Below are 72089 nucleotides of genomic sequence, written 5' to 3' on the forward strand. Positions count from 1 at the left end.
GAGGACAGAGGCCTGGGAAACATGTCAGGGAGCTATATCTACTGTCGCTTCCCTTCTCTCTCTTGCCCTCTTCACTCACAGGCAGAACTGAAGTTGAAAAGTTTTGAGGTATAGGGTGATAGCCAGAGCTGTGAAAGAATGTTGTTCTTCTATGATAGTTCTCCCTTGCTAGCTGGGTCCTGCTCAAGGTTTCTTCCTGTTAAAAGGGAGTTTTTCCTTCCCACTGTCTGCTTGCTCGGGGGTTCAGACTCTGGGTCTCTGTAAAGCATCTAGAGACAATTTTGATTGTATAATGTGCTGTATAAATAAACTGAATTGAATGCAAATTTTTATTTATTCATTTATTTTGGAAGGACAGACGAGACACAATGACGTGGGGGCATTTGGAATTAAAGAGTTTGGTCTAGACCTGCTCAAATTGGAAAGTGTCATGAGATAACTTTTGTTGTGAATTGGCGCTATATAAATAAACTGAATTGAATTGAAATTGAATTGACCCACTCTGCAGTCACTTAGCCAACATAACTGTTTCAAGTATGACAAAAAAAAAAAGATGCTGAAAAAATACTTTTGCCCTTCGCTGGAAGCCATTACCTTGAAATGGGTCAAAGCATGCTCAAATAAGAGAAAAGATGCCAAGCTCCATTGAACACACACACTGAATTTCAATTTCAAAGAAAACTACATGAAAAATGGCATCAATGAACTGTTATCAACTGCACACACATTTTCGCATGCTCTCAATCAATCAAAACAGACAGAGACCGTGGTAGTCATGTTCCATGGCAACACAGCTAAAACTGTAGCACACATTAAAATCACTCCAAGTCTCCTATGGTGTCTGAAAACTTAACCTTAAATTCCTAAGGAACATTAAAGGTCCTTTACATGTACATGTAGAGATGACATTACGGGACAACAAAAACAATGAGGACCCTGTCGGATTTTACCATTATGATTGATAGGAAATCGGAAAATTCCTGAATAAAACCAGAAATGAGTTTATGTGGTCTGTAAATTAGGACACACAGAAAAGGCGGGTTGTTTCTCACAACGAAGGAGAGACTTTGGAATGTACTGAAACAGCCAAATGAGACTGGTGAGCAGGTAAAAACCTTTCTTTGGATAAGAGCGACCCCGAAATGGGTATCTTCCAAAAAAGGTGTTTTTAATACAACATGCCTTCTTGGTGTTATTATCAACTGCAGCTCAACAAATGCTTAGTCTAGGAAAATAGAAAGAGAAGAATTAGTGTCTTCTAATGTTAAAAGATTAACAGCTTTGGATGAACACAGGTCTTATGTCAACTTTTATTTACCACAGATCCTTTCTGAGTGTTACCAGATAATAATTTCAGGTGTATTTTTTTTTCTTTTTCTATTATATGAAGCCACAAATAGTAAAATGACAAACAGTCAAATGTGAGTGATATTGTTTTACAAAGCCGCTTAAAGCCAGTTAATTGTATGTGACGAGATTTCTAAATCTATGACTTACATAAATTCAGTGCTTAAAAAATTTAAAAAAAGAATCAGCACATACCCTATACATGTATGACAAAAAATAAACCACAGCCTATGAAAACTGGATTCATTGTCAAGAAGAAAAAGAATTTAAAATGAACGGAAATTATTATACCCCAGATTTGCATTATGGATTTCTTTATTTCATAATGAAAAGCAGACAACATTTGCACATCAGAGAGTTAAGTTATTTTGGGGTCTGATCTGGCATTATTTTCATACAGATTTTGATTTCAATCTAAACTGAAATACAGGCATTCCAATTTCAACACCAGTCACTCTATAGTAGAACTTTAAAGGCGCAAAGGAAGAAATTAACCAGATTTTAGGCTAAGGGAGTCTAAATGACATGTGAAACTACAGAGTGATGAGTGTACGTGAGCAGGAAATGAATTTAAAAAAAAAAAAAAAAGCTGAGGAGACTACCACACCTCCTACCCCCACTTGATGATTAAAGGCCAGAAAAGCTTGGAGGGGAAGTGGATAGGAGTGCCGTGAAATCCTATTTCAGCATTTCAGCAGCCTGAGGGAGCTGTGGAACCAGGCTCCTTGAGCAGGTCCTCCGCTAAAGCCTGTTTGGCAAGAGGAAGGGGGACATGTGAATTGTAGTAAGTGCAGAAGCAGACATGAGATGAAAGGTTGAGGACAACTTGCAGCCTTTTTACTGGATTACACTAAAGAGAGGAGTAGTCTCTGGCATTTCAATAAGACTGCTTAAACACAATGTATGGACAAGGAGAGTTCTACAGCAGTGTTTTGGCTGATCCACTATGATTTCAAGAACCTTCAACTTTTAGAAAATGTCTTTTGAATGGCATCTAAAGACAAAAAGATATGCTGTGGTGTGAAATTCAATGGTTACCTCCGAAACTTCTACCAGAATAACAGAACATTTGGTGTTTTGCCCATCAAAAGATTTCTGGTCTGAAAGTGGACAAATTTTGGTCAAACAGTGAAAATTTTTAGATGTCCAAATCAGAGTTCTTGCACCCAACACGAGATAGCCATCTACTTTAAATTAAACACAGAATTATTTAACTCAAACCCAACACAAGCCCAAACAACCTGACCAACCTAATGGAGCAGGACAAAGCTTCAGGTATCTGGTTGGAGCAGTTTTGTTGTGTAAAGTTTCAAAGTTAGATCAGATTCTGGTAGCAGAACTCTGGAAATCTTCATTACATATACTTCGTTACATATATCTAATTTGCTGTCTTAACAGCTTTCAAATGGCTATAATTCTTTGTGAAGCACTCAGTTCATCTACTCGTAGTGATAGGTAGCCATACAGATCTCTTATACTTTTTCTCTCCAACTCATTATAATGAAGGTCTGATGATGAAAGTGATGTTCGCAGAATTTTTAAAAGAAGAAAAACCTCAACAGCAATGCAACATTTCACAGAGGTATCTATAAGTCTGGACTATCTACACGTCTTTCTAAAATGAGTAATTAGACTTCTTGAAGGGGTTTTACAATGATGTGATGTCTTGTCATTAAACATTAAACAATAAAAGATCATTACGCCAACAAAAAAAAAATCAATCATAAAATCAAAAATATTCATTCAACCATAATATGATAAGGCATCAATGAAAACATTCATATTGCTTTTCTTTTATTATAATTGTTTCCTCAAAGAATGAGAACGAGTGACACAAAGTCTAAATTGAACAATGGGTTTGGCTTTTGTCTCATTGAAATGCTGGCAGGCCAAAAAGCTGTGGCTCAAATTCCTCCATGCTCCTGAGTCGCAGTGTGGCCTCCTGGGTAAGGCTGGGGTCAAGGTTGTCATCAGGAATCATCACCACCTGCATCCCCGCAGCCAGTGCTGCCTTCACGCCATTGGGAGCATCTTCAAACACCAAGCACTGAACAAGGACAGAGAGGAAAACAAAGTGATATTATCCTATAAGCCTATTAGGTCTACAGGATTTCACTCCTGTAGATGCTGCAGAGCTGAGACCAAAAACAAATATAGGAAAATGGGAAACAGGAGCACTGTTTCCATTTTAAGTGTCATGAACTTGATATTCCTCAAACGAATGCTGTTTGCCTCTGCCAGGTGAAATATCCATTTTATCTACAATTGGAAGAATGGTACCCTCTGTAGCCCCATTTCATTTGGCTTTATTTTCAACCTGCACTGAAGATGGTCTGATGAATTGTTGTGCATATGAAGAGGTTTGGATGCAATAAAAGCCACACCTTATTTCCTTTTCGCAACAAGACCGTTGCTATTGCACTTGCAAAAGGTCACAGTGTTGTTGCTAGTGTTGCTGGTGCAAACGTAATTCCAGAGGTGTTTAAAGTGTTCCTGGATTTAAAAAACATGATATATGTGGGAAAGTAAATCGGATGTCTATTTGCCAAACAAACCAGTTAGTATGGATCTTCAGTATTTTGCTTTATAAAAATGAAAAATACAATTAGAAATTACCTCCAGTAAAGCAAGCAATATGTCAAATTGTGATTTGTCTATTTATGAGTGCACCAGTTTATTCTTTGGTATGCCAAGCTGTAACAGACTATTACTGCTATAGATTTAGACTGCCGAGGGTCCTCCCATGACGCACTGAGCTCTTTCTTCCTCTCCCTCTCCTTCTACACACATTTATGTCCCATTAATGCATATCACTAACCCAACTTCTTCCCTGGAGTCCTTGTGCATGGATCGTGGTCGGAGCTCCTGCTGCGGTCCTGCTCAAAACTCACTGTGATTACTACTGTTTAGTCATAATATAATCTATTCTAATTCTGTTACTACTCTGTACAGCTACTACCATTATTACCGTTACTAATAGTGCTATCATAATCACCATAGTACCTCCTGTATACTCCATTATCATTATCTACAGTTCCAATTTTTCTAGTATTATTGTATTATATATAGTACTGCTGCTATGCATCTCTGCTTTTGTGCTCCTTCTCTCACGCCCCACCCCCTCTCCCTCTCTCTCCTTGTCTCTCTCTCTCTCTCTCTCAACCCAACCGGTCAAGGCAGATGGCTGCCCATCTTGAGCCGGGGTCTGCTCCAAGGTTTCTGCCTTCTAAAAGGCGGTTTTTCCTCGCCACTCCTCACCAAGTGCATGCTCAAGGGGGAATGTTGGGCTCTCTGTATTACAATTTAATTAAAGAGTTTGGTCTATAGTTTTGATCTCTTTTGTTAGGATGTGGTCAGAGGTGTGACCACATTTATCCTGTGTTTGCCTCTCTACATTGGCTTCCAGTAAAATTTAGAGTAGAATTTAAGATCCCTTAAGATCCTCCTCCTAACCTACAAGGCCATGCATGGTCTGGCACCATCATATATCACTGGTCTCACTGAACCATAGCAGCCCTCTAGGATGCTGCGTTCCTTAGATTCAGACTTACTGGTAATACTACGAATCTCCAAATGTAAATATGGAGCCAGGGCCTTCAGTTATCAAGCTCCTCTGCTGTGGAACCAATTACCAGCATCGGTCCAGGTGGCTAAGAGTAGACTTAAAACCCTCCTTTATGACAAAGCCTACAGTTAGGACTGTTCAGGCTCCACCTGGACCAACCCCTAGTTATGCTGCTATAGGTTTAGATTGCTGGGGGAGATCCTTAGACATCGAGCTTTCAGAGCAGGGAGACTCATCATGTCCCATCACTGGTACAGCACTAACTCGCCCTCTGCCCCGGAGCTCTTGTGCTCCATCTCTTCTCAGCACTTCTGGAGCATGTTGCTGGATCCAGAATCTCCTATCCTGCCCTTCTGAGGCCTGGTACTGCTGCTGGATCATGAGCCCTCTATGGCCCTGCCTACTGCACTGAGAGTGCTGCTGGATCCAGAACCCTCTCCATGGCCCTGCCCGGATCCTGCTGCTCCTGCTCTGCACTGTTCTCTATCCTCCCTGTCTCTCCTCTCTCCCTCTCCTTTCTCTCTCCATCTCCCTGTCTCTCCTCTCCCCCCTCTCCCTCCCAGGCGGTCACAGCAGAAGGCCGTCTACACTGAGTCTGGTTCTGCTCGAGGTTTCTGCCTGTTAAAAGGAAGTTTTTCCTCACCACTGTCGCCAAATGCTTACTCAGTGTGGGGTTTTGCCCTGGGACCTGTTTCTTTCTTTCTCTTCTTTTTTTACACACTTGTAAAGTGTCCTGAGATAACTCTGTTATAAATTGGCACTTAAAAAAAACTGAAAAAATAATTGGATGAACTATAACTGAACTTGATGAACTTGTATCTGCTTGTAAAGATTTGTGGACTGTGGGGACTTTTCTGTAGTCCTTAAACACAGTGATCCCAGATTGTAAAGAACTCTCACTCTGGCTGAATTCAACATCGCCTGTCTTCAGAGACACTATATGTGAAGTGTATCCGCAACGCAGGGGGGAACTTGATACCTATTTGGTCATTATATCAGACCTTGCTCCCTCCTATGGCGGCTCCCTCTCCCCTCACAAATCCTTTCTGTCAAAGCTGCTATGAACATCCAAAAGTTCAATCAGAGACTGGATTGGTCTGTAGTTGATTTGTCCCTAATCAGCAGACATTTTACCAGCCAAGTATAGCAGGTTTGTGCTGGCTCTCAAAAGTGACTCATGTCTGTAAAAACCTCCAATCTGCCCTTAAAGAACCACAAGTACTTTATGAGCTCTTTGCAAAAGAGGTTAAAAAGGATTACATGATAGGTCCGTTGTCAAAATCCCCCTGTTCTATCTTCAGAGTAAATCCCACAGGTGTCGCTACAAGAAAATACTCAAACAAAAAAGGTCTCATTATTGATCTTTCATCCCCTCATGATTCTTCCATTCCAAGCATAAATAGCTTTATTCCCCAAGAGCTTTTCTCATTGTACTATGGCTCTGTAGATAATGCCTTTCACGCACAGCTGTCACTAAAGTGGAGAGCTGTTCATTTTCTTCTACATGCATGTGTTTTGGTGCTAGAATCACACATAAACCAATTAAGTGGACACTCGAGTGTCATACCATACACTGCCACCCACTGCAAGTGCAACATAATTTACTCAAATCCAAGATGGCCGATGGAAGGCAAGACATGGCGAGCAGCTCAGGAATATCTTGTCAGAAGACCCTGAAGGTAAAAAAGGTATCAAGTAACATCTAAGTAGTAATACTATTGTTAAATTTGCCAAGTATTGATTTTATATTGGGAGAAAATTACGATTGATCATCTGTCCACTAAATTGGACATCAGGCATCATGGCTATATTTCAACTACAATTCATACTATTACTCTGACTCTGTTGTTCTTGAAAATGCATCATCTGCAGCAAATGTTTTAGCAGTAAATCAACTTGATTTATGTTTTAGATGCCATGCCATTTTGTTGATAATTACTCCCAGGAGCCAGGAAATGCTGACAAGCTCTTCAAAATCAGACCAGTGTTAAATGCACTCGACAAAACCTTTCATTCAGCCACTGATCCCAAAGAATTTCAATCAACTGACAAGCGGATCATTCTATTAATGGTCACCTTTCTCTGAAGCAGTACATCCCAAAAAAACCCAAACCATGAGGTCTGAAAGTGAGAGCAGGGATCTCTGGATACATGTACAGATCAAAGTTTAGCTGGGAGACGTCAGGTCAGCCATTTGGGAATGGCTGCAGATACAGTCATGCTTCTCTGTGATGACATACAGCAAAAGAATCACAAGGTGTTTTTTGACAACTTTTTTTTTTTTTTTTGCATCATTCCACTCATTCAGGCATTGCTACAACAGGGCATTTATGGCACCGGCACAAGCATAATCACCAGCCTCCAGGGTGTACAAGAGAAACTGAAGAGTGAAAATCAACTCAAAAATGAAAGAAGAGTTGTTCTGTCGTCAGCTATGCTGAAAACATCACCATCACACATTGGTTAGATAGCTCAGTGAGCCACATGGCATTTTCCTGCTCTGGCCAGTCCCCACCAGATTTGGCCCAGAGATGGAGTAAGAAAGAAAAAGGGGTCCTCAACATGCAAGGCCATTTTCTGTGAAGCTGTACAATCACCACATGGGAGGAGTAAATCTCATGGATCAATGTGTTGCAGTGTATCCCCACAGATGCAAAAACAAATGGTGGTACAATCCGGAGTGTTCTTTCACTTCTTGGACGTGACCGTTGTGAATGCCTGGCACCTATACAGAATGTCTGAACTGGAGAAGACAGATCTTCTACATTTCAAGGCATCTGTAGCTCATGTGCTAATAAATGCAGGTTGCATCCAGACACACACAAGAGGAAGACCCAGTGCCACCCCACTTCCATTAAAGCGCAGAGCAGCGTCCAAGGTACCCCCTGAGATCAGGTTTGGCCCTGGAGAGATCTGGTTTGGCCCTGGAGAGCAGTGGCCAAACGCAAACAGATGCCATGATCTGGCATGCACACGAAAAACCAAGTACATCTGCATGCAGTGTCTCCTGGCTTTGTGCCCTGGATGCTTTGCGAATTTTCATACAAGATCGACTTGGTGAGCTGATGTACAAGTCCGCAGAACTGAAAAGATTATACTGCTGAATTGCATCTGAAAGAGAGCGTTTGGAGAGCCATGGGCAGTAATTTTGGTATTTTTGTAGAAAATATTCATTGAAATAATTTACAGTTCAAAAAGGGGAAGGTAGGGAAGAGCTAAGGAGATGAGAGCAAGGAGCTGAATGAGGGAGGGAAGGGAGGGAGGAGACAGGACTGAATAGTAGATTGCGGAGAGGGTCAGGTGCAAGGTTCGGTGTTTATGCATTCAATTGAAAAGTGTAACAATATGTCAAAACATGTTCACACTACTGTGACAGCATATTTCTTTAGTTAAAAAACTCAAAAATTTTAAAAAAAGTTAAAAAAAAAAAAAGGTTTCTTTTTCCTTACACTGACCTTGGGTTGCCGTATTGGCCCCCGCATTTTTGACACCTTGTCAGAAGCATTGTTCTGGATTCTCCGCAACACCTGCAAACTCTCTTTTGTCTTGCATCTTTTAGGCAATTTTTTTTAGTAGTTGATTTTCCTTCATCTCCGCCATCTCACAGCATTGTCACAGTTAAAAGTCTTTTCTGTGAGCTAGGTGTACCTCTTTCAGAAGAAAAAAAAAAATTTGGAATTTCTTGGCATAACCATCGATAGCATACTTCAGCAGGCTTCACCAAAAGCCATGCTGTCTCACATCAGAACAGCCATCAAATCCATGTCTACTGCCACTATTCTATCTAAAAACGATATGTTATCTCTGTTAGACCATCTTAACTTCACAACGCTCCTCATTTCCTGTAGTTAATTTGTATCATGCTTGTTAGTACTGCTTAATTCAGTTCAAAATCTAAAAGACAAAAGTGGTTTTAGATGAAGGATGTCGCTCAGACCTGCAGTTCTGGTCCTTACTATGTAATTAATAAATAGAACGGAATTTTGTTCTTTTATAATGATTTAGTAGAGTTCTTCGATTCCCTCCAGTTTTTTACATATGCTGCACTTCTCATTGGTTTTGATGAGTGGTTTGCAGATGTCCGGCCAACTGAAATCCAGATTCTTTGATAGAAGCTGTTTTGCTTATGGCTTTCTATGGTTTAAGGTGTGTCTCCTTCAATTCTCAGCATGATCTCACTTTGACTTTAGAAAAACACATGTATTCTATATATTTGAAACACTCTAAGGCGGATAGGTCTCGCCAAGGCACACAAGTCATTACTACCAAAACTAATACTTCTTATTGTCCCTTCTCTTCCATGATAATTTTTCTGTATCATCCCTCCCCAACTCATCCATTGGCACCCCTATTCATCACCGACGGAGGCAAACCCATGACAAGATCCCGGTTCACATCAAAGCTGCGTGATCTGTGCCTGAGCTGTAGCTTACACCGTGAATGCTACTCTCCTCACTCACTCAGAATTGGCACAGCTACAGTGGTAGCTCTTCATCCGCCTACTTCAACTCTGAAATCCCTGGGCTGAGTGATGAGGCTGGAGCCTAGACGCCAAACTCTAACATGTTCTGCTGCTTTAATAAACATTTAAATCGGGAGTTTTCTGCCTGAAATGCAATTCTGTGCACTATTGTGTGCATTCACTATTATACAGCCACAACTGCTGATAATTTCTTATGGCAGAAAGAGAAAAAATGTTGTTGGTTTGTGTGTAAATCAGAAGTCTTTGTCTATATCTTGTCATCTTGACAAACATCTTGAGAGCTTCATCTTATTTTAAGGCAACAGACGTGTCACTCTAAAAGTAGACAACATGACAACAGGGAAGATAAGCAAGTTCTTCCAGGTAGTGTAGTTTTGTACGGGGGGGTCACCTAACCCTAACCCTAAGTGTGAAAAGTTTCACGTGACATTATATTGTGATAACTTTTATCACATTAAAGATTTTAACAGAATCAGGTTTAATTGGCCAAGTATGTATGTACAAAAAAAGGAATTTGTCTTGGCTTGTGATGTCTCTAATAACAAGATGATATATAGACAATACAATATATATCAATTTACATTATACATACAAAATACTGTGCATGTTATAGTAGGCATGCTGTCTACAAATGAGGCAGTATACACATTATACATGAACTGGTAACAAGACAACAATTTACAAAGATGCGCAATATGCATAAAGTGCAGTGCAGTGCAGCTCAATGATGTGTCTCTACAATACAGGCTGTTGAGACTGGTGTGAGCACACAGAATGAATCACACACAGAATATCAGTAGCAGGTTGATTGCAAAGGTACAGTTCAGTTATTTATGAGAGTGATGGAAATAGGAACAAAGCTGTTCCTGAGTCTGGTTGTTTTAGAACACAGGATTCTGTAACACTTGCCGGAGGGGAGAAGTTGGAAAAGATTATTTCCAGCATGTGTGGGATCTTTAATGATGCTCCTTGCCTGCTTCATGGTCCTTTAGGAAATAAGCCCTAGAGGCTGGACAGAGGGGCTGAGGCTCCAATGGGTTCCTCGGTTGTTCTTACAGTACATTGTAGTCTTGACTGTCCGGTTTTGTGGCTGCTCCAAACCAGACTTCGATGGGTGAGAAGATAACAGATTTGATGACTCAGTTGCCGCAGAAAGTACATTCTCTGCTGGGCCTTCTTGAGGATGGAGTTGATGCTGATGCTTTTATCACATTAGAACGTGATATCGGGTAGTGTAGCTTTATAAGGAAGCTTCCGTACAAAACTACACTACCTGGAAGATCCCGCTTATCTTATCTGTTGTCACGCTGTCTACTTTTACAGTGGGAGGTTAAACATTTTAGGAAGAGCATGAGTCAACTTTGCTTTCAGCAAGTGAGGATTTGTGTCTGAAATATGAAAACAAGGAGATTGTAGCCAGAACTTGTGAATTTCACTACAGGGGGAGTAAAATTTATCCTCTCAGAAGTCAAAGGAAACTGTCTTTCTGTGTGAAGTTTCTTTTCTAACAAGTCGCTGCTGCAGTGAACCCTGTGTAATAAAGTCTTTGGAAATGGATGTCATTTGTAAGGCAGCACTCACTGTGACATGCTGAGCCAAGTTGAAATACAAAAAAACATAGGGACTAATTGGCATTTGAAATACTTATCTATGTACGTTTTCAACAAGGACATTCCAACAGCTGCAGCAAATTATTGGAGCTGAACCTTCACCAGGGGGGTTAATCATTTTTCAGTATCCGATAATCACATTCAGGAGCGTGCAGGCAAGAAGGAGTGGCAGTAGTACTTTGAGGGCTGGGAGGAAGAGTGAAGACCAGCAATTCAGCAAGACTTTGAGCTGGAGACAGAAGCAGGTATATTAATATGAACTCATAGAGCTTCTTAGATAACTGTGTAGGTGTGAAAATTAATCTCAAAATACAAGGGCATTTGGAGAACCCATACCTCCAATAGTTCACTCTTTTATGATATGAAAAACTGCACATTGTATGCATTGTAGCAGTGATGCAGAGACTGTGTGTGTGTGTGTGCTGTTCTTCTTTTTATAATTATTATTTTTCTGTGTTGTTATGTTTCTGGGCATTAACCTTAAGTAGTTCCCAGCCAAGATGACAGGGTGTGAGCACGGATTATGGCTACCAAGTAACACCGCTGTCCCCATCTCACCTCCTCTCCTCCTCTTCCTCTCCCCTCATCAGAAAATATAAATAAATAAAAAAAATATAAGAAAATAAAAAAATATAATTAAGTATTTTATGTCACTAACTGTGTGTCCAGTTATCTTTCTGCAGGTGCATCCGGCCCTCTGACAAACCCAATGTCTACTATCAACATCTGCCCATGTTGTTCTTCTATGTAGTGCTATTATAACTAACTTAAACAACATATCAGCTAAAAAACAAATACATACAATACATAGTCTTCAGAATTCCAATTATAACAACCTGTCATGTTTGTCCTTGTAATTTATGATGTTTGTTGCATGTATGTTTCTCTCTCTCTCTCTTTCATCCTCTCTGTCCTGTCTACCTCTTCTCCCCCCTTCACCCAGCCGACTATCAGCAGGATAGTTCTCCCTTGTGAGCCGGGTCCTGCTCAGGGTTTCTTCCTGTTAAAAGGGAGTTTTTCCTTGCCACTGTCTGCTTGCTCGGGGGTTCAGGCTCTGGGTCAGCATCTTTACAATTTTGATTGTATAAGGTGCTGTATAAATAAATTGAATTGAACTGAATTGAATTCTGTTCTGTCTATGTCACGGATTTCTTTGTCTGTTTGATGAGTGCTTTGGCATGGTTATGTTTGTGCCTTATACATAACTATCATGAGACATTCAGAAAATAACTTTTTATTTCTCTCATCCATTCCCTCATTGTTGCTACAACTACTACCTCTCTTCATTCACTGTGTTGCTGGCTTGACCACTGCTTTCTTGAGCCTGGAAGAAAGGGCTAACTCGGCTCTGAATCCAACATTCTTTAGAAGTAAAAAATAATTTGTGCCTGTCCTAAGATTAGAATCTGCTAGCAGAAAGCTAAGAGGCCTTCTCAAGCAGACTGAGACCCTCTTATTTATGTGACAGCTTACACATCAGTCTAAACAAACAACTTTGTGCTTTCATTTATTGTCAAAGCTGAATATCTTACTACCCATTCAACAAGGCCGAAGGAGCAGTAAGGTCATTTCCTTGACAAAAACACTATTTTGTTGTTAAGTAGTTAAGTGAAATGTCCTTGATGCTGAATCATACTGAGGAGGGGTGAGTTCATTGTTTTATGTAAAAAAAAAAAAAAAAAAAAAAAAATCCCCCAAAAAACAGAAATCTGAACCAAATAAGCAGGTTTGTGTAAAGAATCTCATGAATATTATTACAAACGGAGATAAATAAGAAATTAACAAAGGCCTTTTTGAGATTCATGAGATAGATAAATAGATAGACACATACTTTCTTGATCCTGAGGGAAATTCAAGACATGCGCATGCATGTTCAATAACAGACTTAAATCCACTTTCTGAAACAGAATGGAGTGTGAAAAAGGTAACAGGCAGGGTGACTAAATCGTTAAGTTACACATGCTACTATGACCCTGCATGGCAGTAACAGGTGTGAAGGTGTGGTTGGATGAAAATTCACTGTTGGAAAGTGACAGGAAGTTTAGTTGGTTTGCTGCATATTATATTACTTTTATTATATACATTGCAGATGAAATGCTCTGCTTTTCCCTTTGCCTACAGAGCTCCTCAATCAAATGTTTTAGATTGATCACTAAAGATTTCATCATGTTTCTCTTACAGCTGTTGACACAAGTCTAGTACAGTTCAGAATCATACAATGTATATGGGCCTTTTGTTGGGGTTGATGCCAGTCAACTTTTTTACCAATTACCATGTTGAACAAGGAAAGGACATTCCCTCACCACAATGGTGAATGAATATGACTGTCTGAAATATTTTTGCATCTCTAGCACATCTTCTCTTAAACAGAACTAAAAGGTCTAAGGAAAAACAGGTAAAACAGCCCTTTTGCCTCACAGGCTGCCTCAAAAGCAGTATTTGTATTCGTTCAAGATACCTTTAATAGCATAGAAAGTGCACCTACCTGGGTAAAAAGGATCACTATTACATATGTCACAACATTTAACCATGGCTAGCTTGAAATCAAGAAAAAACAAAGGATTTGTTAAAGATATTTCTATTAGCCATCGGTAGTCTCTAATATGTGTGCCTGAGTTGTCGTAAATCTCTGGCCAATAGGTGGCGGTGTAGCTGGATCTTAAGTTATAACCTTAAGGCTCCTCCTGTTAGGCTTGTTTTATTTTGTTCCTTCAAAACATGAAAAAGCACACGCCCAAGCATATCCTTAATAACTCAAAGGGAAGATATCTCTTTTGAGGGTACAAAGGTCTCAAGGTGAGGTCCCTGTGTAATCAAGTCCTTGCCTATTCTTCAAGTTTGTCAGACTTTGTCAGACTCTTACTTTCTTAAACCACACACTATGCTCGGACCCAGTTTATTGTCATTTGCAGCTATATTTAAAATTTAAGACTTAATGTAGAAATAGCATTAACATTCTACAAACTGCCCTTTAACATGAATTTGAAATGCCTTTGTGTTTCCTTTTTTGTTAAGAGTGGTGATTTGTGAATTCATTATTGGCTTTAGCTTTGTGGTTAGAAACAGCACTTCAGTGTGTATAAAGGGAACAGCAATACAATGAGTCTTAAGCTCCACAGAAGCTACCAAAAGGTAAGTCTCAAAGAAAGCTTTTAGGACCTTTGTACATCTAAACTCTGATACCCAGAAGAAAGAGGCATTCTCAAGTCCTCAGAATCCCTTATTGACTTCTGCTATGTCAGTAAGCCTGAAACTGGAGTATGTCAGACAATGACGGCAGAAACACTGAGAGTACACAATGGAAGGACCTTGCTAATTCCCTTGATTGGGAGCAATTAAAACTGGTAATTGCCCAGTAAGCTAGTGAAATGACCCTTTAATCTGCTTCCTATGTGCTGTATTAAAAGAGGTAAAAAATAAAAAGAACAGACACAAATGCTTTTCCAGCTCACAGTGGATGGATACCGTGGGTGGATTAGAGATGTACAACACCAAGTATACAAGTACGTGCATGAACATGGAAACAATCTCAACCAATGCCCCACACTGTGGATATGGCCAGACATGAAAATGCCTCCAAGATGCATTAGTCTTAGTGCAGGGGTCGGCAACCCGCGGCTCTTTCAACCCTCTTCTGTGGCTCCCGTGGCTAAGAGAGGGCGAGCATATTTTAGGGAAAAAATGGTGTGAATAAATAATGGGCACTTAATTTAAATTAATTTCATTCTATTTATTCTTTTTTTTTTGGTTGTAATAGTTATTTCTTTGGAGATTGAGGTGCTTTTGTGACATTAACGTAAAACTTGTTTTAATATTTTGTCAATCAAAATATTCGTCACGTCCTGTTTGCGACATCTGTTGCAGTCAACAAACTGTGGACATTAATTCGGCTCCAGCGTACTCAATTGCCTGTGATGAATCAAAAGATGTCAGTGATATTGAGCAAATAGCGCTGTTATGCAGGTATGTGAACTCTGCTGGCCTGCAGGAAGAAACCATTGAGGTAATACATTTAAACTGACATTTTTTGTTTTCCCTTATTTATATAAGGTAATATGCTACAGCTGTGTGATTTTTACAAGGTCTTTTTTTAAGTTTGAAAAAACTCTCAAATGATTAAAAGACTCAAACAGACCTGACTGTATATTTTATTTGAAAATAAATGTATAATAAATAAATGTATAATGTATAATAAATGTCTTTTTCTCTCAAAGTACAAAAGAATTAGGTGTTTTTAGTTGTTAAAAATGGAAAATAAAAATTTGTCGTTATCTGTTTAAAGTTTATTGATTTCATAAAAGTAACAATTCAATTCAATTTCAATTTATTTATATAGCACCTTATACAATCAAAATTATCTCTAGATGCTTTACAGAGACCCAGAGCCTGAACCCCCGAGCAAGCAGACAGTGGCAAGGAAAAACTCCCTTTTAACAGGAAGAAACCTGGAGCAGGACCCGGCTCGCAGGGGAGAAGTTTAAGGAAACTATATAGGCCTATGTGGTGTTACCTTCAGTTTAGTGATCAAATAGGTTTTGTGTCTCCAAGTGGGTTTTAATTTGGTGAGAAACGGGCTACATGGCTCTTTTAACGCTAAAGGTTGCTAACCCCTGTCTTAGTGGAACTGCAAAACACTTGCTCAGACAAAGTTTCACCTAATGCTGAAAAGGTGTAATGCATCCATCTCTCCAAGACATATACATAATAACTGTGGCAAGAGACATTATGCTGTCTGTCTGTCCCATTCTCAAGTACACAATAGCTCAAGAAAGCCTTGAGAGAATTTCTTCAAATTTGATAGAGACATTCAATCAACAGTGATTAGAATTTGGACATCAAAAGGTCACTGTGACCTCACAAAACATATAGTCATAACTCAAGTATTCATATATTTTGGGGCAAAATCTGATAGGATAAAATGATGAAGTCATACCATTTTATATTCAAGAGGTCAACTTTGCTGTGATATCATAATGTTCTGCAAAAATTTTTTTAACTCAAGCACAGAAGGACAGATTGTGAGTACAGTTCATGTTTGGCTGGTTACTGAACTGGCGACACTAATGAAGCATCCACATATTACAATTTGTACCTTTTTGGCAGATACAAATTAAATTATAATTTGTTAAATTATTGCAGTGGGAAAAGGGTGCAGGAAGCTTTCAGGCCTCAGGTTCAGTTGAATCTGCCTAGATAAGATAATCCTTTATAGATAATGTTTATAGATAATGTTTGGTCTGACCGCATCTACAGGCTAAAATCTTCAAAAATAAAATTACCTATTCTGAATTGAAAAGGGGGAAGTAAAAAAGCCAGACAGCATATCTCCTCATGGCTGCATCCTGCTGCTTCTCATCTCTCTCCAACAAGTCTGTGGCTTTTGCTTTGCAATCTCAATGCAACGAATTGTACAACTGGGATAACAGCATACACTTTAAGTTTCCCCTCAAAGGCATTCATAGTGTTATCCTCAGCTGTACACATGAAAAGTGACAAAAATAGCTCTGAGAATAATGACAAAAGGGAGCTTGAGAGTCTCTGCCTATTTTCACGGCAACTGCTGTGTAAAGTTGGGGTGACTGTTGGATTTTTGGTTTCCAAAAGTTAGATTTAAATGACATTTTCAGAGGTCGTAGGGCCCAAGACTCCAGGGTTTCATAGGCCGCACAATAATGTCAACTTGTAAAAACCTACATTACATATTGCGTTTATCCAACTTTTATTGTCAGAAAGTACATTTAAGTATGCAGATTTGTACTTCAAGTGAAAAAAAAAATATATATATATATATATATATTAATTTTTCTTATTATTAGTGCCCAATAACATGAAAAATACAAAAAAATACACTCAGCCACAGACTAAGAATGTCTCATAAAACAACAACAACAAGGTAAATTCACTGAAACCTTTGAATGCCATCATCCTAATAACCCAAATTCATAGCACATCAGAGCAAGGGCACTTACTGAGGTAAACAGGGGAGGAAAAAAAAATCACCACTGCTGTCAACTGAAGGTCAAACATGGCATAATGGGGCCTCTCAGAAGTCGGCCTCTAGGATTTCTTCTTTCCCTATTTAGTGGTTATCACTAACCAATCATAAGATGAGAGGATCCTGTAAGCTCTCTCTGTTTCTCTAATGCTGGAGGCACACCCCACTTCCTGGTTCATCTAATTTCTGTGAATGCTGCAGGTGTGAGCGCAACGCCGTGTTGTTTGTTCTCAGGTTTCCTTGAATTTATGTCTGTAGGCGACTGTTATATTGTGATTTTATTTTTCTTCCTGTAGATTGCCCTGCTGTGGCTCTTCCCTCTCAGAAGTGGGCCACTTGTGATCGTTGCTGGTAGGTCCCCCGCTTCCTCAGTGTTTTTTGAGTTGAACACACTCTTGTAATAATTGGCCCTGTGTTTTAGGTAGCCACTTTTAGGGGTATCATCAGCTGGCAGTGGGAATGCAGGAATATATTAGCGTCACCTCAGTGTGTGGGAGTTGTGCCTGTCACTAAAACTACAGCCACAAGAGCACTGCTGCTTTGTCGTTACTTTTAATTGGAGTTTGACTGTTAGTTTTCTTAGCCCGGGTCATTTTATTGTGTGTGTATTATGTGTGTGTGCGCGCATGTCTTTTTAAAAAATGCCTTTTGTTTATTCCTTGCCTCTAACTGTTTGGCCAATTTTATTTGGATCATTTCAAATTTATTGTTTGTGTGATCAAAGTGTTCCTCATGCTATTTGTTATCATCAGGTGCTGTTATTTTGTATTGAGTAATGGTATTATTTTCTTTCCTTTGTTGACTGGTTGTGTTTAATTACCTATCCTTGGATTATTTATTTGGAGACTGTTTAATTTGTAGTCATACCTTCTTTCTTCTTTTTCATTTGTAGTCACACCTTCTTTCAACATACCAATTACTGCTTTATTCCGCAAGTTTGTGGTTGCCACACTGAGCGTTGTAGTTCTTAATGTTTATTTCCCACACATATACATATCAACTTGACTGTTTTTACACATGTAAAGCAAGATATTTCTTATATCCTGTATGTAACACATTAAACTGCAATGTTTTCCACTATTGTCTAACATTTCACAAAGGAAACAACTAAAATATTAACCAAATAATCATTGGTAATTTAATGGATAATGACAATAATTGTTAGTTGCAACACCAAGTTAGGTGTAAAATGACTTAGCATGAGCAGCATTTATCATTTATATAAGAAGCAAACTTCATTCACAGCCAATCAGATATTTTTCAGCTCTGTGAAGATGCGGTCAGTATTCAGCTGCCATTGTTCCAGACTATGGTAAACAACATGGTAACTTCCAAAACATCTGCAATGTGACACAGTTTGACATAAGGTTAGGGGTTGAACTACCAAGACAAATAAAAGATTTCAGTATGTGCACTGTTATACAATGAAATGATCTGCCTTCACTTTCATTTGTTCATCTATATAATGTTCATACACCCTAAAATTCTGAAACAACATTTGACGAGAACCTATAACACAACTCTAATTAAGACTAAGAAGTTGGCTCTGCTGATAAAAATATATAAAAACCCTCTCCTCTGAAATAAATTATCCTTCACTTGACCAAATGACCTGGAAAATATATTGTCAAAGGCTTCCTCAGACTTAACACAATGAATTAAAAACAATGACAAAAATGTCCATGGCTGATCATAGAGAAATTCAAATACTATTAACAGGGTCTGAGATGGATGGATCATCAAATGTGATGTGAACTGTAATATTTTTTTCCTTATTTTTCTGGGTTGAAAAAAATAGGCCACATCTTGCCATTGCATTCCAGTTTCTTCACAACCTAATTTTTAATATTTAGATGGTGAAATCTATCTTAATACTATTAATATGACACCGATTTCTACAAGGGCAGATTTGAAAAATTCTATAACAAGCAAATCAAATTGTTATCAGCAAAATCCACAATGTTGTAATTTTCACGTTGTTTTACTGCAATTTTACTGCAATTCTTTAATAATTACACACTAATGGACCACCAACTTATTGTGGTTGAGGGGTTTCAGTGCCCCAGTGATCCTAGAAGCTATGTTGTCAAGGGGTGTTTGCCCCTGGTAGGGTCTCCCAAGGCAAATTGGTCCTGGAGGTCAGACAAAGTGGGGTTCATGAAGACCGCTATGAAGGGGAAAAACAAGCACAATTGTACCCTGTCTGAAGGGTTACAAAGCCCTGCCCTGGAGCCAGGGCTGGGAAACGGACCTGTCAGCAAGCGCCTGGTGGCCGGGCGTTCGCACTTGGGGCACAGCCCGAAACAGGGACATGGCTCTGTCCTACAGTGGTACCACCACCAGCAGAAAGAGTCAGAGGGCTTTGGTGCAGTGTGGATTGGGCTCTGGTTAAAAGTGGGGACCTTAGCAGTCTGAGCCCAGGTTATTGAAACTAACTTCAGCTGCCATTGCTGAGGCATGTTCGGAGCTATAGTCACGAGGTCAATGATGCTAGTCATGGCAGCCATCCCCAAATCTGCTCGTGGACACGGGGGGTGAAGGGTGCCGTTAAGCTGAAGAAGGAGATCTACAGGGCATGATTGGCTTGTGGGACTCCTGAAGCAGCTGACAGCCACCAGCTGGCCAAACAATATGGAAGCAAATACCCGAATGAGGGAGGAGTTCAGTGAGACCATGGAGAAAGACTTTCAGTCAGCCTCGAAGGAATTCTGGCAAACCCTGCGGCAATGCAGGAAGTTTACAGTGGAAATGGGGAGCTGCTGACCTCGATTGAGGATATAATCGGACCTTGGAAGGAATACTTAGAGGATCTCATTAATCCCACCAACACATATTCCATGGAGGAAGAGCTGGAGGATTTGGGGATGAGCTCTCTCATCACTGGGGCAGAAGTCGCTGAGGTAGTTAAACAGCTCCACAGCGGCGGTGCCCCAGGAATGGATGAGATCCGTCCTGAGCTTCCCAAGGCTCTCGATGTTGTGGGGCTGTCATGGCTGACACGCCTCTGCAACATTGCATGGTCATTGGGAACGGTGCCTTTGGAATGGCAGACTGGGGTGGTGGTTCTAACTATAGAGTGATCACACTCCTCAACCTCCCTGGGAGGAGGGTGCTGGAAAGGAGAGCCTGTCCATTAGTCGAACCTCAGATTCAAGAGGAACAGTGCAGTTTTCGCCCTGGCCGTGGAAAACTGGACGAGCTCTACAGCCTCGTGAGGGGTTTTCTCAAAGAAAATCTCTTCTATCTCTGTATATGGATCCATCATAGATAACATGAGATGTGACTCACAGATCAGACCTGTAACCTCTAGTTCAGATTTAAATATCACTTTTTAATATACCACCACTTTGCTGGGATTGAAAGAATAAAGAGCCTTGCTCCAGGCTCATCCGCAGTCGTCGCTGTAGGAAGAAGCACAGTATAGATGCATAAAGCTTTCAAAGTTGGACTCCAGCAGTGCTGACTGCTCTCCCGACTTCCCTTTGGATGAAACTGTGAGGAGTCACTGCATCCGTTGCCCTCTTCAAAAGGTGGCATGGAAGATTTACAACCTGTCCTCAGGCCTACACCTAAACACATGCAAGATTAATCAGAGCCAACTGAGTCTTGAATCACTGTGTACCTTAGACAGTGCTGCTGAATGAGGCAAGGCAAAGGAGATGAGGGATGAAGCCCAAACTGTAAGCTGTGTGTTTGCTGAGTGCACCTTTGCTATTGTCTCAAACACAACTGGCCCACTAACACACATACACATACATGCATTCAGCCCCTTTAGAGGAGTGTGTTGTGGCCAGGTGACAGCAGTCAATGCTTGCACACTGTGATTTGGAGAAGATCCAGGTCTTGTTTGGCAATGGTGCTGACCATGGATAGCAGTTCAGTAAAAGTGCCTATAAAATGAGCGGTTGCCCTCGAGATACACGTGACTGAGCATTGTCCTGGTACATTTCAGCTGGGTTCACAGGCACTTATTATCAGAAGGATCATCTTTTTATAGGCGAGGATCAAACATGGGACTTTATCCTGAGCGGCATGGCGATGTGCTATGTATATTTACTCCACTGATGTTTGAAATAATATTCAGAAAAAAAGCAGACAAAAACAGCTTTATAAATATGCTTCTCCCATACTTAAAATTACACATTTTCAGTACTGTGTGACTACACTGCTATCACTTTGGTTTCACATTTAATGTACCCAGTGCTAGGGTATGTTAAGATATAAAATAAAGGAATAGGAGCATAAAGGTAGAGACGATGCAATGGGGACTCTCGAAACATCCTGTGTGACATTATTTTGATGGTAATATTTCCAGTCAAAACAAGGGAGCTCCAAATGATCCCACCACCAATAATCACATGCTGATATTTGCTATAAATAATTTGATCGGTAGTCTCTATAAAGACCATTTAGAAAAGCCTATCAGATAAAAATGCAAGACAGTTTCTGAGGGTGCTACTAAAATGTGATAGTGTACTGCAGGGCTTGAATGGCGCTCCATTGTCCTTGACAGAATCCTCAGCTAGCCAAGCTACAGAACATAGCTTACAGTGGAGCTAAATACATGGCTGAATGTTTATGTTCAGAGGAGGAAGAGGAGTACACATCAGTGTACAGTTTCAAATTTCTGTCAAAGATGAAAGTAACCAGATACAAGCAATGGTGGAACAGTGGCTTCATTTATAATTGTTCCTCTTTCAGTCAAGAAAAATAAGTAGCATTATTTATTTGCTCAAAATATAGTGAGGAAAATAAAAGTGTTTTTAACTATGGATGAGAAACACAATTTTGATTGGTGATTGGTATCAGCAAATACTGCTTCCAGAAGCTTCAAAAATCTTGATTGGAGCACCCTTACAACAAGATAAGGTGACAATTTTATATTAGAAAATTAAAATTAATATCAAATTATATTTGAAAGTAGTCACAAACAAACAAACAACTACAAACTTGCATCAAAACAATCCAAATGAATAAATTGCACTTCAGGTAAGAGGAAAAATATGTATTGTCAATTTGGGGGTGGACTGACCCTTCAACAGGCTTCACCTGGCCACACATATATCCACCTTTTAGGGTGCCTTTCTCCATTAAAGTTCTGTAGTGAAATGAAAAAGCTAATGCAGCATGGGTAAAAGTAACCTGACATTATACAGAAGACAGGTTCTCACAAAGCATCTTCAACAACATATTACTTTTAGGTGAAAACCAGAAGACAAACAAAAAACTCACATTCTTTTACGGCCCATTTAGATGTAATAAAGATTACATGATGAAGTGGTGAATAAAATGTTTACTGGACGGCATTTTCGTCCAGTAAACATTGAGACTTTCATGCCGAGTTCTTGTTAATTCAGAGAATTCACAGGGGAGCAATAGCGAGCATCCAGTGCACGCTAAGCCTGAAATCGGTCATCATGGGTGCCATTCTCACCAGCAGAAACGGGGCATTTGACTCAAACACAGAAAAGAGTCAGCGTTCATATCTCATGTCAAGATGGGTTACCTGTGTTGCTGCTATTCAACAATAAAGAACAGTGCTTGGAACATTTTTTTCTGTTTCTTTAGTCTAGATCTTCCCACTAATGGGTGAGGGAGAAAGAGAAGAGAGAAAGAAGCTCCAAGGACTTTGGAGGGCATAATGAAGTTCAGATTTGTCTCTGTCCAAATATAATGCATAAAGATGAGGGTTTGTGGGTGAGGATGGGGTTGGGTGGTTGATTAGTGCATATTTTTGCAGGCTCGGCAATGCCAACTGGCAGAATGTACAGCAAGAATAGCCACACACAGTGGCTGCTGAACAGTGATCATTCTTTCTCTCTCTAGTAACAGTATATAACAATATTATAATAACTGTTGGTACTACTGCATAAAAATTAATCAGTGGCAAGTAAACAAGCAGCAGTGACAGACTGCCCTTAATGAGGGCAGTGAGTGAGGCATGTGTAATATTTCATCACCTCTGTTGTGGAAAGCAGATATAAAACCAGTGTTGATAACAGAGCCACACAATGGGCGACGCCAGTGTATGCATGCATGTAGGTATGTGAGTTAAAATCTTATCTTAAAAGTCACATATATAATATATGTATGCTATATATATATAGCCTGCTATATATATCTATATGTCACATATATATATATATATATATAATATATAATACTGCCTAAATGGTTCGAGGTCGATTCTGAGTTCTAATGACTCGCTGGGTAAACAACACAATGGATGTCAGATTGTTGAGAAGAAAATGCTATAAATGGACTGCATTATTGTCAGTCTGATAACTAGTAACTAGATAAAAATAGCCACTGACCTAAGATAGAGATGCCACGCAAAGCCCACGGCAAGGAGAAAGATATGTCAAAAATACAATTCAATTCAATTCAATTTTATTCATATAGCACCTTATAGAATCAAAATTGTCTCTAGGTGCTGTACAGAAACCCAAAGCCTGAACCCCCGAGCAAGCAGACAGTGGCAAGGAAAAACTCCCTTTTAACAGGAAGAAACCTTGAGCAGGACCCGGCAAAATACACATAAGAGTTAGTCGTTCACTGCCTGTGGCTTCCCCAACACCTGACACACATATCCACACGAGAATATCCATATCCACAAAGAACATTGAGACGCACAGCCTTTCCAACCAATAACCAGCATGACACATAAGTTTTATGGGTTTTTTTTTTTGAAAAACAAACTATCACTGTCAGCCAAAAAAAAAACAAAACAGCTGCTGCAAATGAACGAAGGACAAATTCCTCCAGGCAGAACCAGCACCAGATACCTGTGATGCACGGTCCTTCACTAGTTCCCATTACAGTCATATTATAGAGCTTATTTTATTTCTTTTCAAGATAATTTATCTTTTTCTTATTTCTGTCGGAGTAAATGTGATGGGTTGCGGGTTGTTCGATTGCAGGGCCCAAACAGCATCCTGTCTTACCTGACAGAATCAACCAAGCTACAGAAAATGTGTTTGGGAGGACTTGACCGTTGCACAGCAAATGACAAACTGAAGTGAGCACTGCCCACATTAGAGCATATCTTTTCATGTTATTACTATAGTGACAATTACTGGATAGCTAATCAGAGAAAGGCATACAACTAATAAGAGGCCTCTAAAATCCTCTCTGTAGTACCAGTCCATCTACCCTGTCAGTCACAAACGGTGGACAATGTACCAAGAGGGCACAGCAAATACATATTGAAATTGCAAGGAGAGATAATTAATTATTAGCTATCAGCAGCCAGTGAGCAGCACAGCTATGCGGTGTGTTTGGCTAAGGGAGCTAACAGCTAAGACAGCTGAGTAGTTTGTTACTGCAGAGCTAAAGACTGAGAGTTTCTGTTTGGTGTTAAAGTGAGTTCAATGTCATAATAAAACAGGTTTACAATAAATACATGTACTGAAGTATGCTTATCAGTACCCTTATTTTAAATCCTTAATTACAGGCTAATTTGTGGTCTTTATTCATGTATATGACAACCTGAATCTCCATTCTCCATATGAATTCTCTACAAAAACTTTGCGCCGAGCTTTGTTAAGAGTAAGCATATGAATTTGATTTTGTGTTGATTTTCATAATTAGGCCTACAGTCTATTTTCCTTGCCATTATGTATTATTTCTTCCTTTTTTCTCTTTCCCCTTGCACACACATATGTGGTATTGCTAAATGTGAATTAAAAAAAAATAAAATAAAAAAATGCAAGAAACTAAGTGTATTTAAAGAGTAATTAAAGAGTTTGGTCCAGACCTGCTCTAATTGGAAAGTGTCATGAGATAACTTTTGTTGTGAATTGGCGCTATATAAATAAACTGAATTGAACTGAAATTGAATTTGCAGAAAAATGAAACCTGTGTATTTAACTATATTTTTGTGAAAGTATCTGTTAAATTATTTATGCCCATCCACTCTGTACTTTTGGCAAGTAGCAGTTTTGCGTGTCGGCAACCTGGCAAAACCGCAGGAAGTCGTAGCATTAAGGTCTAATGTACTGCCTATGGATGACGACTGATTTTCAACTGCATCTTCCCCTTGAAAAACTTCAAAATATATTAGTGCATTCTATTTTATTATATATTATTTTCAGATTCCTTGTTAATTGTTTGAAACAATCAAAACCAAATAGAATTATGTTAGGTAATAATTGTAAGATAATTGTGTATGTTGTTTGGCGTTGAGCGGTATTCATTTTAAAAACATTTTGTGAAACTGGCAGGAAAGAAAACGCAGCCTGACACAATGCATTCACGACAAAGGCAGATATTACTGAGTGCATTTTCATTATGAGATAACTTACCACTATGCTGTGAGTGTAAAGAGATTGCAATTGGCTCAAGGAAAAGTGCATGGACAGCCCAAGGACTTAATAAAAAAAATAAAATAAATAAAAAATATCACCATTGAGCCAAAATGAGTGTCTGCAAATCTCATAGCCTCTCTTTGCTTTGCTTGTGATCTGAGGAGGACCCTGCAGCAGGCTTAACCCACACATCTGAAGTCTGTGGTGATAAATGTATCCAGCTAAGGAAAAAAATACAAACAGGGAGGAGGGACAGAGCTGTGTCTCTGGATGCAAGTTGAGCAAGTCATATGCTACAGTAGATAAGAGCAATGCGGAAAGCTAAAGTGTGGGCTAAGTGGTTTTAAATCAACTTGGCCCATCACTGCAGGTTATTGTTCACTGACGCATAATATTTTGTCAGTTTATTCCAAAAGCTTACCATCTTGAATATTTTAGAGAGTAGAAAAAAAAACTAAAATGGACTCTAATAGCCTGAATACTGTTTGAAACCCTGAACTGTTTTTTTTGAGAATTCTATGGAACCCTTTCAAGGCATCCTTCATCGGTATCACAGCTTCACCATCTACACATGGATTGGTTTGATGAGTGGCCCTGCCATGTGGCTCAATAAACAAAATAGAGAAAAATGAAATAGCTAACGTGATAACTGAATGAATCTAAGTCCACAGACTGCAGCTTGGAGAAAGTGTTTTTGTCCTGATGTGAGATCAGACTGTTGATTCTTTATTACATGAATTCTTGTAAAGCCCTGGTGGTTTCTTTGGGGGGAAAAAGCCAATGCAGAATCAAAGTTGCCACGTTAACACGCTAACATTATCTGCACATCCAAACTCCATCTGCCCAGCATGAGAACTACTCCTTACTTTATCATTTATCAGTACAATAAAATGTTTTATTTATGTTATTCAGAGACATGTTCAGAGACTTTTATTTTGAAATTCTATTTTGAAATTATGGGTGGTTTCCATTTTTTTGTCATTCGGCTCATCCTCTCTGGCATGTTTGTGAGCAGAAGTCGATTACGTATTTTTACTGCTATAAGATTCATGTAGCACAATCACTTGATTCACTCCGTGTTTATTTCACTATTTTGCACTATCTAGTCAATGTGCAATTATTAAAGACACATTTCCGTAATTAGCCTGTCTTGAAATTATCCTCCTGCTAAGTACTAAGCTAACTGGTTATCCTGGCTTGCTTGCCAATGATTATATTATGATAAATAGAAGTATATGATATATGTTTTTGTTTCCCTGTCAACACCGCCTTTGTTTTAACTTTGTGTTTAGAATATAATTGCTAAGAATAATTTCAATTTCAATTTATTTATTTATATAGCACCTTATACAATCAAAATTGTCTCTAAATGCGTTACAGACACCCAGAGCCTGAACCCCCGAGCAAGCAGACAGTGGCAAGGAAAAACTCCCTTTTAACAGGAAGAAACCTTGAGCAGGACCCAGCTTGCAAGGGAGAAATATCCTGCTGATAGTCAATCATGGTCACTTAGAAATAAACAATGATATTCTTATATACCTGCATTCACACACATATTAACAAATAGCATAACATAACAAAATATACACAGTGCAGCTTTAATTAAATATATTTCACGTTGTTTTCACGACTGTCTACAGAAAAAAGTACATGATGGTTTATTAGCTTATTAGCTTATTATACCATATATTGAAAAACTAAATAGAGACTGAATCATTGAACAGTAATGTGTGTATTTGTCTGTGTTCGGGGGGGCAGGGTTAGACGCAAGTAGTTTGTGAGTGCACACTAAAATGAGGTGGAGAATTAAGTAAAATTAAAATGGTGAAATAAGAAATAACCTGCTAAATATTTATAAGGGACAACTTTATATGTTGATTAAGGCTCAAGCACGACCGGCAGGGACCCCCTGATGAGACACTCACTTATATCACCGGTATCCTGACCCTTGAGTGATGAATGTGGAGAATGTTTTGGCAACTCTTTTTCACAAGAGCAGGAAAACTGCCAAAGCACCACTGTGTCTAACCAGAGTCACAGATGCTAAAAAGCACACAATAAAGTTCATTCATCAACACGTCAGTTCATTTCTTTTTAAATGTTTTAAACCGATTCAGGCCATACCTTACAAATTGTATCTTTGGGGCTTGTACACTGGCTTGACAAAACCTACCCAACACTATAGTCCATCTCGTGCATCTTTTCAACAATCCAACTGTCATGTCCGTAACCCAACCAAAGTAGACACAATGGATGAATGTGGAGATGGCCAGGCCAGGACCCCTGTGCCAGTGCACCAGTAACCACGACTGTGGATAAACAAAAAATTATTACTCTTGTAAACCTAACCCTAGCTTCCATTTTACTCATGCAACACGTGCCTAAACTCGAACTTAAGTACACTCTTACAATTAGATAGATAGATAGATAGATAGATAGATAGATAGATGACTTTATTCATCCCCGAGGGGAAATTAGGTTGTCATAGCAGTCCAGTATATTTGAATACAATAAAACACACTATGACATGAAATACTGAGTATAAATTAGGATTTATTTTCTTCACATAACTATGTATCTACAGTGTGTTGCTGAGTTCTGAGCATTACCAAAACTCAAGTAACCTATACTTAGTATAAAGCATCCTATATAGACACAGTAAAGCACTGAGAAGTGCTGCAAATGTATCCAGACCATTACCACCAAAATCCACAAGGAAGGAAGAGCAAATTCAGTGGAAACATTTGACAGGAGGCACATCATTTGAGAAACATCACTGAGCATTTAAAAAGTGACCTCAACCACTTACCTATGGTACATTTAACATTTTCGCCAAAAAAACCCCAGAATTCACATATATTCGTTTGAAAATCTATGGGCTGGTGTGTATTTGATTAAGGCAGGCAAAGGATGAATGTAGTTAGCTTTGTCAAAGCATTAAAGGGCCAATTTAATGTTCAGATAGAAATGTTCATGTCTTAATTGTACCTGATTTGAATATCAGGATTATAAAGCCTTCCCCAGGTGTAATGCCTTCTATGATTAATAACAGAGGAAGAACTAGCTCTCTCTGCCCCTCTCCCTCCCAGTTGGTGTGAGAATGTACTAGTTCACTTTCATGTTTCATTAATCTTATTCAGTCTGCTGAGCACACCTTTGGTAAAAATCTCCTGTTTCATCAACAGCGTTACTTCAGAGGTTGTGAAAAATGTCTCCGCTCTTCATGGAAAAAGAGAGCAGTGCTTTTTCTTTCACTTTTGGTCAGCTCAGACAGCAACGTCGACAACACATTACTCACCCGTGAGGTCACTGAACTGCAGTTTTCACAGTGAGGGACATGAGGTATTCACTGCTCTCCCTCCCTCTAGGCATTTTGAATATCACATTAAATCACATCATGTAATATATTTGCTTTGCTGCAAGGCACATTTTCAAAAATCATTCTGAATAGGACACACCAGTTTTTCCAATTCTTCCTAAATTGTATCACAAGCCCAAGGATGAGTCAATATGGGAAATACTTACCAAACACAAAATATTAAAGTACTACATTGCTTATGTATGTATACTATCAGCAGATTCGCTTGTTCTTTCTCATGTAGGTCGTCAAATGACGTTTAATTCATGTAATTCATTCAGGATTTACTGCAGCTCGACTCTTTAGTAAAAAATAAAATACAATTTATTGATTTTTTTTTTTTTTTTTGGCAAACAATGTGCTCAGTGTTTACGTTAATTTAATTAAAGAGTTTGGTCTAGACCTGCTCTAATTGGAAAGTGTCATGAGATAACTTTTGTTGTGAATCGGCGCTATATAAATAAACTGAGTTGAATTGAAATTTACATCAAGAAAAACAAGTCATTACTTTGTACAATATCACTGAAATGTTGTCTTAAATCACAATGTGAGTAGTTTGGCTACTTTATATATGCACACCTGCTGAGGGCTGTTGCTGGCTATCACATCGCAAATATAACTATCTAAGAGAGGGACAGACTTTAAAAAAATAAATAAATAAAATCTCTATTTTTTTTCAATGTACACTGATCTGCACTCTCTGTTTGTGCTTGTTAATGAGGTATTTTCTGATAGTAAGAAGTGAAGCCAATGGGAGTTTGCCAAAAGAGTGGGCAGATTCTACCAGAAAGCTAAAACTAACCAGCTGTCTGTAGAGTCCAGTCCTAAGCACAAACGGCAGAAACAGATTATTTTACCTACTTTTCTGCGCTAACATAAGTGGATGCAGTACACTAAAAAGCATTTGGCGCTGACAGTTTCAGTTTTTTTCTGTAAATGCATAATAACCTTGTAAGGTGATTCCGGTCTTATATTATTGCATAACTGTGAATAAGATGTTTTACCTACAATTTCTCTTTCTTTCTGCATTTTAACAAAAGAAATAATCTAATAAATCTGTAAATCATCCAAAAAAAAAAACGCATTTTATTGCTCAGTCTAGGTCTTTCTTTGTGGACTGGGTGGCAAGCATGTGCCTTTTTTTTTGCCTGTTTGTCATTTCTCTTAGTGACTAAAAACAAGCTGGTGTTTTGTTTAGTTTTGTTTTGTTTTTTTCATCAGAGTTGAGATTAGGGCAAAAAGAGCTGACAACTGGATGTGTGTTATTACCATACGGCTGCTTCTTCTGTTTACCTCATCCTCTCCACCCTCCTCCCTCTAGCTTTGCCTCTGTCTGCTCTCCTTCTCTCTCCCCCTCTGTCTCGTGTCTCTGCCGCTCACCCCCCCCCCTCCTCCCCTCCCCTCCTCTCCACTGTCACGGAGTGGGAGCCAGGGAGTGACGCATCATCATTCGTTATTCCGCTGAACACTCTGTCGATCCCCCCCACACCCACCTCTGAGCCTCAGTTTCATATCTCATCAAGAAAAATGCCAGCCCTAACCGTGGATGGCTCCAGATTAAAAAATCAGGTGTGCGGTGCCACAGGCGGACCTATTTGCAGCAAAAAGCCTTTTAAGTGAGAGTGGAGGAGAGGAGCAAGCATATATCTATCGAATGCCTAAATTAGGCTGTAAATATCCAAATGCAGTAGAGGGAAAACGCAATCACTGCTCACATTTTGAATGACTTCTTTTTGACTGCACCTTGATTTTTATATGATCCAGACTTCCACTGAGTAGTAATTGAATTGTGTCTAAAGCACAGACTATCAAACTGTTTAATTACATACTGAAAGATTGTTTGAGATTAGGCCACAGCCCTCTCAGAACCGTGTCCAAACTCCAGAACCTCTACTCTGCATGTGCCTTTGGGCAAAATACTGAACCCCCAGAATTTTAGAAAAAAAAGGGAGGTAAGGACAACACACCCTGACTCAGTTACAATGTTACGTTCATGGGAATAACTCACCACAATTCATGTTCCAAGAGCATGCTGCCAATTCCCGCTTTGTGCACGCTTGTATTAAACAAAAGTGAATACAAAAGAATGTCCTTGTTGAAAGTAATGCTGAGAACAGAATGTGAAATGTTCGTGGTCAGGTTTTTCTTGCACACTGACTGACACAATAAAATCTTAATTTTTCCTGATGTTGATGTGTGTGTGTGTCTGCTGTGTGAGAGTGATTTTTTGTTAACTATTGGTGTCCTTTTCTGGTATAAACAACTTCCTTGTTAGGGACAGTAGTTTCAAAGGAGACCAAAGCCAAGTTATATTGAGGCAAACACCATTTCTGAAGTCTTGGTTACTGTTTGGGTTAGCTATCCTATCCTACAGGATACACTGAGTCTGGTTCTGCTTGAGGTTTCTGCCTGTTAAAAGAAAGTTTTTCCTCGCCACTGTCACCATATGCTTACTCAGTGTGGGGTTTTGCCCTGGGACCTGTTTTTCTCTGATTCTCTTCTTTTTGGTTGTTTTTTTTTTTGTTGTTGTTGTTGTAAAGTGTCTTGAGATAACTGTGTTATGAATTGGCACTTTAAATAAAACTGAATTGAATTACATCTTCAGCAAAGTCATATGCCTCACCCAGGACAGAGTTTGAACAGGTGGGCCTCTGGTGGGTTCATAACAACCTGGAGCAGGACATGCTTAAAAACGTGGAGATGACATGGATTTTTCTAAAAGAACCCCTAAATAATGCCCCCATCACCATACTTAACATCACTGTTTGCTGTGTGTCCATGCACTAAAGGGTCCATCCAACATTAACACACACATCAAAAAGATCCAGCAAAGAACATACTCCCCGCACCAGCTCGGAAAATTCACTCAACCTCAGGGCCTGCCGATGCAGTTCTATTTTGCATCCAGTCTGTTCTCTGCACATCCATCACTGTCTAGTTTGGTTCAACCAACAACAACAACAACAAAAAAAGACAACAACAGACAGGCATGACTGCGGAAAAAGAAAAACAATTCCCTTTATTCATCACTACATCTCCAGAGTCAGAAAACGGGCAGGAAACATCACTGAAGATGTACCACACTCAGAGAAAGAGTTTCTTTCTCCAAGCCACAACTGATATTATCACGGGGGGCATTTAGCAGGGTTTCTAGCAGAAAATCTTACTAACAAAGCCAATTCAGTGATCCAGCCAATTCAGTCAATTAGTAAGCTGTGCACTGAAACATGATCAACAGTGAATTGTTTAAATAAGCATTAGGCAATTGTCTTTTTTTTTACACAGGGTTTACAGTGCAAGTGTTTTCATGAAAGTAGGTCAGGGCTCACACTTATTTGGAGTCTTTAGTGAAATATTTGGCAGCTATTTTAGACTGATTCAACACAGCAAAAGGCTTTCAGAGTGTCTGTAAATATATCTTAAACAGCACATGAACCTTGAAAGCACACTGCTTTTGATCAAAGTGCCACCGTAGAAGTGTGTGTCTGTCAGTGCAGTGAGTGGCTCACATCAGACCCTGTCTGAATTACTGCAAATGGAACACACTGGCTGCAAATAAAAAGCTATTGGCTGACATAAATACAATTAGATCAACAGACAAGAAAGGCATACTGTTTGAAAGGTTGTTGACATATAGTTTTGGTCCTCGACCTTGTGTTTTTCACTGATTTTCACTGACTAATCTTTTTTAGTTATGAGCTCTCTAGAATCATATTATCAAGCCAATCAATTTTAATCCAGTCTGCAAAACACCCTCTAAATCAGAGGGTGCCGCTGTGCAAAATACAGATTAGGCCATCATCAGCCACACATTTCGAGTAGCTAATAGCACGCAATTATTCATGTTATAAACTGTGGGGAAAAAAAATGACAAGTTCAAAAACGTACAAGCTCCAGAGTACTAAAAGGATCCACTTTCCAAGCCATATCTACCCCACACCTGTAATCCTCATTTACTGAATTAACCACAATTATCTCACCACCTGCAATCAAACACATACTCAATAATGTTTATTATTGTGGCGGTAGTTTATAATGGTGAATAACTGGAGTGCATTATACCCTGTTTACAGACATAATGCAGTCCAGTATGACGCCATCACTTATTGTGACCTCAGCAATAAACAAATAGTTGAATTATGAACGAATGAATCCGAATGTTTTAATTAAAACTGAATAAGCTTTGCAAAGGCAGGAGCTGATGTAGTGGCTTGCATTAGATATTAAAGAACAACATTGGACAAAGGTGGACAACAAGTTTTACTAAGAACTGAATGACTACACAATTGAGAAAACTGAAGATTCAGATCATTTACCTTTACACAACCGTGGACTAGACAACCCACAAAAACAAAATCATATGGATGATTGAAGGAAGGAAAATGCTGTAAGCTGGTGTAATGGCAATGGATGCCACTATATCCTTTTTCCAGAGGGCAGCAGGGTGAACAGGCTGTGGCTGGGGTGGGTGTCGTCTTTTATTATCATTTGGGCTCTGTGCACACACCTCACCTCACCAATATCACTACCAACATCAGCGATGTTCTGGGTATCTTTAATCTCCTGCCGCAGAGCCTTCATGTCCTGAGCCATGAACATCCCAGGCCAATTTAGGATTTTTACAGTCAGTAGTTCTGAGAGCAGTTTTGATTAAAATCACCAGCTACAATGAATAATTGCATCTAGTTGTTCTGTCATGTGACTTCTGTAAGACAATTCCTTAAGTGTATGTTTTTTAATTTGTATTTCTTCGTAACATAAAAGCCTTTGCTTGAATGGTTGCTAAGAATTAGGTAGGTACTCAAATCAATCATAATAATAATGAAAAAACAGAACTATTTAACAGGCTCAGATTGGATATTAAAGTGTACTTCTTATTACAATTTAATTAAAGAGTTTTGTCTAGACCTGCTCTAATTGGAAAGTGTCATGAGATAACTTTTGTTGTGAATTAGCGCTATATAAATAAACTGAATTGAACTGAATTAGGCTAACTAGGCTTCAAAAACACTAACACAGAAGGTTGACCTAACAAAGCTTATATTTAAATGAATATGGTGCATGTGTAATATATAGTACTTACCTTCTCTGGAGAAGCTGGAGGATTGAATCTGCTGGCACAGACCAGGAAGGCATCAGGGTGAGGTTTGCTGTTTTTAACCTCAGGATCATCACCCAAAACAACGTGGTCAAACAGACCGAAGAGGTCTTTGTGTTGGCTTGTCTTCAACTTGAATGTCTCACTGGATGAACTGGTTGCCACTGCAACAGGGATATTGTGCTTCTGCAAATGGATCAGCAATTTCTCCACACCTGGTGGTACACATGTTACAAAATTAGACTTGTTTCTTTTTAAATGAGATGATTTTAATCTACAGTCAAGGGTTACAGTCTATAAAACCTGTAATAAAAACTACCTTAACTACCCATATATAATATCATAACATATATAATCTCACATCTCCAAGTAAAAAGAAAGCTGCTCCATACTACTACTTCTCCAAAAACTACAAAGAATTTAAAGAAAGAAGAAAGAAAAAAGAAAGAAATTAGGACAGGCATATCTTTTCTACCATGTTACATCACATTTTCTTTGAACAACAGTGAGGAAACTAAATACTTAGTTTCAGAAGTGAAATTCTTTCCTATTCTTGCTCTCTTGTCTCTTGTTGTTATATGCAACACACATTTTCGATGCGAGACAAGTCTGGACTACAGGCAGGAAAGTCTCGTACCCACACTTTCTCTGCAAAACCACGTTCTAATAACACATCCAACAACTGAACCATTTATGCATGATTATGAACAGGTATGTTAGTCATTTTAAACATGCTAAGATTGTATTGTTTGTTTATTAAGTTGTATAAGAAAACATTTCTTAGACATTTATAATCACAAATTCCTCCTGCTGTGGCTGTAACACTTCACTGTCATCCGGTTTAAAACCATCTGTTATCGAGCCTAATCAGCGTAATAAAAAAAAAAGCACATCAATAATACTCTTAATAATACTCTCAATAATAATACTTTTTAATAACTAAAAGCAGGTATTATAGCCCACATAAATGATTTGATCAGAATATTTTCAGATTTCAGAGGGTAAAAAAAATCTATTGATTTGCTGATTCTTGTAAAGTGATAATTGAATGAAAGTGTCCTCTCTGTTCTGGAGACAATAGCTGCTTGTTGCATATATCTCTGTTATGTTATTAATTATTCATGACAATTTGGCAGTGCCCCAAAATACACACATTGTGCAGTGTTTTTCAGGATTGCTGTCGCCAAGAGACCCAAACTTAAAGATTAAAAAGATTAAAGTGACATATTTTGTCATTGGAGGGAACTCACTCCAACGAAATTTGTTCTCTGCATTTAACCCACCCAAGTAACGTGCACACACACACAGCAAACCCGGGGCAGTGGGCGACCGCGTGCAGCGCCCGGGGAGCAGTGGGGGTTAGGTACCTTGCTCAAGGGTACCTCAGCCATGGACACCGGGACGGGGAATCGAACCAGCGATCCACTGGTTACGGGTCCGACACCCTAACCGCTGATCCACGACTGCCCCAAACTGAGTCTCACACACTAGTTGTAGAAGTTGTATATATATATTTTTTTTAATCTTAATTTAATTTTATTTACTTTAGTAATCCCAAGCTGGGAATTACTTCTCTGCACACGCAACATGAACATGCAGTGAAACACAGAAAATTGGGGGTTAAGTGCCTTGCTCAAGGGCGCATCAGCCGGCTAATGGCAAGTCCGGCCAGCATCTAAACATTTGACATCTGGGAAACAGCATGCAACAATTTTGATTACATTTGAGTAAGTATCAGTGATTAAACAGAGATTCTGCCTCCCCTCATCTTACCGGTCATGTTTGGATAGTTTAAAGTTTATAGGGGCTCTTAGCAGCCCTTTCACGTTGTTAATAGGACGAAATTGTAAAACCTAAGTGATATTATTATGAAACATTTTTCTAGTTCCCATCATGTTTGAAAGAAATGCCACAAATCAAATCATATGCAATCAAATGATTTGATTTTTTTCCACTGCTATTTTTCATTGAAAGCCATCTTCTATATATACTCGGAAATTGTGGTGGGTTTTTTTTAGATTTATAGTATTCAGATCCATTATTTTAGGTCTTTGAGAATGCCAAAAATCAGTCTACCTCCACTTACATAATTAATTATGATTACATTTTTATGTCAGAAAAAAAAATGTACACTAGGCAACAGAATTGGAGTAACCCCTTATTCAGTAATGAGAAAGATGAAATTTCCCACAGTTGCTCATACTACAAATTGGATTCATAAAAGTAAATTACTGTGGGGAATATAATTAAAGCATAATCACATCTCATACCGATGTCTTGTGTTGTGGTGACGATATAAATAGGTGAAATCTAAGTCTGAAATATAAATCAAAACCAGAATTGTAGGTACACTATATAGAAAAAAGTATTGGGACACACCTTTTTATTACTGAATTCAGATGTGGTATGAGGCTACTTTTCAAGGGCTTGGCCAGACCCCTTACTTTCAGTGCAGGGAAATCTTAATGCTTTGGGACATTTTAAACAATACTATGCTTCCAACTTTGTGGCAAAGGTTTGGGGAAGGCCCTTTTCTATTCCAGCATGACTGTACCCCAGTGCACAAAGCAACGTCCATAAAGATATGGTCGGTTGTGTTTTATGTGGAAGAACTTGACTGACCCACACGGGGCGCTGGCCTCAAGCCACTGAACACCTTTGGGATGAACTGGAACGAAGACTGAGAGCCAGGCCTTTTGGTCCAACATCAGTAACCTAACCATACAAACACTCTACTGCATGAATGGGTTAACATTCCCACATAAACGCTCCAAAATCTTGTGGAAAGCCTTCCCAGAAGAGTGGAAGCTGTTAAAGCTGCGAAGGGGCGTACCAACTCCATATTTATGTCTATATATTTAGAATGCGATGTCAGTAAAGTCCCTGTTGGTGTCATGGTCAGATGTCCCCTTGCTGGACTGAAGACTTTGGAACATTCTGGCCTTGATAAAGGATGGATTCATGATACGGGAAAATTTTGCAATTGCAAATCAAACAGATGTCAGTTCTGCCATATATAGTTCAGTAAAACTAAAATAGTCTGATGAGCACTGAATATGCAATAGCATCTCACATTTTCCTTCAATACTGGCAGAGACTACCATGCAAGGTGCAACCTGCTCATCAAGGGCAATAATCCTTTGCAAACACACTGATGGAACAGCCATCTAGAGCAATTTGGGGTTCGGTTTCTTGTCCAAGGACACTTCAGCAGGTACATTTCTGAGACCAGGAATCAAATGACAGCCCTTCCAACTTGTGGACAACTGTTCTGTCTCCTAGGCCACAGCTTGCCCTATTTATACCATGAAATAAAGTAGCACACAGGATTAACCCTCACTCACAAATAAAAGCATGTTACCTATTTGCAGTTGTGGGACCGAATATCACCAGTTACATAGATATTAGTATACACTGGCTGCAGGTACACAAACAGAAGGACTACATGTAGAATAAAGAGGACAGCAGCCCACGCAACAGCCAATGTTAGATTGCTCTTGGGCTGAGAACAAATCAGTTGCATTTTACTTTTTATACTTCTGTATTCTTTTAAAGGCATAAAACACTCTACATTCTAACTGTCAAACAGTATGGCAAATGAGGCATACCTGGCATGAGTTTGGCAAAGGGAAAGAGCCTTTCTTGTATTTGTCTGCTTGCAGCAAGGAGTTCCTCAGCTGACATGGGAATGTCCAAAGTGTCCCGAATAATTTGACAAGCTTCCAGAGCATGTTTACCCATCACTGATGACTTAACAGCCCATGTGTACTGCTTTCCAAAGGGGTCACATATTTCCTGGAAGGCCTTGGTGTACAGTCGCTCTGTGTCTAAAATGAGAAAATGAATAACAAAAATGAATACCTATGTAATGTGAGATTTTAATGGGGTTTTTTTTTTGTTTGTTTGTTTTTTTGTTTTTGTTTTTTGTTTTTTTGCCTTGAAAATAAACAGCTGAGATTGTAACAACTGGCTGTGACCTCAAATTGTAAACGCAAATGTATTACTTTATACTGTAAAAAGTGAAGCATTCGTTGCCTCCTAACTAGAACTCACACTTAACCAAATTTAAAATATGAAAATTTAATTATTAATAGCTAACATAAATCTTTGCGTTCCTTTCATGGATAAGGCAGTCCCATATAGTGCCTTAATATCAAGCCATATATCATTTATAAACAAGGTAATTTGTAGTGACTGGGCTTATTGGTAGATACATAATCGCCAAGTATGTCGTAAGACATTTTAAACTATGCATTACATAAAAATCTTTAATTCGGCACATGTGTAAGAAAAAAGCACATTTTAACAATCAATGAAACCTTAACGAAAGCGTACATGTCGACCAGGTTTGAGCAACGGCAAAAGTTGGATTTCTAAGCTCTGTAGAACATAAAGTTATTTTAGATGAATGCCGAATTCTTCCGTAGAGTATAATGTTAAAAGAAAGATTAAGTATTGCTCAACTTGATACGACATTGTCGCCATGTGCAAAGAAATTATAAACTTTTATTTATCTCTAGGGGGTTCGGTATGCCACTTCTTCGCTATGCACGATTACGGTTTCAGAATGAAGGAATGAGACACATTCTATACAAAGTGAGAAAATGCAACCTTATGCTATACAAAATTAGACATAACACAAAAAGAAATTTCCAGACCCAACAGTAATCCATCCATGTCAAAAATGACATAGTTCACAGGCTTGTAAGAGCTGCTCGCCACAGACATGTTTCTGTTCCGCGTCGTGCAAAACGGAAAGGGGACAATTAAAAACTAACACTGGGAGCCAATGTGTCAGCGTAAAAAAACGCTTCAAATAAAGTGAAGTGCTCTGATAACAGCCTTATAGAGTGTTTTTAAACATCATATAAAACTTCTTGGGATAAAACTACCCTAAACGTTTTTAATTTAGTCTGAAATGGAGATCCAAACTGGTCAGGGATGCCTTTTGGTCGTGCAAGCGCAATGGCTACTGGGAAATGAAGTCTTCTCAGCTATTAACAGTAAGCTATAAGGAACATCCCTGGAACTGTCACCTTTGTGGTGATGCAACAATATATACAATATATATATACAATATATATATATATATATATATATATATATATATATATATATATATATATATATATATATATATATATATATATATATATATATATATATACACACAATATATATATGATGTAATTATATTATATTATATTATTATGATTGATATACCTTGTAGGGCTGTAAAAATAGTCAAAGTGGAAGTGACTGATTCAGTTTTGGCAGGCTGTTTGGCAGGAGTTCTCCGCAGTATCTTAGTTGTTGTTCCTTTGGACAGAGACCACTGATGTACTGGAGCCACTCTTCCACTTTGGTGGCATCACAGCTTCCAGCGCCCCCGATTACCTGTTGCTTTTACTCGCCACATGTTCTCTAGTTCTTTTCTCAGCCCTTGTTATTTTTTGAGCTTCTCGCGTTCCTTCTTCTCGATGTTTCTGTCGCTTGGTATTGCTACACTGAACACCACTCCACCTTCTCCCGGTGTTTGTCGACCACCACAATGTCTGGCTGGTTCACCGTCACCATTTTGTCAGTCTGGATATGGAAGTTCCCTCGCTTGGTCATTCTCTACCACTTTGGGAGGTGTTCTTCATTCATATGTATATGTACCTGTAAATATATATGCTGCATAACTACAACATTAAACACCACTGACTGAAAGAGCCACTGAAAAGGCTACAGAGCGCAGGACCCAAAAGCACAACCCGAGAAACAAACAGATATTAGGCGACGCCTTTACTGAGGAAGTGTAAAAATCATGGCAAACAAATCCAACTCAGAAAAGACATAAATCTTAATCTGAGGACAGGCAAGAGATCAAACAGTCCACTAGGAAGGTAATAAGGAGGTAATAAGGCTGGAATATTAGACACCAGGGTACTAAAACCACCTGGCAGGGAGTGAGGGGATGACTGAGACTAAATACATGAGGGAAGGGAGACAAGCGAAACATATTAGGACAGGACAGACAATCAGAGTTGGGAGACAAACAAGGACAGGCAGTACAGTAACCTGAAAAGAAATGAGATGTTCGAGTGATGAAAACAGCAAAACATGAAATGCAAAATTAAAAGGTCTTGTGTCATCTCTGCAGGACCCAACTTGGAAGAACCCTTCCTACCAAGGAGGCATCTTTGACAAGTTTAAGGCTGGATTGAGATTGAAATATCTGACTTAAAACTGAGTCTTCATAAGCTAAATTGCAGATAAATCCTTCATGTGTAAAATCACTGGAGTGTCCATTTACTTTAATGTCCACAACTTTTAAAAGCCCTTACTTTTAAGACCTGAGTTCTTAGAACAGGACTCTTCAACATGCCAGGTAACAAATGTTTTTGTTAAATTTAAATTCAGTGTCTTAGATCTCCATTCTCCAGTGTCACAGAGACGGGCTGTAGCAAATTACTGACAAAAAGGCTGTTTCGCTGCATTGCTACCAGCACTGCCACATTTTACTGAATAATTGGTAGCCCCATGTTGACAGAATTTGTCTTGTTAGTGTGAACGAAATGCCAGGGGAATGAAAGAACCCTCTAACCTGGACAATCTAATGATCATACGGATCCGAGGTCTAATTTGGGATGGTGAGAGTGAAATGGAGGGCTTTGAGTCCTGGCAAGTGTGCTTTGCGCCAAATTGTGTAATTTAGGGAAAAGCTCGGACCAACCGAGAGCTCGAAACATTAAGAAGGAGCGAGAACGCCGTGTCTTTCCGCTGGAGCTCAAGGGACAAGTTCAGTTTCCTGACAACACAGTTGTTTTGTGTAAATATAACAACTCTGACAAGACGAGAAGTTTAATATTTTTTATTTTGTTCCAGCAGTATCGAGAGCGCAGAGGAAACAGCTGAAAAGAGCATAAGGCTGATGATGCTTCCAATCCCACAAATCAATGCGACAACAAAAAAAAAAAGATGACAGTCTGGAAGAAGTAGCAGGAGATAGCTATGAAGCTAGCCCGGAGCGACACTTTGCTGTCTGACTGAAACTGTGTGTCTGTAGATATAAATAGTGGAGTGGTAAAATCACAGCCAGAGACGCAGTTAGTTAGTCTGCACGTCTCCCTCTGGAGTGGGACTGCTGCAGAAACACTGTGATTTTAGATGTGAGATGCTTGTATTCAAAGCTTTATGGTTGAGATTTATTTAAACGTTGTTCTGGCTTTTCATTACAACTTGGACATCAGCAGTATACCCTGAACTGGTCGCCAGTCAATCACAGGGTTGACACACAAAAACAGACATGTACGAACACCTAGAGAACATGCAAACTCTGCCCAGAAGGTCCCAGACCCGGGATTCAAACCTGGAACCCTCTTTCTGTGAGGCGACAGGGCGAACCTCTGCACCGCAATGCCGTCCTGACCTGAACTCCTTAACCAGAAAACAGGAGAAAAGGGAACAAAATAAAAATAAAATCGTCCTGTTCTAGCTGACCTGCTAGAACAGGACGATTTACAATATTCACAAGAATAGTTTCCTGCAGTACGAAGATCACACACGAATCACAATCAGCTGGGTCATGTTGGGAGCCAAGGGGAAAACGGTGTTCACAGCAGGCACAGACAGTGCCATTTTTAAAGATCAGTCAATTTACACCCCCCTCCTCAATGAGCAGCGACCTCCTGCAGCTCTACAAACAGAAAAGACAGAAATACACAAATGGAACCACCTCGGGCAGGGAGGAGGAATCAAGGAATCAAGGAATCAAGGAACTTTATTGTCATACCAGCTCACATTCACATGTTTATGGTACGAAATTAGGACTCAGGTCCCGGGAGCAGTAAGTAGACTATAAGAATATAAAAATATAAAGTACGAGGTAAACAAAAAGTTGAATGAAAAAGAAATATAAGCTAAATAAAAAATAGAATGTAAAAAGAATATAAAACTAGACATTTAAATAAGCTAAACAATTAAATAAAGAAGCTAGTTTTAGCATATAGCAGTATAAATATGTGTAAGTGTGTGCAAGTATGAGGTAGTCCAGAAAGTAGTCCAGAAAGTAGTCCTTTATGAGAATAACGTATGTAATACCCCAAATACTATATTGTTACCCTAGGACATAACACCATGATTAGGCAGAATATATATATATATATATATATGAACGCATTGAAGAGAAAAAGTCCAAGCTGGGCTTGCATGGCTCCCATTCTGGATCCATTTCCTTTCCTCCAGGGTTCGGTCTGGTTGACGCTGAAAGGTGAAGGAGGTAGTTTTCGTCCCAACAAATCTGCTGTTCTTGTTGCATATCTTTGAAGTGTCTTTCACAAACGAATAGAAGTCTCATGCCATATTTTAGCAATAAAGCTGAGAAAACAACTGATTAAAACAGAAATACAGTGGGAAAAATACAGGATATCAGCTTCATGTGCATTTTTGGAAGAGGGTACAAGTAGTCATCAGCACATTATGAACTTGACAGCTCCTGCACTCAAAACCACTGGATACTACATAACAGAGACATTATAATGTACACAACACAGTAATTGGAGAAAACACAATTGGCAATTAATACTTGAAATGGGTGGATCCTTCCACATCTCAGCAGTATATAGGATGGGACTTATATTTCTATGAAAGACTAAGATGTCATCACTACTTGTTGTCTAAGGTTTGCAGTTAGGACAACAATACCCTTTCACCAACAAAACTGGGCTCAGGTGATTCTACCTGAACACACCATTACCATTCACTTCGAATGTAGCCTAGATAGACTTATGGACCATCAGAGCTGCTTGGTGAATTAATTCACTTTTATTTGCTAGAGAATCCGTAAGTGTATTTTGGACCTTATTGCACTGTGGCCCTGTTGATAAATGTGGTCTTCTACAGTATGACAGACAGCTAGGGATGATCATCCTTTAGAAACTACACTGTCTCATGCACGGATGATACAGTCATTTGTAATTCTCCTCCAGTTCATCCTTTGATCACTAACCATGACACTTCCACAGGAGGGACGAGCCCTGAAGCTATCAACACACACACACACACACACACACATATACACACAGACCACTATTTACATTGTGATGATAAGCTCGTTAACTCTCTGTGGCTGATTGGTATCGCCCTCAGCTGCAATTCCCCAGCCAACCATTTGTCCTGGGTGAGATATCAGCAATCACCATTTTAAATGAGGAGAGGTGATATGAAATGCAAATTCAGCAACTAAGATCAATACTCTTCACCAAAGGGAATAAAGTTAAGTGGACTACCTGTCCTTGAGCCCTCAATGAAAGATGACATTTCACTACAAAACAAAAGGACTACATCAAACTGAAGACAGCTTTTCTGATTGGCCGGCTGCCTATTGAAACTGTACCTCAGAGACATTAAACGCTGTTTGCACAGATACATCTTTAAACCAGTGCAGTACATACAAATACATTGACCTGCAAATAAATTAAGCTGCAAAATAATGCAAATAAGATCCTCCATGACTGTGGGTCATTGGAAGACAAAGAATGTGAGGAAGCATAAGTTAGCATCATTAAAAGCACCCAATTAGATGGTCTCAGAAAAAGATGGTACTTGCTCAGCCCCATCCTAGTCCTTCCATCAGCCACCAAAATCTCATGGGACAAAAACAGACAGCAAGAGCACTTCTAGTTGCCTCAGAGATTTGGGACCATCTCAGTCCTGACAATGAGATCATAACTGTGAGTGGCCAAATGATTGGAATGTGTCCCCACTCCTGAAGATATGACTTTATTACAGCTCCGAAAACTGAACTTTCAAGCAAAAGACATTCCCAAACTATTACAGGTATGATTTAACTTTTGTCTCTACTGTATATTTCCACAGGAATTTGATCAGCGCTACAGCAAACTGTCATATCAACATAAATATATGAAATTTGCATCAAAGATAGGAGGCTTTTTTTTTTAAAAAAACTTAAAGAAAGAAAAGTTCGATGGAAGTGTGAAGTGAAATGTTGTTTAAATCAGTCTGTATTTAGGTATTTGGAATATTTGAATTAGCAGAAGTAAACCTGAATAAACTGATAAACCTGAGTAAATATATGATTGGTAACATAATGTATAAACTGCTGTGACGTATTATCTCTGTCAATTCTGTGTAATGCTGACTAAAATTCCACTCACCCCCCTTTTACTGTGTTGGACCAAATTACCCAGAGGGAGGCAGTAGGCACTTGAGACTGAAGTGTTTATGAAGTGGCTTCCCCTCACTGATGATAATGGTAATTGTGGCACTCATTTGGAGGCATTTTCATTTTCAATTAAAAGGTTGATTACAGGAAGAGTGAATTTATGTGGAGAAGTTACATCAAGTAAAAAAGTATACAGGACCAGAAACTGGATAAAATTTAAAGTCCATAATTTGTTTAAAAAATAATGAATCCATAAGATAAAAAAAAAATACTTCCTATTTTCTATATTAGCTATATTAGCTATTAGCTATATTAACACGTGCCAACCAGAGATCATGGATGACTGTGGAAGGGGAAATTATTTTTTGTAGAGACACTGCACTTGCAGTTTTCCCGACCAAGAAAGAAAGTGAAAGATAAAAATATGGGATAAACAACATAAATATACAATATAAATAAAAAAAATACAGGTATTTACATGTGTAACATATATACATAGTATATATAAAAGAATGTGTGTCCGTCACAGTGAAGAGTTTAACAGTTTAAAAAAGAACACAAGTGCAAAACACAACAATGGGTATAATAATACAAGAAACATTAATAAAACCATAAACATTTCTATATCTTAATAAATAATAAGTAAAACCACAATGCAAGGATGGCAGCATAAATAAATGAACAATATAATAAAAATCGAAACTTAGGAAGACTCTAAAATGGAGTTAAGTAAAACATAAATTCACACTCACAAGACAATCAAGACAATGCTGGTTTTATCATACTGCACATAATAGATATTGCACATATGTAAATTCAGAAGCTAACAGCATTTAGTGCAACTATGGCTCTGAGATCTGTTTTTGAGTCTGTTTGCTTGTGATTTTATTGTCCTGTAGCATCAACACAAGGGCAGCAATTCAAAGAGATGGCCACCAGGGTGGGAGGGGTCCCCGAGGATCCCAGTTGGAGATGTGTTGGGTGTTTTAGTAAATAAATAATAAATAAATGCAGCCAGTTACCTGCATTCCTGTTGTGTGTTTGTTTGTGACCAGCAAAAGGGTCAGTTACTCTGTATGAACAGTCTGTTGCACCTCAGGAACATCTTCCTGCTTCACATGGCTCTTGATTTATGTGGCTGTCATGGCTGACAGTGACCCCTGAGCAGACCAATAAAATATTCATATCTATGCAGGACATGCCACAGTCTTCCACATCCTCCCTACTTTCTACAGAAAACACTCGCTTCTTCACTTCTTCAGAGTAAATGTAAGTGGCAAAACAGAGTAGTATGGTTGGAAATCACTACAGCCTTCCGGTTTTGGACAAACTATGTTCATTTTTGTAAAGCGGACCCTGTGAAAAGCTGGAAATAATGCGTGCCTAATTGGGTGCAACTAAAAAGGCCTCAAGGCAGCACAATGTATTGTGTTTACAGAAAATCAGAAGGACCCCTTTAAAAGTCAAGAGGGTCCTCTAGAAAACTAGAGACAATAGATGTTACTATTCAATATTTAAAGGCATGTTCCACCTTAAATCAGAAATGTGATCCCCTTACATATACTAGAAAATAGTCAACAAAGAATAATTCAGCCTCTTTAAAGAGTAAGCTAGTTGGATGGATACCAAATCCACCTTTTCTAGCACCGTTACCAACATCAAGTACATCCAATATTTTGGTTTACCTAATTAATAATCTGATTTTCATTATGGCCATTATAGCCCCACATGGGCATTAGCAAGACCTATAAATTCTGATTTGGTAATAAACTGTTTATATTTCTAATATCTATGCACTCAGTGTAAGGAAATATTTAATTTTAAAATTGTTATCTCCAGTTAGGATTTTCAAGGCCTTTCAAGGAGTTTAATTTTAACTTGGCTGTATCTCTACATCTCAAGGATAAGGGACACACCTTTGAGGACTCAAATTTTCATATTATGGACAAAGAAGACTGATGGCTTGAGAGAGGTGTGAAAGAGGCCATCTATATCCAGATAGAACATCCATCGACACCAACTTTCAGCCGCCTATAGCGCAGCATTGAGATCCCTCCCCAGAAGGCCTTCCTGAGGCCTGGTACTGCTGCTGGATCCTGAGCCCTCTATGGCCCTGCCTACTGCACTGATAGTGCTGCTGGATCTATAACCTTCGTCATGGCCCTGCCCAGATCCACAGCAGAAGGCCGTCTACACTGAGTCTGGTTCTGCTCGAGGTTTCTGCCTGTTAAAAGGAAGTTTTTCCTCGCCACTGTCACCAAATGCTTACTCAGTGTGGGGTTTTGCCCTGGGACCTGTTTCTCTCTGATTCTCTTCTTTTTTTTTTTTTTTGAATGTGTTGTTTACACACCTGTAAAGTGTTTTGAGATAACGGTGTTATGAATTGGCACTGAAAAATTGAATTGTTTAACCCCCATTTACACCATCCCTCATATGACCCTAACGACTCACAAGATGACGTGGGATAGTGACTCACTAATGAGTCACACTTTGGCTATTGGCTCTATACTTAACTCACAGACATGATAATGATATCAATCTAACATCTTACTCCAAGAAGGAAAGCGAATTAACCTATTTCCCAATACAGTGAACTGTTTCTTTAATTCATGTTGCTAACAAGACACTCTGTATGGAGCTAATCAGTTGAAACAAATGGGGGACCTGTTCTATAAATTGTGAGTATTTGTCTGAGTTATTGCATCCAAATGAGCTTCATTTCATTGTAGTTGGTAGTTGTGAAGCATAAAATGTGCACATATCCTAGAAAATCACCTTGGATACTGTCAGTGCCAACTCATTCATTGGCAGTGGAACAGCTCCAGAAAGTGTTGCTTGGTGGCAGAGCTCAGTCTTGGCTCTCTTATTTTTTTGCCTTGGAGGAGACTTGTTGATATTTGCAAATTACATTTTGCTGCATGTGAATTCCATTTTAGTGATAACAGAGTGTTATGTAAAGCAATCTATTCACACACTGCCAGACAAAGAAGACATTATGGGCTGACTGTTCTTTAGTTGCCAGTTTCCTGATCAGAAAAGGATACTGTTTATCTGCAGGCATGTTGATTAGGGACTCGTGTTTGATTCACACAGCTTACCAGGATACTGTAATGCGATCAACAATCAACCTGACATACATCTGCCTCGCTGAGCTTCCCAGAGAAAAATGGATCAGTCTTGTAACACTGCTTCACATATTTACGTTCAACTAATTATCACTTATCACTGCATCTTTTATCAGTGAGATTGATTTTCTTATCACAACTGCATAAATGTATTGGTTAAGTCGGTAGGGCCATGAGGATGGAAAATAAAAGAGGTGAAAAAGGCAATTCAGTGACACTGTTGTAATCATTTGACTCCACAGAGCATTTCAATCATTGCAGTCAATTATTTAATCTTAGAAATTGGTGAAGAGGTCACATGAACAGTGATGTGGCAAGGCCATATCGAACTAAATATATATACATATACATTTACCACTGAGTGGTAAAGTACGTAATTATTTATGTTTCCATTATGAAAAGTTGTGAAGTGTACCAAAATAAGCGTACCATGCTATATTGGTTTTGGGCACCCAAGTATGGTGGTACAGTATGGTACGGGTTAAGCCACATCCACTGCTGTCCACTGATTGGCGGATAGGAGTTGTCACTTCGATGCAACAATGTGCTGTTCTTGTTCTTCTTGTTTACTGTGTTCTTTGCGCACTTAAATGATGTCACACGACTTACCGAGCTGACGAAGCAATTGCCATCTACCATGCACCCTGCCAATCAAGTAAGGGATAATGCCAGTAAGTTGGCAGTGGGTACACAAACCATACCAAACTGTACTGCACCAAAATGTTACATAACAAACTGAACTATACTGCACTGCTTGGTGGAAAAGAGTCACACCAGCTCGAATGTCACCCAAGTCCACAAGGTCCACGTCAGGTATTGGGGGACCAGGGCAACTTGATGCAATCCTAGAGAGAGAGGATATATGCAGAGACTCTGGGATATGTGTATGCTTCAAAAACCAACATCTACATTGACAAAGAAGCAACTGCCAGCACTGTATTCCAACATCCGAAAATGGCAACTGCTATCACAACTAGAGATTGATGAGGTAGAACAACGGTGCTACGGCAAGGGGGAGCCAGGACAACAGGTCAGGGGGGAGATATCATCAACCCCCTGAAAGATTGGGTACCAAGCCCCAATAAGGGACACAGAGTCCCATAATGCAAGGGCAGCTGACCTGAGAATAAAGATAATGACTGGGGTGAATACCAGGCACCCCGGTGGTCGATTACCATGGGTAAATGACAAATTACCTTTGGAAAGTCTGCTACAAGATGTTTCAAGGATTCAAAGATTCTTTATTGTCAACTTCACAATATGTGCAGGACATACAGAAAAGTTGAAATGCCATTTCTTTACTCTCTAACAAGTAACAGGTCAAATAACAAGATCAAGGCAAAACAGAGAGACGTCAGTCAGCTCTCAGAACTACAGAGAGGCGTGATGAAGAAAGGACTACCAATGAAGTCTATACCTATACCTCACAGATCTGGCTGGTTCTGCTGTGCGTAAAGACAATTAAAGGTGTAGAACAATCGAGCGGTAATAACTCAACGGAGTGAGGTCAAAACACGGGTTTATTAAACTTAACTTTGTTAACATTGACAGGAGCTAGAAACCTAGTTCCTGCAGATCTACTTCCCCGCCCACTCACCACTTGACATATACATGTATACACACTATGTATCAATGTGCGTTCATTAACTAGTGCCATTTCAACATATCTCCCTTTCTTTGAGTCTGTTAAGACCTGCTAAGCAGTAATGACTCTAAACTGTTACAATTTAACATGGTCAAAAATCCGTACATTTGCAAAACACATTCAATTCAGTATCTCATAACCCTTTCCAATTCAGTAACACAGTCTGCATTACGAATCTTGCATCAACATTTTATTCGTTCAACATAGCATTCTATTTGTTCAGGTACATTCCTTTTTTCCTTTTTTTTTTAAGAACATCAGCATGAACAGTTCTTCAAATCAACCATTTCTACATAAGGTGTTGTGGTACTGAAGGTTAAGGCACACTACACATATTAGCGGTACTACCACGGCGTCTAAGCGTCTCTGGGAACACTGGTGCATCAGGACTGGGAGTGACTGGACTCTGACCTCCTATGGCAGGTAAGTTTGTAAAGTCAGGGTCTGCGTCACTTCCCTTGTTTGTTTGAGTGCTGAGACCCACCGGTACCCGTTCTTGTTGAGGGGCCATTGTGGCAAACAAGATGGGCCTGAGGTGGTGTCTGTTCCTCCGCAACTGTCCCTTCTCCATCTGTATGATGTACGACCGTGGTGTGTCGCACTTCCAGACACCAGTGGCTAACTTAGTCCATCCCCTATCATTGTCCAGCTTCACCGAAATACGGGTTCCGTGCTGAAGTTCAGGCAACAGCCTTACCTTGGAGCTGTGGCCATGACTGTTGCGCACCTTTGCGCGATCGTCCATCTGACGCACCTTCTGAAGATTCAGCCAGGCAGGGTGCAGGTTAGCCTCCAAGGTGGGAAGCGTAGTCAGCTGCGCGGGGCTTGCTAAAGCAGGGTCAGCTTGCCTGAGGATCTGTTTTCCTGTTTGCACAGCTCTTTCTGCTTCACTATTAGCCTGTACATAGTGAGAGGCAAACTGAACTAAACCCAGTCCCTGTAATTTGGGGCCCATTGACAGTAATCAGTTCGTTTGGGTGCCCCCATTTGTCAAAGATATTCTTGAAGCTGGCTATCAGTAGACATGTTGGTGAGGTGAGCAATTTCAATGTGCCTTGAAAAGTAGTCTACCACTACTAGGAAGTTCTTGTTTTCCAGCTGGCATATATCTGCTGCCATATCTGCTACAGAGAAGGGGTTCCCTCCTCTGAGTGGGCTTAATCTCCTGGCATACACTGCAGGTGCTGACTGTCTCCTGGATGTGTTTGCTTATGCCAGGCCACCGCACACTGCGTTTAGCAGCTCGATGGTCAATTCTACAGCGTCCTACATCATCTCCAGCTGAGGGTGTCTAGAGAGGGTGTCCGCAATGACCAGAGTCGAAGTCTTTGCTGTTAAGGAGTGTTTGTGGTCAATGTGTAATGTGAATGTGTCTAGGCTATACAAGAACTTAGAAAACTTTGCACATGCCCAGTTGGCAGCGAGACATTATTTTATTGATTTGCGCATAGCGCTTTTCAGCTTTGCAGTTGGGTGATAGCTTGCACCTTGGACTCGTGCATGGACGTGCATGCTCATTGATGCAATTGCCCAGGTAGTTGAACCGCCGCTGACACAGCAGGCACATAATTTTTCTCATTCCAGTATGGTCATAAAAAAGTGGCAAACCACCACACACACCACGCCATATTTTCAATACAATGAACTGTACTTTCTTTCTTTTGTTATTTCTTTCTGAGTCAAAGCCTTGTACCATTTTTATATACGATTGAAAAGGATTTTCTGCAAAAGAGGTGATGGGTTAATTGATTATCAAATATGTTGTTTTGGCTTGAAATATGAACCATTGTCTTCTCCAGGGTATCACTATTTATTGTTGTTTCAGTCGCTGCTCAATCAAGATGCGGTGAAATGATAGTGATTTGTTAGATTCCTTATGTTTACACAGCTTGCAACCTGGAGCACAGCAGCATGACACTACCTCAGCATTTGAGCTTCCCACCTTCGGTGTGATACATATATATATATATAAAGACTGCTGTGTGAATATGATCTGAATATTTGCAAACACAATCACCATATGTCTGAATATGTTTCCAAAAGTAGAATTTAGAATTTGTGTCAAAAGTATGTTGTTGCCCAGGTCAAGCATCAGTACTAGAAGGGTATAGCAGTATCTGAATTTTCTTCTCCTTCTTATCACCCTATTATTTTACTATGTTGGGGATGTTTCTGGCCCTCAGTTGCTGGGTAGCGGGCTTGTGGCCCCCAGCCAATAACAGTACACTAAATTCTGTGTCCAGAAATTTACATCTGGTAATGAAAAAGGATCTGCAGCACTTGAAAAACAAAAATCCACATAAAGGTGCACTAAGGAAAAAACATGCCTAACACACTTCACAAACTTCACTTGAAGGTATGGATGGTCTCTGTGATGACATAGCATGTGATGGCATGTGTTTATTTACGTACATAAAGAGTGAGAGAGCCAGAGCACATGCATTTGATTTTGTATATATGACAGCAAAGTTTAAATCAATTTTCTTTCCTGTCACTGGTGTTCTTATGCACTCTGGAGGCTAGACACATAACTGCAAATTTCCCCACAGTGGGACCTGAGGATTATCATTTCAGTGTTTTAAGGACAATGTGCTACATTGTTATTGCTACTACACAATACTCCAGTGGTAGTAGTACATTACAGATATGTAGTTTAGAGTTACTGAGAATGGTTCCAGTTAATTTATTATAAAAACATCCGTCTGGCCATAGTGCATGAAAATATGCTGTTGAAGCGTAGAAAATAGCAGCACCCTTATCTATACAATATAACATGATAATACAGTGAATTCTTGTTCTAAATGTGACCTTGGATTGTCAGATATAATCTCAGGCTATTAAATGTAAAGTGTTAGTGTTGCCTTAATTGTACACTGTTGACTGTAGCCTATAGTAGTTACAAAGTGCTCTGTGGTGGATGCATTGATATGTTGTCAAAGCACAAAGGATTAACACAGACAAAATATTAAATTATTACAGTTTGCATCTTCATTAAAATATAGTACTGTTTGCCCATATTTTTTAAGAAACTTTATTTAGCCCATTTTTACAAGCAGTTTGTCTCAAAGGGCTTTTCATAACGGGATAGAAAAGAGTCAAATGGGCCTAGAACGGGGTGACAGTGAAAGAAATGAGAACCAGATCATCTGGGGCCAGTTGGGGCCCACCGAGATAAAGCTAATCTCTTGCCAAAGCAGTCCCAGATCTTGTATTACTACCTCTGGATCCAGCCTTCATTCTCTGGGAATGGCTCCCCTTCTGGAGAGCTGATCAGCTGCAAGGTTTGCCTGGCCTGGCATATGCATTGCCCTCAACGACTTGAAACATAGTTGTGCCCACTCCCATATGATCTGGGCCGATCTACACAGACGGGTGTAGCCCAAGCCCCCCTGTCAGTTTATGAAAGCTGCTGGTACTGTGCTGTCTGTTCTTACCAGCATATGGCGGCTCTGCAGTTCTGGCAGGAAATTCTGAAGATTGATGTAATTACATCAATATGTAATTACAACATATTGATGTGCTGCCCTAAACAGGGCCCCTGCCATGGGCCAGAGATGCCCGGGGACTAAATGCCCTGTTGCTGTCGTCAGCCCCAGAAGGTGGAGGCAAAATTTCCAGGTTACTGAAACCCCTAGGTCAAACGTACAGAATAAAAACAGACAGGAATATCATTCCAAAATAAATTAATAAATATATATACATATATATACACAACAGAGCTCGACATGATTGTTGTTATTGGAATGTTCTCAGGTAGCCAATAGTACGGCAAGGCGGCAGTTGTGCTGCATTATGGGATCTGTAGTTTGTGTGTTATCAGCGCTTCATATTGGCGGGCCATTGGTAACAATAATAATAGATCTATATGAAATGAGCTCGCGGGCCGGATATAATTGTACGCCGGGCCGGATGTGAGTTTGACACATATGCCCTAGGTGAAACTGGTACAGGCAAACCCCGTGAGCAGCCTGTCTGACCTTCCCAATGCAGGGGTCCCAGGACTGCATCCATGCACCTTATCAAGGTGCAGGGACCTAGAGAAATGCCGAATGGGAGAACGCAGAACTTGAAGATTCAGCCATTGAAGGTGAAACCTGGAAATCATTTGAGCCCCACGGATACACCAGCACCATGTGTGCACTGTGTTAGTGGCTTCACCGTAAATATTCCATGTATGGGTGGAGAAACAGCCATGACACCGGAGAGAATAAAAAGTATCAAAAAATCTGTGGTCTAATAGCATAATAGTGGTTGTCCAGTGTGCAGAGCGGATGAATAAACAAGTCCTTATATACTGCAGGTAGGTGATGCATTTGATGAGGTGATGGATCACAAGTATGTAGGCGAGTTGGCAGGAAGGAAAGTGGGTCACCACACCCAGCTCTAGATACACACTCAAACAGGGATGGCAAACACCGGGAAGGGAAGGGATAACAAGCGTAAAAGGAAGACTGCTGACACTTTAAGTCTGTAATGCTTTAGTGTTAATAAGAAAAACAATGGAGTAAACTGTCCCTGCATCATATTGAGAAAAAAAAAAACATCTATAATCAGACATTTGTACACATTATTGGACACTTATCTAAAGCAGCTGGGTAAAATGCTTTCATAACACACGGTCTAAAAAAACAGAAACAAACAAATACACTGACAATATACCTCTTAATGCCGTAGACTGCTATTTGTTTAGTCTGTAAGAAGGTAGTGTATGCCCTTTAGGTGAGCAAAGTCTAGTGTCATTGTGAGTGTAGATTCCACAGTCATAAACATGTGGTTGGTCAGTTTGTCATCACTTATAAATTGTTTTTCCGTGACATTTTAAAACAGAAAAGAATCTCCCCTTGGAAGCTGCATATAAAGTACACAAATACACTGTAGTGTTCAATTATCACTACATGGGCTCGGGAAAACTTTGTAAAACTGCTGTCGGTAAACACCGTTCAATTGCAAATGATTACAAACTCTTTTTATGTCCATTTTACACAGTGTCCAGACTTGTTTCACAATCAGGTTTGTATTTGCAAAACTGCATTGACTATAATATATATATATATATAAAATACCCACTTGTACCATGATCATTTTTAACTTTGACCAAAGTGAGTTTGTTGCCTAAACCCTAACTACATCCCAAGACTGATTGCTCAGTTTCTGACACATTTTAGTAGTGTTCACCACTAACCAAATAAAATAACATCATTTAAATACAAATAAAAACTCTCAGGTGCTTTACAGTCCATTATTTTTATTTTCAGAGATCATAAAATCCATCCATTCATCTATTTTCTATATACACTTCATCCGTCAGGGTCACGGGGGGCTGAAGCCTATCCCAGCTGACTAGGTACACCCTGGACTGGTTGCCAGTTAATCGCAGTCCTGACACACAACGACAGACAACCACACATACACCAGCAGCTGTCAGTCATGTTGATGAGCTGTCTCACAGCCTGTGGCTGAGGTAAAAGCCATTGCAGGCCCTGAGGAGGCAGCTGATTGCAGCAAGTCAGCTATAAATAAAGCTTTTTGCACTGTTAGTGCCATTAGAGAGGCTTATTCCTCCAGTTCTTCAAGCCGAGATGAAAAATGTAATTAAAATGGTTTTAGTCTGTGAATCAAATGCAACAGGAGATGGACCCCCCCAAAAAAAGAGCTGTGACATTTAAGTTATCATGACAATCGTCTTAGTCCGACCATCAATGTCCAACTATGCCACTGTGGTAGCGCTAAATATTTTTAACAGGTGACTAACATGAAACATCACCTTTGTTAAGTTTAGGCACTAAACTATGTGAGACTGGTGATGCGTTAGGTCTGAAGGTCGCCACCTCTCTTGGGACTTTCCCACTTTGTAAACTATGTTTTGTTTTTGCTTACTGTGATCATCTTATATTGACATGGATGTTTTTCCACTGGAAATACATTAAAGCCCAGTGCATCTCATCCAGATCATTGACTGATTATAAAGATGGACCACATTAGAGCTCCCCAAAAGTGAAGCCAGCACATTTTGGTTGCCCCCTTGTGGCTGGCTGCATTATAGGCCATAAATGCCATTGGAGAATCTTTCAGCACCATGGACAGAGTGCAGAGGCCCAATCATCAGTAGTCATGTGTCAAAAAATACAGAAATGCATTGATTTATGTTCTTATTTCCAGTGGATATGCAGTGAGTGATCAAGACACAGCAAAAGGCAAATTCTTTAAAATTCTTCTTCAAAATGTATTCAATAATATACTAAAATCCCTTCATTGTATAAGGGGTATGTATAAATTACTGGACACTTATATAAAGCAGCTGGGCAAAATTCAAATTCAGTGATGGGCATATTAGAGATCTACTTTCTTCTCACGGACAGATAAACCTGAATGAATGAATATTGTACATACAGCAGCTCAGAGGAGGAAGACATTTTCATATTCTTATCTTCTGGTGCTATAGGCTGGTGTTTCCTTTCTATAAGATAGTAGCGTCTTGGCCTAGCTGAGCTGTAACCACATCGTCGATACTATATCTTTATTTATCTTGCCTAAGACAGAGGATGGCAATTGCAGTACCTCCCATACCTCAAATGATGTCTTTGCTGCTGAAAAAAGTCAGAAAACACAGGCTAAACTTTCCAAGAAAGTGAACTTCTTTTGGGGAAACTGGAATCATACAGTGCTGTTACTGTTTCTGAGCATTAACTCCAATACTGCCTTACAGAAAACATTGCCAGTGAATGCTTCAACCTGTTTAAGTGTGTTACCAAGGCAATAAAAACAGAATGAGTGTGTGTATTGTAGCTGCTTGTGTACAGTTCGTCCCATTAAACATCCGATTGGCTCTGTCAGGTTCTGATTCTACTGCTGGATGATCAAAGAAGCACTGGAATGAGCAGTCATAATCTGTGAATCATAGATTTGAAGAGTAAAGTCAAAATAGCCTCCATGGTGAGGAGGACTGCGGGCAAACATGGACTTGTCACATCCCATTTTCAGTTATTCCTATTAACTTTTAATCTGGAGTGGTATGAAAATTCATTGCACTGTAATACTGCATGTTCCATGCTCTGCTTCTCCTGTGATCTCCTCATAAAAATGTATAATTTTCACTGTCACCATGGGAGAACTAGAGGACAATATTAATGTATTCTGAAGAAATTGGAATGCATGAAGTGCTCGAAGCACTGCCCACTAGAGCAAGTACCACAAGCACTGTGATTACAGTGCTTATCCCTTCAGGAATAATTCAGCACAATACACGCTTTCTGTGTTACATTTACTTCTGATAAATCATATTTTCAACGAGCTGCATGGTTCTTTATACACAATCCATCAATGCATACAAGACAGTCTACAGGGAATGGTGCTTACTGAACAGTCTTCTGGGTAAATAATGGTTCGTTTAAATCTGGCTGAAAGCAATGTCATGAAAAGCCAAAATCACATCCTACAATTCTGGCAGGGCACTAAAGTTTGAAAAGGCTTTGCTGGTGTTAATAAAAAGTTAGAGGTTTGAGGTATGAGATCTCCCAACATTGCACAAAGTAATTTTTGTTTATCAGTTCACATATGGTGGCATTTTCTTCTTCCTCTATTGGACTATTTAAAAACAATCTGCAGTCCAAAACATACCTACCCTTAATACACAAACATACCCATACCCTTTTTCCAAGTAATCAATCACTCATTAACCTTTGTTCACAATATCAACAAAATGAAACAAAGAGGAGCAGAAAACAGTAAGGGCCAGACAAGGGCCACAGCCAGAGTTTTAAAAATAGTAAAGTCATGAATTCAGTTTTCCTTCCAAGAGGATGTGAACAAGGCACCAAAAATAACAATTTGGAAAAGTAGTCATACTGTACATATTTCAAATTACAAAATTAAAATACATCTACATGTAGTTACTACAAAGATATAAAGCATTTAATTTTATCTTCAGAACTTTCTAGAAAGTTGTGCTGCACTGCTCACTACGTGAGCAAGCACATAATGAAATTTGCAGGTGAATTCAATTCAAAATTTATTTATATAGCACTTTATACAATCAAAATTGTCTCTAGATGCTTTACAGAGACCCAGAGCCTGAACCCCCAAGCAAGCAGACAGTGGCGAGGAAAAACTCCCTTTTAACAGGAAGAAACCTTGAGCAGGACCCGGCTCACAAGGGAGAACTATTCTGTTGATAGTCGGCTGGATAAAGGGGGGGAAGGAGAGGTAGACACGACAGAGAGGATGAAAGAGAGAGAGAGAGAGAGAGAGATACATGCAATAAACATCATAATGTTGTTTAAGTTAGTTATAATAGCACTACATAGAAGGATATGGGCAGATGTTGACAGTAGATATTGGATTTATCAGAGGGCCGGATGCAGTTCAACATGTATATCTGGATGGAGAGATACCTGCAGAAAGATACAGAGAGAGAAAGAAAGGGAGGCAGAGACACAAAACTACAAGGAACTAAACAAGGCAGTAGCAGGATTCTTCACCAACAACGATGAGTTGGCATACAGAAGAGAAGTAGGAGAACTGGCGGCATGCCGACAACCTTTGCATCCTCACCAGCAAAACAAAGGAGATGATTGTGAACTGTCAATTCAGTAGAGGCTGTCACCTGCTTCAAGTACCTGGGTGTGCATACTGCAAACAACCTCACTATGGAGCTACCACATCACCAGCATTGTTAAGAAGGCACGCCGCCTTCTCTACTTCCTGTGAATCCTGAAGCGGCCTGGGTTGGGCCCCACGGTCCTCGCCTCCTTCTACAGATGTGCCATGGGTAGAGTATCTGCACTTCCTGCAACACCTTGTGGCATAGCAAGCTGCTAAGATGCAGACAAAAACGCACTGTAGTGGGTGGGACACACCCCACCCAGCACATGGCCTGTTTGCCTACCACACCTCCGATCAGGCGGAAGACTACGCAGCATCCGGGCTAAAGCCACCAGACTCTGTGACAGCTTTTTTTTTTTTCCCCAGTTGCTATGAGACTAATAAACTGTACACCACTAAGAATTACTGCATTATGAACACTGGACACTAACCATGCACCTTACTGCTGCTATGCATTTTAATTTTTGAATGCTGCTGCTACTGCTATTTACAGTCAGTGCAATACACCTCCCAGGGTTTACCATAGTTTTTTTTTTTTTTAGGTCCATTCTATTTTATTATCTTATTATTAACTTTTTGTATTTACTATTGTTGTTTTATTTTATTAGTATTATCTTAGCTGCTAATTCAACCATGAGTACTGTATTTCGTCTTGGTGTGTTTACAGTGGAAATGACAATAAATCTCTAAATAAATAAAAAAAATGATCAAGTTTTTTTTTTCTGTTTTGTCATCTGTGGAAAAAAAGTATTTATTTATTTATCAGAAACCTTATATCTACCCCATATATTTTTTTTAAATTGTAGAGTCAATGAAAGTCTTTTGGGGTCAGTGATCTGAATTGTAGCTATGAACTCTTGTCTTAAGAGAAGAAGAGAAAGGCACGGCAGGAGTGTGCGGCGGATATCAAATTCTAAATGTGATTTGTTCACAAGAGTTAATAACTTAGTAATTCATGCTCTCAGAATAATTGATTCCTCCCTTTGAAATCATAATTTGTCCCCATGAAAAATAACTCATATTCACAAATTAGTCATTGCCCTTAAATTTCCAGCTGTGTGCAGAAATGAGTAATTCTTCCTCCTGAATTACTTTTTACTCATTTCATACCCTTTAAAATAATACTTTCTGGTTTACATTTTGACCAGCAGATCATCAGTTCATAAATATAGACATAATAATAACCTGTCTCTGTCTTTTGAGTAACTGTTCTGGAGCACTTGATCATATTACATGTTCTAATTATTATAGAAAAATGTGCTTGTATCTGATTATCAGCTAAAAAACAAATACAAACAATACATAATCTTCAGAATTCCAATTATAACAACCTGTCATGTTTGTCCTTGTAATGTATGATGCTTATTGCATGTATGTTTCTCTCTCTCTCTCTCTTTCATCCTCTCTGTCCTGTCTACCTCTTCTTTCCCGCCCTTCACCCAGCCGACTATCAGCAGGATAGTTCTCCCTTGTGAGCCGGGTCCTGCTCAAGGTTTCTTCCTGTTAAAAGGGAGTTTTTCCTTGCCACTGTCTGCATTGCTGTGGAGTTCAGGCTCTGGGTCTCTGTAAAGCATCTGGAGACAATTTTGATTGTATAAGGTGCTATAGAAATAAATAAATTGAAATTGATTATAAATACATGTTATAGTGTGTTATACACCAGGTTTGGTGGGTTTGACATCATTCTTGACCTTGGGAACAGCAGTTGAACAAACTCAATTATCTCAACATCCATTTAATTGTATTTTTAAGGTTTTTAAATGTATTCCTTAACAAGTATAACTCCTCATACATCTGTAATAAACAGAAATTGTTCAAATAAACTGTCATTCTTCTGATTAACAATTAATGGACCCATGTCAAAATTAAAGATATGCTATACTACAAAACAAAAACATTTGAGACAACAAAATTGTTAGGTTTAGCTCAGACATCTAAGTGGAACCACAATGCAGAACACACACACACACTCACAGACTTGGCAAATCTCTAAAAGCTCTTTTAATGAATATAAAGGAGTTCTGAAAGACATGCAAAAGTCAAATTTTCAGAAATGCAAAAAAAAAAAAACAAATAAAAAAAAAAACAAGAACAAGGTATCAACAAACAAAACCGCAAAAAACTAGAATCAAGTATTCTGTCCAAGTGAAGATTGAGTCTTTCAACAGTTTTCAAGGAACCAAGGAAGTTCGTTTCACTCGCTAATTGACAAGAGAATTCCGGGTCCAAAATCCAAGAAGGTATGATTGTGTAGATGCATCATGTGTTTTGATAGTTTCTTTTAAAATAGGTGTAAATATCCTTTGTATATTTGCACTATGTATATATTTTTTACTAGACCTACCTGCACCTTTATTTTTGCTATTCTTGTGCTGTATAAATATATAAATAGGATAAACAAAACAAGGTAAGTATAAATTTAAAATCTAAAAGTACAGGTATTTACATGTGTTCAAATTTTTTTAAAAAGGTATGTACATGTGAAACAGCAAAAACAAAATGCAAAACAAAAAATAACAAAAAAAATTACAAAATATATAAATGTTATTTTTCCTAGACATTCTTGTACCATAATATAGAAGGATGATAATCAGTGAGTTGTTACCCAGCTTAAATATTCAACCTGCAACATTTAATTTCACAATACAGTAAGATAAATTAATTGAGTTCAATTCAATTCACTTTATTTATATAGCACCAATTCACAACAAAAGCTATGTCATGACACTTTCCAATTAGAGAAGGGCCAAGACCATACTGTTTAATTAAATTTTGTAATTTAATCATTTGTAATAATTCAGCCCCAAGTGCAGTTTCCTCTTCTTTTTTTTCCATTTTCTCTTGAATATCTCATGCCAAAATCTCACGATAAATCAGTTTCAGCAGAAAATGAAACTTCTCCCCATGTTGTTCTTTTTTTCTTTTTGTCTTCTAATAACAGTATGTTTCAGAAAAAGCAGGGGGCAGTTAGTCAGGCTTATAACTTACATCATCCTCCTTCAAATCACAATATTTACAATCCTTTAAGTCCTGACCATATCACTGACAAACAACAGTGTTTCTTCGCAGTTTGTTTCAGTCATGTGGGAGGGAAGCTAAAATCAATACAATCTTCTCTCCCAGGAGTCCTTTGCGACTGACTTGGCTCTTTCTCTCTGTTGCTGTCCAGGCATTCAATCTGTCTTCCACTTTAGTGAAAGAGCTCTCACGTGTTCCTGGCCTTGGATGTGGTAAATGTCATGAACTTTTATTACCCGGACTGGAGAGATCTTCTTGCAGCTTCTTCTGCTGCTAACTTGTAAGTGACACAGTAGTGCATGCTGTCTGTGGAAAGAAGAGGTAATTTTGCAATGTGCTGCATCAACCTTAACTTTAAACTGGCCCACTTAAAGTTGACACAAGGTTCTCGTTTCATTTGAGTGGCCTGGGTCTTTTCTAAAAAGCCTCTAAAAAGCCTTCACTGAAGCAATTTGAGTAATAGAGCACTACAGATTGAATGACCTGTTTCCTACCAAAGCAATTTCTGTTGCAGCTCTGGAAATTAGCTGTTGAAGCTTCATGATGTTTAACATGTATCAAATGTTTCCAGGGCAGCAGTGAACAATGTGTATACCCAAGGAAGTTAGACCCTCAGTGTTGGCAAAGTACTGCACACTTAAATCATGACATACCATGCAGAGCCGTGCCATTTGTATGTCTACTACATTAGCTGTGTTTCCATCTAATTGTAAAGTTAGAATGTGAAAGTGAGGAGTCCTGCTCAAGGTTTCTTCCTGTTAAAAGGGAGTTTTTCCTTGCCACTGTCTGCTTGCTCGGGGGTTCAGGCTCTGGGTCTCTGTAAAGCATCTAGAGACAATTTTGATTGTATAAAGTGCTATATAAATAAACTGAATTGAATTGAAGAATGTGGATCCAGGAAGTCAACTGAGCAATTTATTGTGTCACCAACCAATACCTGCCACCCAAACAACTTTTGCAATGAATTAAACTAAACACACACTTTGTATAAAGGATGTTTCTCATTGATAGAGGCATATTGTATACAAATGATTGCATTTTATTAGTTTAACACAGCATCCCAACAAATTCCCAAAGTCTTGTTGGATACTGCAGCTCTGTGGAAATGGCAATGCTTAAGTGAAAGAAGCTGGAGGAAGTGATTACACACATTGTAATTAATGGCATCTCTATCTCCAGAATTCTCATTTTCATGGAGAGTAGAGAGCAGGAGAAATATTCCATATTAGCTGTCTTATAGGAACACAGAAAGTCCATTTATTGAATAAATTAGGAAACACAATGGCTTGCATTAAAAAAAATGTGCTCTTTAATATAAATTTCTAAAATAATCAGGCCACTGTAGTGATATTGTTTTAACAGAAATAATTTCCCTTACCCTAGACATTCTCCATAAGGTCCAAATAGATGTGGCATTTATCACAGTAATTCAGCTTTCAACAAGATTTTGCTGCATGGCCTACAATTTACACATTTTACATAAAAGAAAGTGGATTTCTGATAAAAACACAGCGGGAGACGGGGGAAAAAGAAGTGTAACAGAGTTCTCCGGGAGAGCCTGCAGAAAGATTTAGCGAAAGCCCATGATAAGGACTGACTGGTTTGTGTATCCACAGTTTGAGGAACAGCTAGAAGAAGATACTGCCCTAATTTTCCATTTTCCTATATTAAACTCTGAGCTGCCAGTATGCCTTAATGCGGAATTAGACAGCCATCATCATCAAGGACATTGTCTGATTACAGAAGGTCACAGCACATCACTGTAGCCTAACATAGCAGGGCTAAGATTGATGAGCTGCAATAATGTTCATCATGTTATTTACCTGACTGAAGGATCTCATTTATCACAGGGTCTCTACAGTACAACAATAGGTTAAGACCTACATGGACCCATGGGTGCACAGTCTGCATTTGCTGGAATGGGCCGACATACATAGATACCGGCCTACTTGTTATTTTGCCATTTAGTCTCCAGCTCATCCTGTCATCCTCAAAGTATCATTGGACAAGGACGCTCTTTCCACAAGTGACTTATGCTGCAGACGTTCAGCATGAACATTTTTCAGCATTGCAGTTACGTCCTTGAGAGCGTTTCCTCATTAAGTTGATAGGAGACAGCACTGGCTCTTTAGAAATTATATATATTAAAGAAAAAAACACTTTCATGTAGGTCTTATGGCTGGATACGGATAGCAAGGATGCTATGATGAAGATCTTCCCGAAGCATCATGATCCACCTGGCGTCTACGCAGTGGTGATGAATCTGAATATCTAAATTAAACTGAAAGAAAACTACATTTGAATCATCAAAACTAAAATCAATCGAAACCAGTCTGCTTTCTTATGCTGGAAGTTTGCAGCAAACATCAGTAATCATATAGAGAGAAATCCATTAGACGCAGAGAGCAATGACCTCAATCAGCAGAGTGAAATACAGCTTTGAGTTGTTTGTCAGAATCATTCTGAAAATCAACAGGAAACAGGCTGAGAGAAAGCGGGTAAGGATATAAGAAAACCCGGAATGTAGAGAACACTACACATCGATGTTATGTACAAGTGAGTTTCTGAAGGTGAATTTTTATTTATTTTTTTTCCTTTAATGTCTATGTTCCAAGGTCTTTTGCGTTCTTTTATGTGGCGCTTCAGTACAACCTTTAAAACGCCTTTCAGCACTGTTAATATGTAAACTGTATAAAATAGGTTTGAACAAAAAAAGGAAAGAGGACACAGAATTTAATAACACATTTTTGAATTTGGTTTTTTAAAAAATCTGTCTTAGCCTCATTGCCCTGAAGCCACTACTCCATCACTTTTGTACTTGACAGAAGTATCTCTAACTCAAAACTCAAAGTACTCAGCTGAAGAATTTCAGTACATTTATTTACTATGAACTTCTTGTGTTATCATTATAAAACTGTTTAATGCTTCATGTCCCTCTGAACAGAAACTTTCAGTCCCGCTGTGTGTTTAGCTCTAATGTAACCTATAAGATCTGTTAGCTGTGAGATCCCTTATCCAAACACATCACAGGACTCTGCTGCACTCCTCCTCCCGCTGATTTCCACATGAATTTGCTGTGCTCTCTTGATTTAACCATCCATCCATTTTCTATACCGCTTATCCGTCAGGGTCGCGAGGGAGCTGGAGCCTATCCCAGCTGACTACGGGCGAGAGGCGGGGTACACCCTGGACTGGTCGCCAGTCAATTGCAGGGCCAACACACAAAGACAAACAACCACACACTCACACCTAAGGGTAATGTAGAGTAGCCAATTAACCTAATGTGCATGTTTTTGGTATTGTGGGAGGAAGTCGGAGTACCCGGAGAAAACCCACACAGGCACAGGGAGAACATACGAACTCCACATAGAAGGGCCCAGACCGGGATTCGAACCTTGATTTAACCAAAGCAACATATTTTTGAGGTCTAGCCTGCAAACCACTTGTGACAGAAGGGATAGATGGACCAGTTCTACAGGAACATTTTTTTGTAGGCCTTGCACTGTTTAGTCAGCCAGCGATTGTTAACTATAGCAGCAGCATGGGAAGACATGCTCCATTGCGGTCAGTGCTCAGTTTGGTTTGTCATTTACTAAGCAACAGTCTGTTCAATCCAAACACATTTTCTGTTGTCCTCCGTCATTCATGCTGCAGTACGCTATGAGGACATACAGAAACTGTCTGAATGGCCCTTCTGATTGGCCTTGATAGAGACCACTAATCACATTATGATAGCTGTCATCCAGAAGACTCTTAGTCGGGTTCAACTGTTTAGCTAACAAATAAATTTGTTTAAGAAGGGTTTTAAATTCAATACAATGGCAGTTGACTGGGAAACCAGTTCTGTGTGGATACATAAGCGGGGTTCAAGGATGCTCTCACTAAAATAAACTGATAATGCCTTTTTTTATTGTTGCATTTTCAGTACAAGATAGATTTAGTCAGGCTTGGTTACTTTTCTTCTTTTAGAAAGCAATGTCAAACTGCTTTTTTGATTATTTTGGAGGCATTTTTTTTTTCTTTGTATTACCAGTCGTCACTAATCTCAGCAGATACTGGTCACTTAACTTTAATGAACGCTTCCTTATTAGATTAGATCAACTTATCTTCAGCAACAGGTTATGTACCACAGGTGTTTAAAACTGCAGTTATCAGACTTTTACTTAAGAAACCTTCACTTGACCCAGACATCTTAGCAATCTATAGACCGATATCCAACCTCCTGTTTGTTTCCAAGATACTTGAAAGGAACAGTCTGTTTGAAGTGTTTCAGCCTGGTTTTCACTTCATTCACGTTAATGTTTCCTCTTTCCATACATGGGTTAATCACGATGTTCCACAGGGTTCAGTGCCTTTTACCTTCCTTTTGTCCATATTACATACCTCAGCTTTTTCAACTCACTTTCAGTCTGTCCCAGAGGCTTGAAAATTGGTCCAAGCGTGTCAGATTCTACCTCGGATGGCACTAATATTGGTTTCGTCGGATCCCGCTGCCGTTCAAGGAGATGGATTGGTGGATCCGACCTTTCGCCGACTGGAAGTACACCTGAAGATGCAAATTTGTGGGCCACCCAAGCCCACTCTCTTCTCTCAGATGAACCAGAGTTACAGTTTCGGGAATCCTTGGGGACCTTATCACTTAGGGCGGGGTGCTCAATTTGGATGGCATCCAATCCAAAATCCATTAATTTTACAGTGACACAATACAAAGTAAACAACATTGTCCAAATTTTACCCTTTCAAGTTTTGAGACTTGGGTATGTTGCTCAGTGGGTCTCCAGGAAATTCTGGTAATTTGGATCTCATGACATATGACTTTACGTATTGTTCCTCTTACAAATTTGTTAACATCCACACTGGTCACTAGGGAGCATCTAACCTTCCATCATCTTCCATCAAACTTTGAAAAATCGTTTTTGAGAACCGATCACTTTCTTGGAAGATCAAATGATATGACACAGTCTGCCCTTGTTTTTGGCAGTGGCAGCAATTCAGTTTCAATTTCAATTTATTTATATAGCACCTTTTACAATCAAAATTGTCTCTAGATGCTTTACAGAGACACAGAGCCTGAACCCCCGAGCAAGCAGACAGTGGCAAGGAAAAACTCCCTTATCCACCGAGCAGTTCCCCCACCTCCCCAATACCACCACCATCTCTACTCCCCCACCTCCTGTCCTCTTTTTTCCTCTCCCCTCCTCTCCCCTCATCTGATCAACATATAATTCATTATTTTATGTCGCTAACTGTGTGTCCAGCAATGAACCAGAAGGTGACAAAGGAGGTGAGGATAGATTCTTTGCCAGGCTGAGTTTCTTCAGCTGCCACAGAAGATATTTACTCGATTGGGCTTTTTTTCAAGAGGGTGCTGATCTTAATCTCCCACTTGAGATCCAGGGTGATGATGGTGCCCAGGGAGTGGAGGGTGATGGGGGTGGGTGGGGCAGCCTCAGAAAAAAAAAAAAGCAAGTTAAGAGCAGTGATAGACTGAGTACCAGTCAGACGATGGAAGTGTTTCTTGATGTACAGTATGAGCTGACAGGGCAGGAAGAGCAGCTGACATGAAGTAAGTGAGAAAAGGAGCTGACATGATGGGATTACTCTTGTGGTTTGGTGTTCTAATGATTGATCTAACAATCAATCATGTAGTTGGACAATAAATACCTTTGCTGTATTAAAGAACAATAGTAAATATGAAAAATAGAAAACATAGTATATACCATTTATCCTTGACTGTCTCTGTGTCAGGTCAGTTCTGGTGGTAGACGGTTTAATTTTACGATAAACACACAGGTCAGAGTTTTCGTTTTGTTTCATCTCGAAATGATCCCGAACTTGTCAGTCATAATCAGATATACTAAACACAGTGCATTGAATTTAGGAACAGACTTGGTCCCCCTCAGTGTTTACACCATGAGTATGGCCTTGATGCAGGGTATTTTAAAAAAGATGCAAAGAGCAGTATTTTTTTTTCTGGGAAGCATATGTCAAACCTATATGCCTCATTTGCTTGCAATAGTTAGGACAAATGCAGGTGTGGTTGTAAAACTCAGAGAGAAAACTCAGGCAGTCAAACCAGAGTAAATGTTCTGGAACTTTCAGTATATATTACATCAAGAAGCCTTATACTGTCAGAGCCTGTTATCCAAACAGTGAATTTTATCAGAGCCAAAGGCCTTAACCATTGGCAATTTAAGGCTGCTTAATCCAAACACAATATTATGCACTTCCTGCCCCTTTACACTGAGGTTCACTGGCAGACCTGGGGAGCAGTGCTCAAATGCTCAAATTATGTACACAGATTTCCCAATTCATCAAGTACAAAAGAAAGCCAGTGGCAGAGCTGAATGAGTTTGACTGGCTTACCTTCTTAGTGGATATTACAGAACACTTGAATGTGTTGACTTCCAACAAGACAGGTTGCAGCAAAGTTGTGACAGAGTAGTATGATATGGTTCCTGCTCTCCAAATGAAACTGGTTGGGAAGACACTGCTATATGCTATTACAGTGGAGTCCACTTCCCAGTCTAAAATCTCAAGCTGTTGATCATGAGTATGGACATGTATGTGCTGCTACGGCTTATATACAAGTTTAACAGTTGATTCACGGTTTTCAGTCACTCTTTTGCTCCGCGTTCACCATCAGTGCATCAGCTCTGTACAGACCCATCTGAGCTGTATGGAGCTCAATGTGACCCTTTTAGGATAAGTTCACATCTGTTGGTTTTGAATAATTTTCTCAATGTTTGACATCAAATTACGCAAAGATGCAGGTGTGGTTGAGCGGAGGGTCACCGGTTCGATTCCCCCACTGGACGGGCAGGGAAAATTTGAGTGTGGTGGAGTGATTAATGCAAAAAAAATGCAAATTGTGCAATTAACACACAGATATATACATGACATAATGTAAATTGCAACAGCATATAAATTAGTCTCTTAAAATGTGGCAATGGGTGTTTGAAAAGATAAGGAAATATTAGCACCTACTGTATGATAAGCCATTTGTTGCACTAATTTATGCGGTTTCATGTTCCAACATGCAATTTCTCATTGATTGGTAGAGCTGTTTTATACAGAAATTTGACCACCAATAACTATGACCTGCATTTTTTTCCCGATGTATAATTACTGATTAGTGACACAAATATTTAAACGCACAAATTGTATTCTTGTCAGTATTTTATTGTTGAAAGTTGGAATTTTGCAATTAATTGGAACAAGTATCAGAAGATCTCCTTGAATGATATCAAATAATAAATCAGCAAGTACCTTAAACCTTAAACTTATGTTGAATCATAAATAATCCAGCCCTCATCAGAATCAGAATCAGAATTCCTTTATTTATCCCCGAAGGGAAATTCTTTTTCGTACGGACATTGCACTTGCGGTATTCCCGACCAAGAAAGAAAAGTGAAAGGTATAAAAAATAGGATAAACAAAAAAAGATAAGTATAAAGCTAAAATCTAAAAGTACAGGTATTTACATGTGTTCAAAATTTAAAAAAAAATTAAAAATACAGGTATGTACATGTGTAAAAACAATATATACATTGTATATATATATAAATTGTATATATATAAGTGTATATATATATATAAAGGTCTCATATTAAGAGTCTGACACCCCAACTGGAACTAATGAGTAGACTTACTCTAGCTATGCATCTATAAGCGTGTTTTATACTGTTTTAGTATACACATTTAAAGTTGACAGTATCATATTACATGTAACATACAGTACTTAGCTGACTTTGCTACTAACTTGCTACTAACTCACATGCACAGTATTTTTTTTTTCCATTCTCCTCCAAAGAAGTCATTAGCCTTTATGGTAGCCACTAATACAACTTATTATATACTGTAGATGTAACGATGTCAACAGGAAACAAACTGCACACACAAATAAAGAATCATATCAACAAAGAAACGTTCAGGTACCTTCCACTATGACCCTGAACACAGCATGAAAATCTGTGTCCTATGCATTTTTTCATCATGTTATCAGTCAGTACGGTGTGTCAGCTTTTTGTTAAATGCCAGGAGGGAATAGAAACATAGTGGATTGTGAGCCTTGGCATTCCACACGAAACCTGAGGTTTTATGCAAAAACCTGCTGAGGGCACCAGCATCGACCCCCTGAACGAACCCCCCCCCCCAAAGAAGGAGCTGAACATGATGGAACTGCAGCTCATCCCTCATTATTGATATGTAGAAGGCCCTGCAGGCCGTCTTTTCACACCATCTTGTGATTTCATGCTGTCAGTTTTTCCTCTATGTCTGTTATTTGCATGATACACTAGAGATACAAGCCCTGAAGGGGAAAACACGAGCGTCACACTTGTCTTCTGCTGCTGCTAGAATATCACACTCTGTCTCTTTCTGTACACGGACTTGTTCGTGTAACAATGAGCCAAAAAATGATAACATGACAAATAGAAGTCCACTGAAATTATGGTAATTAAGGGAGACCGTTTGCACACTTTTGCATAAATTATCACTTCAAACCTCACTGACCAGGATTTGTTGTTTTGTTTATTTTTTTTTTGACCAGGCCCAAAATAAAAGCACAGCAGCAATTACTAAAACATCAATAACGGTTTAAAGAGTACATTCCACTTGCTAATTAGCATGCTGGTGTCACCTTTGCTCCAACTCAGTAATGTGACTGTGTGCATACGGACCATATGTGGGCGTAAAGCTCTCTCTGCTAACGACAGCATTAGACATCCATACATAATCCATAATCCAGTCCATACAAAAATGTAAATCTTCGTAGCCCACCTTTGATTAAAAGTGCGACTGTGATAGTTAGATAGTGTCTTTATGGAGCACAGAGTTTAACCACATGCTGCTGATGTCGACCTTGTTGACCAGTCAGGCAGCATCGTGAAGTTAGTGTGAAGTTAATTGAGGTTAGGGGATAATTGCGTAGAATTCAGTCACAGAGGCACAAAGTACAACTCTTCGTTATAAGTTACTTTATTAATACCAAGCTGGGAAATTATTTCTCTGCATTTAACCCATCACTGATTGAAACACACACATGCCACATGCAGTGAAACACACAGGAGCAGTGGGCTGCATCAAGCGCCCAGGGAGCATATATTGGGGGTTAAGCGCCTTGCTCAAGGGCACAGCAACCGGCTAATGGGGGGTGGGGACATTATCAGTCCACCCCACTCAAATTTTTTCTGCACGTCCGGTTGGGGAATCGAACCAGCGACAAGCCGCTTCTCAAACCTCTAGGCCACGGCTGCCCCCTGGGCAGTGGGCAGTGGTGTAAGGGCAAAGAAATTCAGGGATGGCAGGTCAGTTTTAGCCCCGCTTCCAACATTTCTTTATGCTACTTACATATATATACTTATATATATATATACATTATATAACTTATTTGGAAATAATTTATTGTGTATTTTCATATTTGTTCGTGGAGCTGGCAAAGATTGCCCTTATCACAATCAAATTTTTATCATTTTTGGGGACATTATACAGATTTACATTCATTTCCTGGTGGATTAACCACCACCTAACCATAACAATTAACATTACTTGCCTAATCATAACCCTTAACTTAACCCTAGAACACTAACGTTAAAATTAGTAACACCATCACTAACGTTGGGTATATTTTACCCGATATAATATCTCGGATAAAATACAGTTTATCACACCAGCGTTCATCATGCCATATAGGACACACAGTGGCCACCTCTTGGTTTTTCTTTCACAGCTGTACTGAGCACACATTTGGTCGAAAGTATCAACACATCCCTTCATTTGGTTGTAAAATTCGATCACTTCAAAATTGTGTGGGTGAAAATCACCCGACGTTAGTGTTCTAGGGTTAACCCAACCCTAACCTCAGTCTAACCTTAAAGTAAGTCTTCACCCTGATATATAATGATTTAAATTGTGTGGGGACTTGCGTTTTGTCCCTATAAGTAAACTAGATCCTCACAATGTCCACAATCACACACACATACACACACAGACAAGCATACCTCACAAGAGCCCGAGGCTTAATTTTGCATGCGAGATCGACAGCTCAACACTTCTTCCCAAACCCCCTCAAAGAGGAAGGAATCTAAACCGCTCTTTTGCTGTATGTTTTATCTGCAGCCGATGCTTATGTGGCTCATTACTCCCACAGACTGGCTTTTAGCTGAAGATAGAAAGTTAGGGGCCATCTTCAGGTTCACTCCACCTATATCTCAGCTTCTTCAGTTGAAGAACATCAGCAGAGGTGTGTGTTTTCAGAGGTGCGTCGATCCAGAGAGAGCTGCTGAGTTCACTGCTGTTTTCTAGCTATTTCCTGCTCTCACACGCGCTCCTGTGTAACACCTGGGAGCTGTCTTTAAGTGCATCACTCAAGAGCTTGAGGATGGGAGCTGTTGACAGATGCAGCAGTGTTACTCATCACTTTCTCCACCCACATTTGTCTAGTCGCTGCTATGATGCACATCGTCTACTGTTTCTAATTGGTCCTGTGGCTGGCAGAAGAAACGATGTACAGGTGAAACAAAAAAAAGGGGCACTGCACTGCGTGATTTACATTTTAATTAATGTAGGTCAACAATAGGATTGGCAAACTAACACTTTCATTAATCAGTCAATTGCTTTCTCCATGAAATATCAATGAATATTGGAATAATATCCAACAGAATTTGGATATTTGGATATTTTGCAAGATGTTGTCTTTGAATGCCTCACTTTTTTGGAGATACAAAAGTTCCTTATAACCAATATTACTGTGCAACAGTGGGACACACTACAATTATCAAATGAATAGCTGATTCATTTGTTGTTAACTGGCTTACTATATTATACTGTCAGGGCACAGGTATAACTGATTAATTATTTATTTTAGGTTTAGGGGATTTAGTGACCAAGCCTTAAAGCTACACCTGCTACCTGCTACCTGCTACGAGGGGGTGTGGCTGGTCATCCATCCAGAAGGGTTGGTGGCTTGATCTCTGGCTCCTCTGTGGAATCACCGCTCAAACTGTCCTTGACCAAGACATGTTAACTGTTACCACAGTTAACCATGTTATTACAACTGTAACCATGACAATGAAGGTCAATAAGAATTTAATTTTAACCCTTGAGCCTAAACCTAACCTTAATCTTAAACAGTGACTTGTAATGGTTTGGTCCGGCTGGCAGTGGACACATCGGAGAAGTTTGAAATTGCATATGTTTTTCTTTTCCTTGTTGGTAAAAAGGCAAGTTTGTATAAGGCATCTACATAGTCAAGAAAAATATGGCAGAGGGTACTATAAATAGAATTTAGAATACTTTTACTTTGAACAATAGAAGCACACAAAACTTTGTGAAAACACGAAAAGTTAAAACAGTGGTATGACCCATTGAATCATTCAGTCCCACAATTCCTCTTAATTTTTTGGTAAATTAATTAATTGCAAACTAGTTTCCACCACAAAAGTACTATATCAACGGGATTCTGCTTTCATTAAGGCAGAAAAGGAGGAGCTGTGGAGGTTTTGTAAACATATACATGGTATCCTGATGTTAATGGTGCAGAAAATCACATAAAGTAGCGTATTTGTTCATTTTAGGTGGTCCACAACCAAATAAAAATGGACTGTATGGAAAAGTGTCAAATAGTGGGAGTGAGGAATTCAGAATTTACGCTGCTTTTTGACTGTAAAACCAGTGTTTTCTTGTCCTGAATGCGTGTACCCTCTTGTCTGCCACCTACCAGGTTGATCTGGTCAATAAAGGAGAACTGAACTCTAAAATTCTTGCATAT

The 72089-nt window shown here is 39.3% G+C and overlaps 1 protein-coding gene across 2 annotated transcripts; it reads right to left on the minus strand.

Moving 5' to 3' along the window:
• Positions 1 to 1298: 1298 nt before the first annotated feature.
• On the minus strand, positions 1299 to 38704 carry LOC124055528 (pseudouridine 5'-phosphatase). 2 transcript variants are annotated; one of them, XM_046382415.1, is made up of 4 exons: positions 38421 to 38689; positions 37371 to 37589; positions 33748 to 33977; positions 1299 to 3394 (listed from the first exon to the last, which is right to left on the minus strand). In XM_046382415.1, the coding sequence occupies exons 1-4, from the start codon at positions 38488 to 38490 to the stop codon at positions 3218 to 3220; spliced, it is 696 nt and encodes a 231-aa protein (XP_046238371.1). In that variant the 5' UTR covers positions 38491 to 38689; the 3' UTR covers positions 1299 to 3217. The 2 variants fall into 2 exon arrangements, with proteins under 2 accessions (XP_046238371.1, XP_046238370.1); XM_046382414.1 differs by lacking the exon at positions 1299 to 3394 and adding an exon at positions 27051 to 27615 and having other exon boundaries at positions 38421 to 38704.
• Positions 38705 to 72089: the final 33385 nt, after the last annotated feature.

Source organism: Scatophagus argus, chromosome 24 (assembly GCF_020382885.2).
Source record: "Scatophagus argus isolate fScaArg1 chromosome 24, fScaArg1.pri, whole genome shotgun sequence".
NCBI lineage: Eukaryota > Metazoa > Chordata > Actinopteri > Scatophagidae > Scatophagus > Scatophagus argus.

What these genes read in the sequence shown, in the direction of transcription:
- LOC124055528 (XM_046382414.1), bottom strand. Translation starts at nt 38,490, where the DNA reads ATGTCTGTGGCGAGCAGCTCTTACAAGCCTGTGAACTATGTCATTTTT. An exon ending in CATGGATGGATTACTGTTGG is followed by an intron (nt 37,590 to 38,420) that starts GTCTGGAAATTT and finishes TTCTCATTTTAG; the next exon opens with ACACAGAGCGACTGTACACC. An exon ending in CTTTGCCAAACTCATGCCAG is followed by an intron (nt 33,978 to 37,370) that starts GTATGCCTCATT and finishes GTGTACCACCAG; the next exon opens with GTGTGGAGAAATTGCTGATC.